Consider the following 70613-nt stretch of genomic DNA (forward strand, 5'->3'; position numbering starts at 1 on the left):
AGCCTGGTGAGGCCCATGGTGATGGGGGTGGGGGCGGGGAACTGGCCAGCAGTGCCAATGAACCCCTCCCCAAACCTAGCAGCTTATTCCTCCCCATTCCACACATCCGCCTGTGTTTGCTAGGAGCTGCTGTGACAATGTCCCACAGACTGGGCAGTTTAAACAACAGACGTTTGTGCCTGACAGTTCTGGAGGCCTGGAGTCTAAGGTGTCGGCAGGGTTCTTTCCTTCTGAGGCTTCTCTCCCTGGCATGTAGACGGCTGCTTTCCCTCTTTTATTTTATTATTATTATTATTTTGTCTTTTTTTGTTATTTCTTGGGCTGTTCCTATGGCGTATGGAGGTTCCCAGGCTAGGGGTCGAATTGGAGCTGTAGCCACCGGCCTACGCCAGAGCCACAGCAACTTGGGATCCGAGCTGTCTGCAATCTACACCACAGCTCACAGCAACGCCGGATCATTAACCCACTGAGCAAGGCCAGGGATCAAACCCGAAACCTCATGGTTCCTAGTCGGATTTGTTAACCACTGTGCCACAACGGGAACTCTGGCTGCCTTCCCTCTGTGTCCTTGCCCTGTCATCCCTCCACACGTGTCTGTGTCCTAATTTCCCTTTTTCATAAGGACCCCAGTCGTATTGGGTCAGGGCCCACCCTAAGAAGCTCATTTTAAATTCGTAACATCTTTAAAGACCCATCTCCAAACCCAGTTACATCCTGAGGTCCTAGGGTCTATGGCTCTAACGCAGGGATTAGGAGAAGACACAGTTCAGTCCATGACAGGTCAGCTGGAGGCCGGATCTCGCAGGGTGGGTGCCTCCTCCAGCAGGACGCCTCAGGCTCCCCGCCCCCCCGCCAGGCTCCTAGAGACTCAGGTACAGTGCGAATACATGAGCACTTTGTTTAAAGTTGCTTTTATTGGGAGTTCCCATTGTGGCTTAGTGGAAACGAATCTGACTAGTAAACATGAGGATTCAGGTTCAACCCCTGGTCTCGTTCAGTGGGTTGGGGATCCGGCGTTGCCATGTGATGTGTCAGTCGCAGACACGGCTCGGATCTGGTATGGCTGTGGCTATGCCATAGGTCAGTGGCTACAGCTCTGATTCAACCCCTACCCTGGAAACACATGCTGCAGGTGTGGGCCTCCCCCTGCCCCCCCAAAAAAGGCAAAAATAAAGTTGCTTTTATTGAGATGTCATTTACTACAGTAAACATCACCATTTTTAAAGTGTACAGTTTGAAGAGTTTTACAAATATAAACAGGCATGTGACTACCGCTGCATTCAAGTTGTGTCACATTGCCATTATCCCCAGAAATTCCCTCCTGCCTCTTTGCAGTCAAATCTTTCCCCCTGAGGTTTTTAATTTTTCTGTCCTTTAAAGAGCTAGGTTTTTCCCTTCTCTTTCCTTAGTTTCTGCTAGGTACTATCTCTTTCTTGAAAAAAAATTTTTTTGACTGCCCCTATGGCATGCGGAAGTTCCCAGGCCAGGATTGACCCTGGCAGTGACATAGTGAAAAGAGCAGTGACATCAGGTCCTCAACCTGCTAGGCTGCCAGGGAACTCCTTGAAATTTCTTAATTGTGGTAAAATGTACATAACAAAATTCACTATTTTAACCATGTCTAAGCGCACAGCTCCGTGACATTAAGCACATTCACCTTGTTGTGCAACCATCCCACCGTCATCTCTAGGACTTTTTCATCATCCCAAACTGAAACTCTGTCCCCATGAAACACTCACTCCCCCACCCCCAGCCCCCACCATCTACTTTCTGTCTCTGTGGATCTGACTCCTGTAAGTACCTCCTGGGAGTGGAATCAGACAGTATTTGTCCTTCTGTGTCTGCTTCTCTCAAGGTCCATCCACGTGGTAGCGTGTGTCAGAATTTCCTTCCTTTTTAAGGCTGAGTCATATTCCATTGCAACTGCCTTTTAAGCCTGTGCTTACACTTTACCTGCTCGTGTCCCATTGGCCGTAGCTGGTCATGTGGCCGGGCCCACTTGCAGGGGGCGGAGAAATAGGCCACGTGGGGGGAGCTGCAGAGACTTCATGACCACCACTCCATGAACACGCAAAGCATGTTGGTGACCCTAAAGCCCACAGCCAGTGGGGACCCTTTATGAGAACAGCAGTGTCCCTCCCCATCTTGGATGAAAGGAGGTCCCCCAGGCTCTGCCTGGAATCCCACCTCTCCCAGGATCCCCGTGGGTTCCCAGGGGCCCTGCTGGCTTTGGCCAAGCACCAAGGCAGCCACTCTTTCTCACTGCTCTCTCTTTGCTCCAGATGGAAACTGTCAAGCAAGGAGTTGATCAGAAGCTGGTGGAGGGTCAGGAGAAACTACACCAGATGTGGCTCAGTTGGAACCAGAAGCAGCTTCAGGGCGGGGAGGAAGACCCAGCCAAGCCAGAGGTACCCACGGCCGGTGGGGGGCACAGGGTGCTGAGGGCCCTGACTTCCCTCTCCCCACCTCCGATCAATAGACCTACCTGCCTGGCATGCTTTCCCCAGCCTCACGAGCTCCCATTAACTGCCTTCAGGACCCAGTGACTCCTCCTCCAGGAAGCCCACCTGGATTGCTGCTCTTGGTTGCAGGTGTTGCTTCTCAACTATGAGACACTTGATCAGGATGCATCGTAACCTGCTGAATTCCAAGCCATGCTCCATTTACTCCTCTTCTCCCCCATCCCAGCATCCCATTGCATTCTTCATAGTCGCCCGCCTAGCTCTGGGTGACAGCTTCTCACAAATGAACGTTCTCTGGCCCCTCCAGTCTATCCCAAGCATCAGCCTCTTGTATGTAACTTTTCCCTCCTCATTCTGAGCCATCGTCTCTCACTCTTGGGACCGTCCTGGCACTACAGCTTCTCAGCTTAACCTCTCTAGGCCTCGTTTCCCTGTCTGTGAATGGGATATAGGACCTTCTGCAGGGGTGTGAAGGTGAAACGAACATGTGTGTTCGCAGCAGCACAAGTCACAACAGCCAAAAAAGTGGAAATGGCCCAACTGTCCATCAACAGATGACGGATAAACAAATGTGGTCCCTCCACTCACGGGAGCATCTCTCAGCCTGAAAAAGGAGAGAAGCACCAATGCTCCCTACCACGTGGACGGACCCTGAGACCATGATGCTCAGTGAGAGAAGCAGACACAGAAGGACACACAGTGTGCAATTCCACAGCTGGGAAACATCCAGAACAGACACATCCAGAGAGACAGAGAGTGGGTTAGTGGTTGTTAGGAGCTGGGAGCGGGGAAATGGGGAGGGAGTTTCTTTTGAGGGGATGGAATGTTCGGGAAGTAGAGGCAGCACTTGCACAACCTCATGAATATACTAAAAAAATCACTGAACTGTACACTTAAGGTGAATTTTCTGGTATGTGAGTTATTTAGATATATATGCATATACACACAGGAGTTGATGTATAAGGCACATACTAAGTGCTACAAAAATAATATTTATAAAGATATCATGAATATCTCTATAAATGCAAGACTGTTCAGCATTCAGACTTAAACCGCCTAAAACTGCCTCCCTTCCCCCCTTTCCTAAAGGCAGCAGCCAGAAAATAGATATTGGTTCTATAGGCACCTGCCTGCCAAGTTCAAGGTCAGAGCCCTCAGCTGACAGGACTCAGGGCACAGTCTTGCCACCCAGCCTGCTCTGATCTCCTCCCGCACTGAGGGCGTCAAGGACCTGATCTAAACTGCAGTTTCCCTCACAGCTTCCATCTTCTGCCTAGAAAGTTGTTCCAGGCCTCTTGTTTTTAAAAAACTTTTTTTTTTCTTTTCTTTTCTTCCCTCCCCCTTTTTTTTTTTTTTTTTGCTTTTTAGGGCCTCACCTGAAGCCTATGGAAGTTCCCAGGCTAGAGGTAGAATCGGAGCTACCGCTGCCAGCCTACACCACAGCCACAGCAATTCAGGATCTGATCCATATCTGTGACCTACACTACAGCTCATGGCAACGTCGGATCCTTAACCAACTGAGCGAGGCCAGGAATCAAACCCATATCCTCATGGATATTAGTTGGGTTCATAACCCACCGAGCCACAACTGGAACGCCAAAAAAATTTTTTTTAAACAGTTTTGTTTATTTATTTTATTTTTTGATTTTTAGGGCCGCACTCACAGCACATGTAAGTGCCAGGGGCAGAATCAGAGCTACAGCTGCTGGCCTACACCACAGCCACAGCAATGCAGAATCCGAGCTGCATCTATGACCTACACCACAGCTCATGGCAATGCCAGATCCTTAACCCACTGAGCAAGGCCGGGAATCAAACCCACAACCTCATGGTTCCTAGTCAGATTTGTTTCTGCTGCACCACAATGGGAACTCCAAAAACAGTTTTATTGATGGAATTCTTTTGTGGCACAGTGGGTTAAGGATCCAGAACTATCACTGTAGTGGCTTGGGTCCCTACTATGGCTCAAATTCAGTCCCTGGCCCCAGGAACTTCTGCACGCATGCCTCGGCTTGGCCAAAATAAAGTGTACAAGGCAGTAGTTGTTATTTTTGGTATACTCACAGGTTGTGTGACTATCACCACAACTCATTCAGAACATTCCCTGGGACTTCCTGTTGTGGTGCAACAGGATCTGAAGCATCTCTACAATGTCAGGACGCAGGTTCGATCCCCAGCCTGGCAGTGGGTTAAAGGATCCAGTGTTGCTGCAGCTGCAGCATAGGTTGCAACTGTGGCTGGGATCTGATCCCTGGCCCAGGAGCTCCTTATGCCTCAGGGTGGCCAAAACAAAACATTCCCATCACCCCAAAAAGAGATCTCGCCCCCAATAGCAGTTACGCCCCATTTCCACCTTCCTCCACAACCACAAATGTACTTCGTCTCCATGAGTATTTCATTTCAAGGGAATTTCATTTCAAGGGAACACACACTGTGTGTTCTCTCACTGAGCATCGTGTTCTCAAGGTCTGTCCACATTGTAGTGAGCGTCAGTGCTTCACTTCTTTTTATGGCTGAAGAATATTGCTGAAGAATGTTCCAATGTGTGGATGGACTGCATTTTGTGTCTCCACTGGCCAGTTGGTGGGCGTTTGGGTTGTTTCCGCTTGGAGGCTGCTGTCCATAATGCCCCTTTGAACATTTGTGTGGAAGTCTTTGCGTGCACATGTGTTTTCACTTCTCTTGGGTGGGTCTCTAGGAGTGGGTGTGCTAACACCACAGTTTAACATTTCATGGAACTGCCAGACCATCTTCCAAAGTGACCACTCAACAGGCAGTGTGCAAGAGTTCCAGTTTCTCCCCCATTCTCACCGACACCTGCTGTTATCGGTCTTTTTGACTCTAATCATCACAGTAGGGGCGAGGGGCTCTCTCATTGTGGGTTTGAGCTGCGCTTCCCTGATGACTAATGAGATTGGACCTCTTTTCACGCACTTATTGGCCATCTGTATATCTTCTCTGGAAAAATGTCTATGCCTGTTTTGCAATTTGGTGATTTTCTTGCAGCTCAAAGAGCCGGTTTTGGGAATTCCCTCCGTAGTGCAGTGGGTTAAGAACCTCACTGCAGTATCTTGGGTAGCTACGGAGGTGCCAATTCAATCCCCGCTGGCTCAGTGGGTTAAAGGATCTGGCATTGCTGTGGCTGCGGCATAGGTCGCCATCTGCGACTCAGATTCAATCCCTGAGCCTGGGAACTTCCATATGCCATGGGTGAGGCCATAAAATTAAAAAAAAAAAAATACCAATATTTTGAAGCCCAAGGCTCGATGGCCTCTCCAAGGTGGGCAGTAGAACCCCCATTTTTTCTCCCTGCCCCAGGCTTTGGATCCAGTTACCCCCAACTCAGACGGTCCTGATTGTCGCCCCCACCCCTTGCCAGCAGGTTGAGTCCCAGACATTCACCATGTTCCGTGACGTCACCCAGCAGCTGCAGACCACCTGCGCCTCGCTGGGCGCCAGCCTCCAGGGGCTGCCCGCCCACGTGAAGGAGCAGGCGCTGCAGGCTCGCCGCCAAGTGGAGGACCTCCAGGCCACCTTCTCCGGCATGCACTCCTTCCAGGACCTGTCCAGCAATGTCCTGATGCAGAGCCGCGAGCAGGTGGCCAGGGCCCGAGAGGCCCTGGACCACGTGGTGGATTATGTGGCTCAGAACACACCTGTCATGTGGCTGGTGGGACCCTTTGCCCCCGGAGTTGTGGAGAAAGCTCCAGAAGAGAAGAAGTAGAAGAGACAGGAGAGGGGCTCGGAGTGCCCAGTCCTCCCTGAGGGGCTGGCAGGCCGCATGGGACACCCCACTGGGAACACGGGCTTCTGTGCATTCCTCCCAGCTCATCGCAGCTGTCACCTTGGAAAACAGAGGTCCTTAAAACTGACCAGTCCCTCACCCTCTTGGAGCTTGGAGGAAGCACATCCTAAGCCCCGCAGCAGTCATTAGGATGAGCGGTCCATAAAAATTTTTTCTAGAAGCTCCCCCTGTCAAATTTTTTTTTCTCCCTTAAAAGCCAGGGGTATACTTTTGATATCCCACTTGCTTTTCTACGTCAAGGGCCCTGGATATCAGCTTTTAGCTAAGGGACGTGAGCTTCTCCAAAGTGGGCCTCCTGGGGATGGGGTGGGGCCAGAACAGCTGACATTCATTCTAGAACAGAAGAGCGCTAAGGCCTGCCTGGCCAGGTGGCTGCCTGGAGCTTAATAAATTTTACTTGCAGCGAAATCCAGGTTGTGTGTGTGTGTGTGTCTTTTTCTTTCAGCAGCTAAGCAACTCCGATATCTGTGTGGTCACCTCAGCCCCTTCTTTGCTTTGCTCCCAAGGGCATGAACAGGACAGGGCTGGACCTGCTACTGGGCTTGAAGGTTGGTGCCCAGGGCCTCGGAGAAGGCTCATCTGGGTTGTCAGAGATGATCTTGCTTGGCCTGAGGGGTCTTTCATCTCCCTCTGCCCACATGCCAGAGTCTTTCCTTGTGTCTCATCCTGGGAAGCCAGCAAAAGTGAGAAGTCTGTTGCTTTTCCTGGATTGGGCCTACCCCCTGTGTGGGGGCACCATGTGGCAAGATGACCCCCCAAAAATGTCCACGACTGGATCCCTGGGCCTTGTGACTATGTTCCATCATGTGTCAAAGGGCACTTTGCAGATGGGATTCAACGAAAGATCTGGAGGGAGTTTCCTGGTGGCCTAGTGGTTAGGACTTGGCCCTTTCACCACTGGGGTCCAGTTTTGATCCCTCCACATGCTGCGGGTGCCCCCCCCCAAAAAAAATAGTGCCATTTGCAACAACATGGATGGACCTAGAGATGATCATACTAAGTAAGTCAGAGAAAGACAAATACATGATATCACTTATATGTAGAATCTAAAAAATGAAACCTATATCTACAAAACAAAAGCATACTTGCAGACAAGGAGAATAGATGGTCTGGGAACTGAGATCCCACATCAAGCTGCCTGCAGGGTGTGCCCCCCCCAAAAGAATTTAAGGATGTAGAGATGGGGAGATGGTCCTGGATTATCCGGGTGGGCCCTAAGTATCCTCACAAGCTCTTCCTGGCCCCACCAGGGCCTCCAGAAGGAACCAGCCCTGCCCACACCTTGAGCAGCCCCACAAGACTCACGTCAGACTTCCGATGTCCAGAACTGTCCAATGAGTATGCGAGTGGTGTTTGCAGCCTTCGTGTTTGTGGCCAGTGTTACAGCAGCAGCAGGGAACTCGTATGAGGTTCAAGGAATTCAAGGCTGCCCTGAATAGACCCCAGCTTGAAGATTTTCCTGAATTTTGGTCCATTTCTGGCCGTGTTCCACTGCTGTGCTAATATTCACAGAGAAAACACTAGAACTGAATTCTCTACCCACTGTGGCCCAGGGCCTTTCCACCCGCCGCACACACATACCCTTTGGGTCTTGCGAGTTAGGTATCCCCACTTTACAGGCAGCTGGCCTGGCGACACTGAACTCCAACTTGGTGATGGAACCTGGGTCCACTGGCCAGCTCCTCAGTCCCTTCCGTGTGATCCCTTTGCCTCTCTAGCTTTAATTTCTGCTGTACAATAAAGTGACTCATATATATATATATATATATATATAAATACACACACAGAGTCATTCATACATACATATATGCATGCAATCTTTTTTATATTCTTTTCCATTATGGTTTATCACAGGGTATTGAATGTAGTTCCCTGTGCATTACAGTAGGACCTTGTTTACCCTCCCTATATGTAATAGTTTGCATCTGCTAATCCCAAACTTCCAATCCTTCTCTCCCCAACCCTCTCTCCCCCTGGGCAACCACAAGTCTATTCTCTATGTGTGCAAGTCTGCTTTTGTTTTGTGGATATTTTATAGGTGTTGTTTTTTAGATTCCACATATAAGTCTTTCTCTGACTTACTTAGTATGATCATCTCTAGGTCCATCCATGCTGTTGCAAATGGCACCGTTTCTTTCTTTTTTGGGAGGGGGCACACCCGCGACATATGGAGGTTCCCAGGCCAGGGGTCCAATCGGAGCCATAGCCACCATCATAGACCACAGCCACAGCAACACCAGATCCGAGCCACGTCTGTGATCTACAGCATAGTTCATGGCAACGCCAGATCCTTAACCCACGAGCAAGGCCAGGGGTTGAAACTGCGTCCTCATGGATACTAGTCAGATTCGTTTTCGCTGAGCCATGATGGGAACTCCTGTTTTTAGTGTTCTTAATGCCTAGTGTGTGGTGAACATATACACAGTAGATGGTTAAAATAATTGGATGTATCCACTTTTGTTGGATCTGAAGATGAAACATTTAGGGTGGGGATGGGGAAAATGAGTGGCGGGGGTCAAAAACTACAAACTTCGTTATATAAAGTGAATGAGTCTGGGGTTGTAATGTACAAGCATGGTAACTACAGTTAACAACACTGCACTGCATATTTGAAAGTTGCTAAGGGAGTTGGTCTTAAAAGTTCTTTTTTTAAAAATAATTTTATTGGTGAGTTCCCGTCGTGGCTCAGCAGAAATGAATCTAACATCCATGAGGTTGCAGGTTTGATCCCTGGCCTCACTCAGTGAGTTAAGGATCTGGTGTCGCCGTGAGCTGTGGTGTAGGTCGCAGACGTGGCTAGGATCTGGCGTTGCAGTGGCTGTGTCATAGGCCGGCAACTACATCTCCGCTTTGACCATAGCCTGGGAACTTCCATATGCCACAGGTACGGCCCTAAAAAGACATAAAAAGATTTTTTTCCCCCAGGACCCCACTTGTGGCATATGGAGGTTCCCAGGCTAGGGGTCTAATCAGAGCTGTAGCTGCCAGCCTACGCCAGAGCCACAGCAACGCCGGATCTGAGCCTCATCTGCAACTTACACCACAGCTCATGGCAACACCGGATCCTTAACCCACTGAGCGAGGCCAGGGATCGAACCCGCAACCTTATGTTTCCTAGTTGGATTCGTTAACCACTGGGCCACGAGGGGAACTCCAAAAAAATTTTCTTTTTTATTAGAGTATAGTTGATTTACAATGTTGTACCAACTTCAGTCTTAAAAGTTCCCATCACAAGAAACAAAAAATCTGTGGCTATGAGAGGTGATGGATGCTAACTAGACTTACTGTGATCATTTCACAATATATACATACATCAAGTTATTATGTTGTACACTTAAAATGAACACTATGTTGTATGTCAATTACATCTCAAAAAAGATTAAACATTTGAAGGAAATGGTAAGAAAAAGAAGGTGCAGTTACAAATTCAAAATGAGATGCCACAGGAGTTCCCTGGTGGCATAACATTTAAGGATCCAGCGTTGTCACTGCTGTGGCTTGGGTCACTGCTGTGGTGCAGGTTCGGTCCACGGCTTAGGAACTTCTGCAGGCTGCTGGTGTGGGAAAAAAAGCTAGATGCTACAGAAAACCTGCCTCTTGACACTTAGTAATGAGTATTTGCTGTGTATCAGGCACTGTGATTTAGACTAAAAGTCTGCAAACCATGGCCTGAGGGCCAAATACCATCCAAGGACTTTTTGTTTGTTGGCATGGCTCATGAGCTAAGAACACATTTTGTGTATTTCTTATTCTTTTTGAGCCCCAGCATGCAGCAGCTTGATGTGGGATTTCAGTTCCCAGACTAGGGATGGAACCCAGGCCACAGCAGTGAAAACTCTAGACCATCAAGGAACTCTCCACCAGCTTACTTTTTTTTTTCGGTTGTGTCAGGGATCAAACAGAGCCGTGGCAGTGACAACACAGCATCCTTAACCACTAGGCCACCAGGGAACTCCACACACTGATTCTCTTTTGATGACGTTTCCAAATCAAAATGAAACTATGAGGACAGAAACCAAAAGAGAGGTTGCCTGGTGGGTAGGGACAGAGAAGGGACCCTCGGGGAATCTGGGGGCTGGAAATGACCTCTATACATCAAGATGGCTACAGGGAGTGTGTCCATATGCAAAAACCCACTGAGCTGTCCAGTGAAGCTTTAATAGACTTTGGTGCCCATGAATGACACTTCAGCGTAAATCAAGAAAGAGAAAGTAACACGCGGTCAATGAGGGAGGAAATGGGCCTTTTTGTTCACTTCCAGCCGGGGGATGGGAGTGAAAATAGCCACACTATTTTGGACAGCAATCCGTCAGTGTTTAGTAAGAGTGAGAATGTGTCTTCTCCACGTCTGAGAAGTCCCAGAAGTTCCCTTTCTCCGAAGCCACCCTTGAGAAACACTGTCAACCAAGTCACTGAATCCTTTTATCAAGCCCAAGAAGAAGATTACGAGGGAGGGAAATTGAGGCCCGCCTCAGCCGGCTCACTTGTCATCCCACCTCATGGCTGATAAGTGTCAGAGTAAGGAAAGGATCTGAACCCAGCACTCAGGCTCCCCCTTCCCCCAAACTGTGTTCATAACCACCTCCCTAGAATGTGTCGATGCCTGCTTGGGGGGAAGAGTGGCAGCAACCAGTGTGCCCAGTGATAGTGGACTCAGCAACTGTAATACAGCCACGCTTAGTGAGACCATAACACACTTAAAAAGGAACAAGGTTGGGGGTTCCCTGGTGGCCCAGTGGTTAAAGATCTAGGTTGTCACTGTTGTGGCTCTGTGACCGCTACAGCTCGGATTTGATTCCTGGCCCAGGAACTTCTGCATGCCTCAGGCACGGCCACCAAACAAGCCAAAGAGCAAGGTTAGGCTATATTTATTGGCTTGGAAAAATATTGGAGACGTCGTCAACAGAATAAAGCTAAATATAGAAACTATCTGTCTGGGGTCAGCAAACTGTGGCCACTGTCTAGCCTGCCACTTGGTTTTGTAAATTGAGGAGTTCCCATCATGGCTCAGTGGTTAACGAATCCGACTAGGAACCATGAGGTTGTGGGTTCAATCCCTGGCCTTGCTCAGTGGGTTAAGGATCTGGCATTGCTGTGGCTGTGGTGTAGGCTGGCAGCTACAGCTCCGATTAGACCCGTAGCCTGGGAACCTCCATATGCCAAGGGTGCAGCCCTAGAAAAGACAAAAAGACAAAAAAAAAGACACTGATAAAAAGTTTTATGGACAGTGCCACGCCCATTTATTGACATCGCCTGTGGCTGCTTTGGGACTATAAAGGCAGTGTCAGGTGATTGTAATAAAGATACTACGGCCCATAAGATCAGCAATATTTACTCTCCGGTCCTTTGCAGAAAAAAAATTTGCTGACTTCTGGCCAGTCTGCATAAAAAGCAAAGCCAGACCAAAGAATACAAAAGACGACTTTCAGGGAAATGTATCCATGTGTGAAAAGCAGAAAAGAGACTGAATGGGCTCCCAAGTGAGAGCAGGAAGGAGAGAAACTGGACAGGAATGTGGACCTCAACTGGAACTTTTATTTCTTTAATTGAAGAAGGGAGATGCACAACTACACCTGTTTGCAGGTGGTCAAATGTATCCATCTGTAGCCCCTGGTTTCCCCTGGAAGCGAGGATGCTCCAGCCCTCATACCTTCTCCGAGCCTCAGTGTTCTCACCTATAAAACAGGCATGTTCAAACTTACCTGGAAGGATTGTTTTAAGATATGGATCAGGGAGTTCCCTGGTGGCTCAGTGGGTTAAGGATCCAGCATAGTCACTGCTGTGACTCAGGGCTGATCCCTGGCCTGGGAACTTGCACATGCCATGGGAGCAGCTATAAAAAAGACAAGGATCAGAGGGCCACCAAGATGTGTTTGGCATGGGGACACGTATGTAATGGACATTCCAAAATTGGTGATGAGGGGGGAGGCATGGGAAGGTGGGTTTAATGCCCTCTCCCTCTCCAGCTCCAAAGGCATCACCACTTCTTTCTCTCCCCTACCCCAACCCCGATACATCCCCAGAACCTAGCCATGCCTGCCTGGCATACAGTAAGCATTCAATAAAGTCTCTCCCTTGCAGGAGACAGGCACTAAGTGAGGCCCCGTGGTAGGCTGGGGAGGGCGGGAGCATTTTGCATCCAGATAACTTCTATTTGCATTTTCCTCCCAAGAAACTTTGAACTTTGAACTGGAATCCAGGCACCCACTGATAAAATTCAGGGTGTCCAATGAACGGATGGGAAAAAAACCCTCCTATCTTTGTTTTCTCTGGCTCTGACCGATAGTTCCCATTTTCTCAATTCTGAACTGAGGGGATGAGAAATCGCTGTGACTAATAGCCCTTGTTAGCTTATTTGGTGAGACACACAGAGAAACAACCCTAAGCTATGTTTGTTTTGGGATAGTGCTATTTCAAGTCTTTTTTTTTTTTTTTTGGTCTTTTTGCCTTTTCTAGGGTCGCACCCAAGGCACATGGAGGTTCCCAGGCTAGAGGTCTAATTGGAGCTGTAGCCACTGTCCTACGACAGAGCCACAGCAACGCCAGATCCGAGCCGCATCTGTGACCTACACCACAGCTCAGGGCAATGCTGGATCCTTAACCCACTGAGCAAGGCCAGGGATTGAACCTGCAACCTCATGGTTCCTAGTCGGATTGTTTTTTTGTTTTCATTTTTGTTTCGTTTTGTTTTTGTCTTTTGTCTTTTTGCCATTTCTTGGGCCGCTCCCACGGCTTATGGAGGTTCTCAGACTAGAGGTCTAATCAGAGCTATAGCTGCCGGCCTACACCAGAGCCACAGCAATGCCAGATCCTTAACCCACTGAGCAAGGCCAGGGATTGAACCTGCAACTTCATGGTTCCTAGTCGGATTCGTTAACCACTGCACCACGACGGGAATTCTCCTAGTCGGATTGTTAACCACTGCGACACAACGAGAACTCCTCAAGAGTCTTTTTGAAATGATTGTCTCGCCAAGGGTTTGAAAACAATGTTTTGTTGTGGTAAAATATTCTTGACATAAAACTTACTTTTTAATCATTTTTAAGAGTATAGCTTATCCAGTCTCTTAGGATAGAACATAATGGAAGAACAACTGAGAAAAAGAATATATGCATATGTGTGATTGGGTCACTTTGCGGTACGACAGAAATTGGCATTGTAAATCAACTATAATAATTTTTTTTTAAAAAAAAGGAGTACAGCTCAGCGGCATTTAGTACATTCATATTGTCGTGCAACCATCCCCACTATCCATCTCCATCTCCTTCCTAAACTGAAACTCTGTCCCCTTCCCCTCCCCCAGCCTCTGGCTCCACCATCTACTTCCTGTCTCTCTGGATCTGACTCCTCTAAGGACTTTTTATTCGAGGAATCAGTGTTTGATCTTCCATGTCTGGCTCATCTCACTGGGCACAAGTTTCATGCATGTGTCAGAATTTCCTTCCTCTTTAAGGTTGAATAATATTCCATTGTGTGGGTGGACCCTGTTTTGTTTACCCATCCATCCAAGGATGGATTGCTAAGCAGTTTTTTAAAAACACTTTAATAACTGTATTTCAACACAGTGGCCTTTCTTGTAACATCTTGTACTGGGTTTTATGCATCTACCAAATGGTATTTTTTTTAAAAAATTGAAGTACAGTTGATTCACAACGTTGTGTTAGTTTCAGGGGTACAGCAAAGTGATTCAGTTATACACCCATACATATTTTTTCAGGTTCTTTTCCATTACAGTTTATTACAAGATATTGAATATAGTTCCCTGTGCTCTACAGTAGTAGGCTCTTGTTGTTTATTCCATTTTTTAAAATTTTATGTATAATAGTGTGTATCTATTAATCCCAAACTCCTAATTTATCCCCCCACCCCCTTTCCCCTTTGTAACCATAAATTTGTTTTCCATTACAAATAGTATTTTGACTAGAAGTTCCAGATGACAAAGGGGCCCAAAGACATTACTTATGTCTTTTGTGGGCCCCCTTCCTGCATTTAAAAATATTAAGTTACATTTTACAACTGCGTTGGTATAAAGACATATATAATCCAGGTTGGCTTATATTCATTTTTTTTTTTTTCTGATTTTAAAAGAAATGAAAAAAAATTCTTTTTTCAGGCCCCTAAAAGTATGCTGGACTCGGTGCACTGTGGCTTAATTATGCTGAATGTATTTGCAAGCCCTGGGTCCAGGACCCCCAAAAGGTTAAGACTCCTATGAATTTTTTTTCTCCATTGTTTTCCATATGCTGCCTTGAGCCATATGGAGTTCCCAGGCCACAGTTGTAACCTAAGCTGCAGGTGCGGCAACATGAGATCCTTACCCCACTATGGTGGGCCAGGATCAAACCCAGGTGCCAGTGCTCCCAAGACAGGGCAGATCCCGTTGAGCCAGATCCCATTCTGCCACAGCAGGAACTCCTCCTGTGAATTTTAGGAGTGGTTGTTTGCAGCTTCAGGATATGCCATCTTGGGAGTTCCTGTTGTGGCGCAGCGGAAACAAATCTGACTAGGAAACGTGAGGTTGTGGGTTCGATCCCTGGCCTTGCTCAGTGGGTTAGGGATCTGGCATTGCTGTGAGCTGTGGTGTAGGTCACAGATGCAGCTCGGATCCTGTGTTGCTGTGGTGTAGGCCGGCAGCTGTAGCTCCGAAGGGACCCCTAGCCTGGGAACCTCCATGTGGGTGTGGCCCTAAAAAAGACAAAAAGTCCAAAAAAAAAAAAGATATGCCATCATGCATCTTGGAGTTCCCTGGTGGCTCATTGGGTTGAGGGTCTTGCATTGCCACTGCTGTGGCTCCAGCTGTGGCTCAGGTTCCAGGTTCGATCCCTGGAACTTCCACTTGCAAAGGTTAGGCCCAAACAACAACAAACCAGATATGCCATCTTGCTGCCCCTCTTCCAACGACATGGGCGTCCCCAAACCCTTCCGGGAAGGCCATGATTCCTGCACCCCTCCACACCCCAATTATCCCATCCCCTCTGTTCGATTTCCTGGTAAACATTAACTACTAATTGAGATGAACTAATTTTTAAATTGTGGTTCTTTCTTGCTAGACTGTGCGACCCCGAGGGCAGGGCTTTTGTCCCTCTGGGCCCCTGTTGTGGTCCCCAGCGCCCAACGTGGCAGCGGGCAGAGGGAGAGAGGGTGTCGTTTGGGGTGTCTCGGGGACTTTCCCGGTCCCGCTGGGAAAGCGTGATCTCACCTCCTTCCTCTCTCCTCCCCGGACGCGGAAGGGGCAGGCGGAGGCTGCAGGCGGGGACCGCGCGCCTCCAACCTCCGGCGCGCCCTCGGCTGCTGCCCGCACCGCGGTCTGGGCGTCGGGCCGTCGGGCCGTCAGGCCACCAGCCCCAGCCCCGAGGACTCCAGCGGCGCGGCGGCCGTCTCCATGGTTCCCTGGTAGGTGAGAAAGGGGTGAGGGCCTGCCGGGGAGGGGCGGGGGACCCCCGCAGGCCAACAGGGGGCCCGGTGCCCCTCGCCGGCGTTCGAGGCCAGCTGCCCCCACTTGGAACTTCTGCTGGCCTCCTTCCGCGTGTTCAGTGCTCCCCTCAATACTCCAGTTCCCTTCCCTGACCTAAGTCCTCCCCAGACCCCCAGCTCTTCCTCGTCACCCCGAATCCTCCCCCAACACCCAGGTCTTCCCCTCCAACACCCTATTCCTCCTCCACATTTCTGATTTCTTCCCCGAGCTGGGCGCTCTGTCTGTTCCAGCCCCTGTTCCTCTCGCCTGCGATCGCCGCCCCCCCTGCCCCTCCCCCAGCCCCTCCGGGGCCTTGGTTGGGGGGGGTGCTCCCCCTGCGGTGTTGGGTTGGTCGGTACCTGCCCAGGAGACAGACTATCCAGGACTGGTTTCTGGCACCACTCGGAGCCCGGTGGCCCCAGGCCTTCTTCTTGGCACCTGCGTTCCTTCCCTCTCCTTGTGGCTGAGACAGGGGTCTGGGGGAGGGGGCACCCCAGTGTGACCCAGGAAAGCTGGAAGCCTGGTGTCTAGGTTCCAGAGTTGGGGGGAGGGGTTGGTGGGTGCTACAGGCTCTCGAACCTTCCTGGGCCTCTGTGTCTTCCAAATAAGGGACGTTCATTCTTTCTTCAAAGAACGTTTATGGAGCACCTGCTGTGTCGGGGGAGACACTGTTCAGTATGCTGGGCACACAGTAGGGGCCAAATAGTGTCCTCATGGAGCCACATGGGGCAAAAAGCGTGGCCTGTCACAGGGGTGTGTGCCCAAACGCAGAGGGCAGATATCTGGTGCCATCTCCACTGGCCAGGCTTGAGGATTCCTCAGATCCAGGATTGGGAAGGAGACTGCACATAGTAGGTGCTTAGTGAGTAAAGGCAGGGGCCCCACAGCCAGGCTGCCTGGTTGAAATTCCTGATGCTTTATTTCTACCTGTGTGATCCCAGGCGAAATCACTTTACCTCTCTGTGCCTCCCTTTCCCACTGGTAAACAGGCAGTCAAAATAGTCTTAGCTCACAGCCTTGCCCCTCCTTTGCACAGTGCCCAGCACATGGTAGGTGCTCAGCAAACATTTATTGAATAAATGCCCTTCAGTCTCCTGCATGTTTTTCAGAGATAGTCTGGCTATGTTTTGGCTTCTGGGTCTCATTGGAACATTTCTTTTTTAGCCAAAAGGAGTGAATTGTGTCCCTGCTATATGCCAGTCCTGGTGGGAGCAGATTAGACTATCTTCTTGGGGAGGGAGGAGTCAAACAGGAAACATTTATTAGGTGCCTACTGTGTGCCGGATACTATTCCATCCACTTATTCATTTATTCAGCCAATAAGTATTTATAAGGTATACGTATTTATTTATGTAAGTATACCTACTGTGTGCCTGTCCCTGGAGATACAGCTGGGAACAAGACTGATGAACGTCCCTGTTTTAGTGGTGCTCACTCTGGTAGGAGGCAGTGCACAGTCAACAGAGTTGATAGGATAAATCCATAGTGTCAGGTGGCTGGAATTTGAAAGGAGAGAAATAAAGCAAGGAGTGTGGGGATGGGCTTCAGTTTTAAGCAGGGTGTCCACGGTTGACCTTGGTGAGGAGGTGACATCCTTCAGGCAGACCTGAAGGAGGCGAGGGAGCCTGCAGTGTGGATATCTGGGGAGAGGTACTCTAGGCTTTGGGAACAACCAGTGCAAAGGTCCTGAGGCAGGCTTATGCCTGGTGTGTTGAAGGAACAGTGTGGCTGGATCAGAGGAAGTGAGGGGGGCAGTGGGAGGGATGGGGGCCTACAGGGAGGACTTGATCAAGTGACTCCTGTCAAAAACGATTCTTGGAGTTCCCATTGTGGTGCGGTGGAAACGAATCCAACTAGGAACCATGAGGTTGCGGGTTCAATCCCTGGCCTCACTCAGTGGGTTAAGGATCCAGCATTGCCGTGAGCTGTGGTGTAGATCACAGACGTGGCTTGGATCCTGTGTTGCTGTGGCTATAGTGTAGGCAGGCAGCTGTAGCTTCTACTGGACCCCTAGCTTGGGAACCTCCATATGTTGCAGGTGCCACCCTAAAAAAAAAAAAAAAGCAAAAAACCAAAAACAATTCTTGATTTCTTCCCCCAATCCCAAACCAGCCGCTCCCATGTCCTCCTCATCTCACACATTCAAATGTCCAGGAATCCTTTCCCCCTCCTGCTCCCCTCCTGTGTCTCCAAATTATCCACACATCTATCCACTGGATCTCCTTCCTGGAGACCACCATCCAGTCTGGCTCCCATCATTGCTTAGCAGAGCCAGTGGTCCCCTCCACCCTGGTCCTCCCACAAAATCCAGCTCTCCTGCCCTCGCCCTCTGGCCCCCACCATAGCCTGTCCTCCCTGCAGTAGCCAGAGGGTACCTGTAAGCAGCTGAGTCCCTTCCATCACTGCTCTGCTCACTGCCCTCCAGGGCTCCCATCTCCTTCAGGGTAAAAGTCAAAGTCCTCACCATAGCCCGTAAGACCCTGCATGACCTGCCCTGTCCCCTCCTACCCCTCCCTTCCTCCCTCTCTCCCCCTCCCTCACTCTGCTCCAGACACACTGGCCTCCTCCCTGTTCCTCCAGCATACCAGGCATGGTCCTGCCCCAGGGCCTTTGCACATGCCCAGCTCTCTGCCTGAAACTTTCTTTCCCTGGATCTGCCTGCATGTGAGTTACAACCTCACTTCCTTCAGGTCTCAGCTCACTTGTCACTTCCAGAGGCCTCCATTGATCTCCAGTCCTTGGCAGCCTTTCCCCCAGTCCTTTTTGCCTTCCCTGACCCTGGCTCATGTCCTCAACAGCTCTTTCTATTCTCTGCAAATTACTTTCTCCTTCATTCCTGGTCTCTGGAGTTCTGAGAGGGCCGGGCGGGGGGCTCAGCAGCATCTAGAACAGCTCTTGGCACAGAGTAGGCATTCAGTTAATATCCACTCCACACAAGAGTATCGATAAGAGAGGAAGGTGTGGGCATATTCCCAATGTGGTGAACTAATATAAAAGAAGAAAAAAAAGAGATTCTGCCAGTATTTATTTCTGATTCGTAGGCTTTTTTTATATTGTTACACTGAGCTGTCACTCATGAGGAGGGCTGCTTTTCTGCTCGTTTTATGCACAAGGAAACAGAGGCTGAGAAGCAGGTCCTGCCAGCTGGCAGGGGGTGGACCCAGATCCCCACCCCTGTAGGTGCTCCCCTCCCCTAGCCCTGGCACCCACTGTCAGATGCCAAGTGGACTTTGTCCCGGAGGCCATGGAAGGTGGAGCCAGGTTTCTGGAAGCTTGAGGTGGCCTCTAGCCAGGGCAGATTGAATGCACAGGGGACACACCAGGGAACAGCATCTGGGGAGGGGGCCACAGCTGGCACAGTCACTGCATCGGGGCTCAGGCTGGCAGGCGGGGAGATGGAGAAGAAACACTGTGTGACTTTAGGTAATTTGCCAGGAGTGCAGGCAGGGGCGGTCCTGCCTCACTGATTCTTTATTTTTAATTTTATTGACGTATAGTTGATTTACGATGTTGTGATAATTTCTGCGGTACAGCAGAGTGATTCATTTATACATATGTATGTTCTCTCTCTCTCTCTCTCTTTTTTTTTTTTTTTGCTGCACCTGCAGCATGCAGAAATACCTGGACCTGGGATCAAACCCTCACCACAGCAGTGACAATGCTGGATCCTTAACTCCTTGTCCGTTGTGCCACAATGGAACTCCTATATATTCCCTTTTTTTTTTTTGGCCACCCCATGACATATGGGGTTCCCAGGCCAGGGATCGAATCTGAGCCAGAGTTGCAACCTACCCCACAGCTATGGCAATGTTGGGATCCTTAACCCACTGTGGCAGGCTGGGAATGAAACCCATGTCTCCACCACTGTAGAGACACCCTGGATCCCATTGCACTCCAGCGGGCACTCCTATATTCTTTTTATATGCTTTTCCTTTATGGTTTATTACAGTATATTGAATATAGTTCCCTGTGTTATATAGTAGGATTTCATTGTTTATCCATCCTGTATATAATAGTTTGCATCTGCTGACCCCCAAGTTCCACTCCATCCCTCCCCCCTTCCCTCTCCTCCTTGACAACCACAAATCTATTCTGTATGTCTGTGATTCTACTTCTGTTTCATAGATAAGTTTATTTTTGTCATATTTTAGATATTATATATGATATTTGTCTTTTTCTGACTTATTTCACTTAGTATGATAATCTCTAGGTTCATCCATGTTGCTGCAGATGGCATTATTTCATTCTTTTTTATGGCTGAGTAATATTCCATTGTGTATCTGTACCACATCTCCTTTATCCATTCATCTGTCAGTAAATATTTAGGTTGCTTCCATGTCTTGGCTATTGTGAATAGTGCTGCTGTGAACACTGGGTTATAGGTTTGTCTGGATATATACCCAGTGAGGAGAGGGTTGCCTCACTGATTCTGAGTCTTGCTGGCTCTGTTTACTTTTCCACAAGCCCAGCCCTGAGCCTCTGTTGTGGGGATGTCCAGCGAGGGGGACTCCAGCTTGGGTGCCTGCTGGGGGTGGGCAGCTATCAGTCACCAAAGGCTCTGATGGTATGCCAGGCACTGCTCTGTGACATTTCTATGTGGATTAACTCAACTAATAGCAGCCCTCGAAGGGAGGGCTAATCCTTGTACCCATTCTACAGATGAGGAGACTGAGGCCCCAGTGTACAGGTAGCCTGGAAGCAGTACAACTGAGATTTGTACCCCACGGGCATGCTCCCACCAACTCCTCTCTTGCCCTGGAGGGGAGTCATTTCAGGTGGGTGTCCCATAGAGGGGGCAGCTTTTGGCTCCTCGACAAGGGCAGCTGACACTCCATTCTCACTGAATACCTGGATTCCAGGAGAACTCAGAACATGAAAATTTCATACAGACTCCTCTGTTCAATGTTGGCAGCTAAGTTAAGTTTGCTTCTCACAGTCTGAACTTTTGTCCTTTTAACTTTTTATTTGTTTTTTCGTTTGTTTGTTTTTGGCTGCGCCCATGGCATGCAGAAGTTCCCAGGCCAGGGATCAGACCTGCACCACAGCAGTGACAATGCTGGATCCTTAACCACTAAGGCACCAGGGAACTCCACTTTTAAGATTTTATTGATGTAGAACCTGACAATAGGACTTGGATCCTAAGTACTGAGCTTGAATTTTCAGAGTGAACACTGGGAAACAGAACTTGATGTCCAGCTCCACTCATGCTTGTCCTTTACCCTTTATCAGCTGTGCTTTTTTAAATTTCTTTTTTTAATTTTTAGGGTTTTTAATTTCTATGGCATATGGAGGTTTCCACGCTAGGAGCTGAATTGGAACTGCAGCTGCTGGCCTACGCCACAGCCACAGCAGTGTGGGATCTGAGCCGCATCTGTGACCTGCACCACAGCTCACGGCAGTGCCGGATCCTTAACCCACTGAGTGAGGCCAGGGGTCAAAACTGCATCCTCTTGGATACTAGTCGGATTCGTTACTGCTGAGCCACAATGGGAACTCTGAGCTGTGCTCTTTATTAGTTAAAAATTGGAGGGTGTGGAGTTCCTGTTGTGGCTCAGTGGGTTACGAACCCAACTACTATCCTTGAGGATGTGGGTTCTATCCCTGGCCTCACTCTGTGGGTTAAGGATCCAGCAGTGCTGTGAGCTGTGGTATAGGTCTCAGACATGGCTCAGATCCCACATTGCTGTGGCTGTGGCATAGGCTGGCAGCTGCAGCTCTGATCTGACCCCTAGTCTGGAAAGTTCCATATGCCATAGGTGCAGCCACACCAAAAAAAAAAAAAAAAAAAAAAAAAAAATTGGAGGGTGCATGTCAACACGCCTGATTTTTTTCTTTTTAAGTTCTATAGGGAGTTCCCATTGTGGCTTAGTGGGTTAAGAACCCGACTAGTACCCATGAAGTTGCAGGTTCAATCCCTGGCCTTGCTCAATTGGTTAAGGATCTGGCATTGCCACAAACTGTGGTATAGGTCGTAGATGTGGCTCGGATCTAGTGTTGCTGTGGCTGTGGCCTAGGCTGACAGCTGCGCTCCGATTCAACCCCTAGTCTGGGAACTTCCATGTGCTGCAGGCGTGGCCATAAAAAGAAAAAAAAAAAGTTACTATACACAGAGCTGTTCCTAGGAGCCATTGAGAGGTGGAAAGAATAGTTGATCCGATGGAATTCCTGTCATGGTGCAGTGGTTAACAAATCTAACAAGGAACCATGAGGTTGCAGGTTCGATCCCTGGCCTTGCTCAGTGGATTAAGGATCCAGTGTTGCCCTGAGCTGTGGTGTAGGTCACAGATGCGGCTCGGATCCAGCACTGCTGTGGCTCTGGTGTAGGCTGGCAGCTACAGATCCGATTGGATCCCTAGCCTGGGGACCTCCATATGCCTCGGTGCGACCCTGGAAAGACAAAAAAAAAAAAAAAAAAAGTTGATCTGAGGTTCACTGCTATAGAGGGAGATTTCTGATATTTCAAATAGGTTTATGCTTTGCTTTTTTTCTTTTTTTGAGTGCCCTATGGCGTAGGGAGTTCCCAGACCAGGGATTAGATCTGAGCCACTGTTACCACCTACGCCGCAGCTGCAGCAACACAGGATCCTTAACTCACTGTGCTGAGCCAGGGATGGAACCTGTGTCTCCGAGCTCCAGAGATGCTACCGATCCCGTTGCGCCACAGCATGGGACTCCTCAAGTAGTTCTGATACTTCAAAAAGTTTTGGCTGACTTGTGGTCCCACCTGAACATAAGATCACTGTTGTTTTTATCCCATTTTGTTGCTAACAGCCAGCTCACATCAGAGATAGGAAAAACTATACACTTTGCCTTTCTCTTGCTGCTGCATTATGGCAGCGTCTTCTGTCTTCCGTTTTCCTCCAGGAGTACTCTGGCTGTGAGCTCGTTTCACCAGAGCTGGCTCAGCTGAAGCTAGATAAGGAGTTCCCCAGTAGTTCAGCAGGTTAAAGATCAGTATTGTCACTGCAGTGGCTCGAGTTGCTGCTGTGACACAGGCTCAATCTCTGACCTGGTAACTTTCACATGCCTTGGGCATGGCCAAAAACAAACAAAAATTAGATAAGGTTGTTTCTCAGTCCATATAAGCTGGACTCTCTGATGATACACTTTGGAGACCTTCTAGAGCCAAGCGGCTTTGGTTCCAAAATAGCAGTGCCCCTTACATACCTTTTCTGGTACCAATTCTTCAAGATCTGGTATGTTATTTTTTTCAGATCTCAATTCAGACATTACATTTTTTTTTTTTTTAATGGCTGCATCCGAAGTTTTCATTGTGGCGCAGCGGAAACGAATCCAAATAGGAACCATGAGGTTGAGGATTTGATTGCCGACCTCGCTCAGTGGGTTAGGGACCCGGCATTGCCATGAACTGTCATGTAGGTCACACACGCGGCTCGGATCCTGCATTGCTGTGGCTGCAGTGTAGGCAGGCAGCTACACCTCCGATTCGACCCCTAGCCTGGGGACCTCCATATGCCTCGGGCATGGCCCTAAAAAGCAAAAAAAAAAAAAAAAAAAAGCTGCATCTGAGGCGTATGGAAGTTCCCAGGCCAGGGATTGACTCCAAGCCCAAACTGTGACCTACGCTGCAGCTGCAGCAATGTCAGATCCTTTAACCCACTGCACTGGGCAAGGGATTGAACCCAAGCCTCAGCAATAACCTGAGCTGCTGCAGTCAGATTCTTAACCCACTGCACCACTCCCAAATGCTACAGTTTTAACACGTTAAGTGACATCCAATCCTACCAAAATAAAGCTGGTTTTAACAGGGGGGAAATATTTTAGGCTGCTCCAGCTTTTCCATTTTAATGAATTAAAAACGAAAAAATGTTGGAGTTCCCTCGTGGCACAGTGGTCTCTGTTGCAGTTACTCAGCTCTGCCACTGTAGCCTGAAAGCAGCAAGGACCGTGTGTAAATGAGTGAACACGCTTGTGTTCCAAGAAAACATTATTTAGTGGAACAGCTGTGCACAGTGTCATCAAGGCAGGCTTGACCAAAAATCTGAAGGATGGTAAGAAGTGAGCTGTGAGGACTTGTGAGAGAAACTGTTCCAGGCAGAGGGAGCAGCCAGTGCAAAGGCCCTGAGGTAGGACCGTGCCTGGCAAGTTTGAAGAACAGCAAGAAGGCCAGTGGGCCAATTAAAAGGCATAATGTGGAGTTCCCATTATGGCGCAGTGGAAACTAATCTGACTAGGAATCATGAGGTTTCAAGTTCGATCCCTGGCCTCACTCAGTGGATTAGGGATCGGCATTGCCATGAGCTGTGGTGTAGGCTGGCAGCTGTAGCTCCGATTGGACACCTAGCCTGGGAACCTCCATATGCCGAGGACGTGGCCCTAAAATCATATACCCACTTTGTTGACATACATATGTATTATGTAGGTAGATTAAATTAATATACTGGACTGCCAGTTCCTAAAGGGAAGAGTATGCTTGTTTTATTCTCTCTCTCCTAATAAGTTCAGTGGCGCTGTCACTGCTGTGGCTCCGGTCTCTGCTGTGGCATGGGTTCTATCCCTGGCTTGGGAATTTTTGTGTGCTGCGGGCGCAGCCACAGAAAATTTTTTTCGAATCGATTGCTAATGTGACACAACTGAGCAGATTCTTGGAAAAAATGTGTTTCTGGCTTCTCTTAAATAATTAGCAGATGTGGTCTCACCATTTTCTTTCTTGGCAACAGGTATCTTTCTTGATACAGGTAGAGGTGATTCTGGGTTTTTAGGTAAAAGCCCAGGTGTCCTCCTTGCGCCCCCCACTCTCCCCAGGCTCACAGGATCCTGCGCAACCTGTCCCATCCCCTCCCTGCCTTCTGCTCCTTCCTCTGCCCCCACTCACTCCCTCTGCTTCAGACACATGGGCTTCTCTCCTGTTCCTCCAACAGGCCAGGCACCATCCCTCCCCAGGGCCTTTGCATATGCTGATCCCTTGGCCTGTATCTCTCTTCCCTCAGGATGTGCCCACTCTCTCCCCATGTTTATGTCCTATTGAAATCTCTTTTCTCATCAAAGCCTTCCTAAACTGCATCGTTTAACCCTGCCTGCACCCACCCATGATTCTTAGAGTCCACGACGCTCCTTTTCTTTTTGTTTCTCCAGAGTGCTTACACTGTGATAGACCATGAATTTCACTCATGTCTTTGGTGACCGTCTGCTCCCCATGCTAGGAAGTCAGCTCCATTTGGGCGGGGGGGGTCTCCGTCATTCTCCCCCAGCCCCCACAATCAACAGCTCAGCATGTTGGGCAGCTTCCATTTTCGAAACAGCCAGCCGCTCACTTCCTTATGTGCCCCCTGCCCCCAAGCTGCCTCTCTCCCTGCCCCTTCTTGGCTGCTTCTCTCCTGCTCATTCTGCTCAGTCACCTTCCCCTCATGCCTCCGCCCCCTGGCACCTGCTCTCCCAGGCTCTCTCTGCTCGGCTTCTGGCCTTCCTAGAGTCATCTATCTAGGTCTAAGCCACATGACAAATGCTCAGCGAATTTTTAAAAAACGCTGAGTCATTTATCCTGTGCGGTCTGTGATGTGATAGCATGGGAGGTTGATGCACGTGAATCAGCTCGTGGTCTAGACCAAGATCCCTTGACGTCAGCACTTAGCAATGTTTGGGGCCAGGTCATTCTCTTGGTGGCCATCCTGGGCACTGTGGGTGTCCCTGGCCCCCACCCACTCAATGTCAAAAGCACTTTCTTTTTTTCTTTTTTCTTTTTTGGCTGCCTCGAGGCATATGGAGTTCCCAGGCCAGGGATCAGATCCAAGCAGTTAGTTGTGACCTCAGCCACAGCTGCAGCAACGCTGGATCCTTACCCCATTATGCCAGGCCAGGGATCGAACCTGCATCCCAGTGCCTCCAAGATGCTGTTGATCCCATTACCCCAACAGCAGGAACTTCTGTGAGGAGCACCTTTCCCCACAGAATTTTTTTTTTTTTTTTGGCTTTTTTTGAGGCTGCACCCACAGCATATGGAGGTTCCTAGGCTAGGGGTCGAATCAGAGCTACAGCTGCTGGCCTACGCCACAGCCACAGAAACACCAGATCTGAGCTGCATGTGCGACCTACACCACAGCTCACGGCCACGCCAGATCCTTAACCCACTGAGTGAGGCCCGAGATCGAACCCGCAACCTCATGGTTACTAGTCGGATTCGTTTCCGCTGCGCCACAATGGAAACTCCCCCACAGTCTTGACAACTAGAAACATCCTCCGATGTCACCAAGCATCCCCTGGGGGGATAGAACTATCCCCAGTGAAGGAGCACTGTTCTTGGCTCCAGTGGTCTCCTGTGGGCACCCGGACAGAGAAGGCAATGGACCTCAGCCCAGCCCAGCTGAGAGACAGAAAGTGTTCTCAGCCTCCAGGATCTGGCGTGAGGCTGTGCTTTTCCCAAGTCTGAACATGATGGTCCTTGAGCACCTGGGCAGGGGGGACATGCTCCCTGGTGTCTTTGTTCTGTGCGCTTGGGAAAGACCTTCTCTCCATGCCTGTTTTCTTTCTCTTTCTTCTTTTTTGGCTGCACCCAAGGCATGTGGAAGTTCCCAGGCCAGGGATCAAAACCACAGTAATGATCTGAGCCAAAGCAGTGATGCTGGCTCCTTAACCCACTGAGCCACCAGGGAACTCCTGTGGCTGTTTTCTTATTGGCACTATTGGAAGGATATGCATGTCTGCCTCACACATGCATTGAGTCTTTCATTCAACAAGTAATTGTTGGGGAGTTCTCACTGTGGCTCAGGGATCTTTGGCGTCTCTGCAGCACCAGAATGCAGGTTTGATTCCTGGCCTGGCAGAGTGGGTTAAAGGATCCAGTGTTGGCTGCAGCTGCATTCACTCAGGCTCTGGAATTTCATATGCTGCAGGGCAGCCAGAAAAAGGAAAAAAAAAAAGTAATTGTTAGGCTTCTGTTCCATGGTTCCACAACCCTGCAGTGTAGGGAAAGATTCAGCCTACACCCTCTGATGCCCACGGCAGTCGGGAGACAGAAAGAAAATGTGAAAAGTTTAACACACAGAAAAATTCACCCCGTTGCCAGTTCTGTTGTTGGGGGAACAGGATGACATGGGCAAGAAAGACTGGGATGGAGAACTGGAGTGGTCTTGAAGGGCTCCCTGAGGTGGTACCATTGTACTGGAGGGCTGAGGATGACCTTAACGTCAGCCAGACAAAGGTCTGGGGATAAGGTGTTCCAAGCAGACAGAACAGCACAGGCAAAGAGCCTGAAGTGGGAGCCAGAGAAATGAAGAGAGGAAGCGCTTGGCAGCAGTATTAGGTGTAGAGCTGGGTTCATCACATTAATAAATGCTACCTGTATCAGCTACTGCTGCATCACAAATTACCCCAGAACTTCATGGCTTCAAAACTACTTATTTATGCATGTTTGTATTTATTTATTTTCTTTTTAGGACTGCACCCACGGCAAATGGAAGTTCCCAGGCTAGGGAGTCAATTAGAGCTGCAGCTGCCAGCCTATGCCATACCCACAGCAATGCAGGATCTGAGTCATGTCTGTGACCTACGCTGCAGCTTACGGCAATGCCAGATCCTTGACCCACTGAGCGAGGCCAGGGATCAAACCCGTGTGCCTCATGGATACTAGTTGAGTTTGTTACTGCTGAGCCACAACAGGAAGTCCATAAATATTTATTATCTCACACTTTCTGAATATCAGGAATCTGGGGGCAGAAGCACTGGATAGTTCTGGCTGGAGGTCTCTAATGAGGTTGCAGTCAGACAATCAGCCAGGGTTGTCTCAGCTAAAAGCTCAACTGGGGCTGGAGTTCAAGATGGCGCCCCCATGTGGCTGGTGACCAGAAGCCTCAGTTCCTCTCCCATGTGGGCCTCTTCAGAGGGCAGCTTACAACAGTGGTTTACCACCCCCGCCCCCAACAGAGTGACAGAGAGTGACCAAGAAGGAAGCCATTGTGTTTTTTAAAAATTACTCAATTTTATTACATTTATAGTTGTACAATGATCATCACAACCCAATTTTATAGCCCATCCCATACCCCCAGCCCTCCCCCACCCCCAACTTGTCTCCTTTGGAAACCATAAGGTTTTTAAAGTTTGTGAGTCAGTATCTGTTCTGCAAACAAGTTCATTGTGTCCTTTTTTTAGATTCCACATGTAAGTGATAGCATATGATGTTGGTATCTAACTTCACTGAGCATGATAATTTCTAGGTCCATCCATGTTGCTGCAAATTCCTGTTAATGGCTGAGTAATATTCCATTGTGTTATATGTACCACATCTTCTTTATCCAGTCTTCTGTCGATGGACATTTAGGTTGCTTCCAGGTCTTGGCTATTGTATAGAGTGCTGCAATGAACACTGGAGTACATGTATCTTTTTGAGTCATGGTTTTTTCTGGATAAATGCCTGGGAGTGGGATTGCTGGATCAAATGGTAATTCTATTTTTAGTTTTCTGAGGAATCTCCATACTGTTTTCCACAGTGGTTGCACCAATCTACATTCCCACCAACAGTGTAATAGGGTTCCCTTTTCTCCACACTCTCTCCAGCATTTATTGTTTGTAGACTTTTTGATGGTGGCCATTCTGACCAGTGCAAGGCGGTACCTCACAGTGGTTTTGATTTGCATTTCTCTAATAATGAGTGATGTTGAACATCTTTTCATGTGTTTTTTGGCCATCTATAAGGAAGTCATTGTCTTTTAAAACCCACCGTCACAAGTGATAACCCTGTCACTTCTGCCATAAGAACTCTGGAACAACATTGGATGGATTACCCAAGGCTGTGAATTCCAGGATGTGGGGTCACTGGGGACATCTAGAAGGCTGCCTCTTCCTGAGCAAACATGTATCGAGTGCCTGTTGGCTTCCAGCCTTTGGGTTCAGAACATTCCCTATGCTAACACAGTTCATTCCCTAAAACAATCCCATAAGTGGGCTTATTATCATCCTAATAGGCAGTGTAGTCTTGTGGTTAAGCACAAGCCTCAGACTCTAGAGCCAGATAGCTCGGATTGTAAATCCCAGCTCTGTCACTGGCTGTATGACTTTGTGGAGGGAGGTTTGGGCTGCCTCCTGGAGACCCCCTTTCTGGTGATAACTGTGTCTTTCTGCTTCACAGGTCTGCTCTGCAGCCCCCAGGAGACCTGGTACCGTGATCCGGTAGGGCTGCCGGGCTTGTAGCACAGGGAGGCGCCAGGTGGAACATGCCTCCATCACTCAGTGCATCTCCTGCCGCTGGAGGCTGCACCCACCTGTGCCCATGGCCAACACGAGCCCGTCACTCTCTGGCGCCTTCAACATTCTAAGTGCAGCAGGCCAGGGGAAGCTCTTGTATCTTAAACACAAGCTGAAGACCCTGCGGCTGGGCTGCCAGGGGGCGGACCTCCTGCACGCCATGGTGCTCCTAAAACTGGGCCAGGAGACAGAGGCCAGGATCTCCCTGGAGGCACTGAAGGCGGACGCGGTGGCCCAGCTGGTGGCCCGCCAGTGGGCTGGTGTGGACAGCACCGAGACCCCAGAGGAGCCAGCAGACGTGTCCTGGGCCGTTGCCCGGTTGTACCACCTCCTTGTGGAGGAGAAACTGTGCCCTGCCTCTATGCGGGAGGAGGCCTACAGGGCAGCCCTCCGGGCTTTCCGCTCCAGGGACGACCACCAGCTGGGGGAGCTCCAGGAAGAGGCCCGGGACCGATGCGGGTGGGACATCCTTAGGGACTTGGAGGACGTCCAGGCTCTCCGATCCGATCTGGGCTGCTCCCGGCTGTCCTCAGCATTGCCCTCTCCGCCGCGCAGCCATCCGCGGCCCATCGAGGACCTTTCTGGCTGGAGCAGAGGGCATTCCCTGAGGTCCACTGGCAGCCCGGCTTCCCTGGCCAGCAACTTGGAAATTAGCCAGTCGCCCACCATGGCGCTCCTCAGCCTGCACCACAGTCCCCATGGGCCCAGCAAGCTGTGTGACGAGCCCCGGGCCAGTCCGGTTCCCGAGCCTGCCCCTATGGGCTGCCAGGAACCCGAGGAGATAAGCTGGCCCCCATCGGTGGAGGGTGCCAACTCTCCGGTGGAGTCAAACAGCCCAGTCCCCAGGGATCTCGAGGTGGCGGCAGATGCAAGCCCCGCTAGCCTGCCTGAAGCCCCCGAAGCTCCAGAAACCAGCACACACTACCCGGTGGAGTGCACAGAAGAGCCCGCAGCCCCCAAATCTCTCCCTTCGCACTCCAGAAACGCCTCTCCTGACGTCACAGACCAGAAGCCGCCCCTCCACCTTTCAGAAGAAGATACCACTTACCCCACAGCCCAGCCACACCCACCGACTCCATCGGTACCACAGACGTCCCCTTCCTTTCCTTCTCCGTCGACCCTTTCTTCAGCTCCCCCGACCGTCTCCAACCCAAGTCCCCCTGCTCCCGAGTTGGAGTTATCGGAACAGAAATTCTATAACTTTGTGGTTCTGCACGCGGGTGCGGACGAACACATCGCTCTGCGCGTGCGCGAGAAGCTGGAGTCCCTGGGCGTGCGCGATGGAGCCACCTTCTGCGAGGATTTCCAGGTACCTGGGCGCGGCCAGCTGCGCTGCCTGCAGGACGCCTTGGACCACTCGGCCTTCACCATCCTGCTGCTTACCCCCAACTTCGACTGCCGTCTGAGCCAGCACCAGGCAAACCAGTCTCTGATGAGCAGCCTCACGCGGCCCGGGTGGCAGGACTGCGTGATCCCCTTCCTGCCCCTGGAGAGTTCCCTGGCCCAGCTCAGCCCCGGCACATCCAGTCTGCTCAGTAGCCTGGTGTGGCTGGACGAGCACTCCCAGATCTTCTCTAGGAAGGTGGCCAACACCTTCAAGCCCCAGAAGCTGCGGGCCCGCAAGGCCAAGTGGAGGAAGGAACAGGACGCCCGGGCCCTGCGGGAGCAGAGCCAGCACCTGGAGGGTGAGCGGCAGCAGGCAGCGGCGTGGGGTGCGGCGTGCTCAGCCTACATCCATAGCTACCTGTCCTACCAGACGCAGATGGAGAAGCTTCATATGGCTTTCGCGAGCTACATGCCATTTGGGGCTCAGCTGCCCTCTGCACCCCCAGCGCCTTTTGGAGAACAGGGGCCCCTGGGAGCCCCACCACCCTTTCCCACCTGGCCTGGCCTTCAGCCACCGCCTGTGTCTCCGTGGCTGGCAGGCATGCCCCCACCAGCCTTCCCGCAACCTCCTGCCTTCCCGCAGCCTCCTGCCTTCCCACAGCCTCCTGCCTTCCCACAGCCTCCGGCTGCATCACAGTCCTCCCCTGTGAACCCTCAGAGCCCTGGGGTGCAGCCTCTCATCATCCACCATGCTCAAATGGTACAACTGGGGCTCAATAACCACATGTGGAACCAGAGAGGGACCCAGGCGCCCGAGGACAAGTCACCAGAAACGCAATGACCAAATGTCTGGACCCGATGACTTCAGCCTTGCCTCTCCCCCACCCCCATCTCCAGGAGGCAGTGGAACAGGGGTCATCCGCTACTTTCAGGACACTGCTGGGGAGACCTTTGGGTCTCAGGAAATGGTGCAAAATGGGCCTCTTGCCTTTCTGGTTCTCCAGGTTGCCAGAACTGGATGTGAGTTTACACATTTCTTTCTCTCCTTTTGGAGAGTGGTGGTGGGGAATGGGCTGGGGGGTATTAGAATGGAGTTTTAATTGTAATAAATATTTATTGAATGCTTCAGTAGTGCCGTTGTCCTCTGGGGGACCTCTGCCTTGCCCTTTGTCAAGATAAAAACTGGGCTACTATTGCCATAAAAGCAAACCTAAAGCGAGAACTTCGAATGACATGAGCCATAGTTGTGCACATTTGCTCTCATTTCATTGGTCAGGATGGAGTAAGAGTAGAATTTTAACATTTGTCAAACACTCATCATTTATCCATTCTGGAGGCTTTAAATATCTAAATGTATTTTCAGGGATTCCCCGTCGTGGCTCAGTGGTAATGAACCCTACTAGTATCCATAAGGATGTGGGTTCGACCCCTGGCCTCGCTTAGTGGGTTAAAGATCTCGTGTTGCTGTGAGCTGTAGTGTAGGTCACAGATGTGGCTGGGATCATGCGTGGCTATGGCTGTGGCTGTGGGGTAGGCCAGCAGCTACAGCTCCCATTCAACCCCTAGCCTGGGAACTTCCATTTGCCTTGGGTGCGGCCCTAAAAAAAGACTAAATAAATAAATGTATTGTTGTCCTCCCCAGGGAAAAGCTTCTATTGCTGGTTCCATTTTACATATGGGGAAAACCAAGGCCCAAAACGGTGAATTCTGGTCCCCAAAGTCACACAGATCGAAAGTGGGGAGATTGTCGTGAAGTAGTTGGATTTCCAAGGGAGGGAATGAAGGTCCAGCCCAGAAGAGCCAGGTGAGCCAGGAAGCTGCAAGCCTCTTCTTGCTCCACAGTGTGATCTGAACATTGACTTCGTGTATCCTTTCCTCTGCTGCCAGCTTCCCCAAAGGGCGGGCCTGGTGTGAGTCACCCAGCCTGTCGTGCACCACTTGCTCTTTGAGCTGCTGGCTCAGATTTTTGTTGTGTTCTGGCCTCCCCACCTTGAAGTGAAACCTGGAGAGATCAGATTCTCTGGTGGGGTGGGGTGGGGTGATGTCATGGAAACAGCCAGTTTCTGATTATGGAGGCTAGAGTCGGCTGCAATTCACTGGACGGTTGCCATGGCATAGGCCATTTGTTCAGTCGACCAACATTTATGGAGCTCCTACTGTGTGCCAGGATTGTCCCAGACCCAGAGGTGCAGTAGGGGCAAAGACAGTTGTGATCTGTGCCCTGCTCTCTTTTCAGTCGGAGGCTCAGGCCAAGGGGAGGGAGCATCAAACTCATGGTTGATGAATATGTCATCAAACAAGGAAGCAAGATCATTTCAGAAAGTGAAGAGACTTGGGAAGAAGTAAACAGGGCAAGTGAAGGGAGTGCCTCTGGCCCAGGTGGCCAGAGAGGGCCTCTCTGAGGAGGAGGTGGCATTAGAGTCAAGATGGGGAGGAAGAGAAGGGGGTGGTCATGATTGGAAGAGCTTGGGAAGGAAGGTGATCTTATGGGCAGAGGAAATAGGCAGTGCAAAGGTACTGGGGCAGGACTGGACCTAGTGTGTCAGAGGAGAAGTAAGGAGGCCCCTGTGGCTGGAGCAGAAAGAGGGAGGGGAAGCAAGGGAAAAGGTGACGCCAGGGAGGGGAGGGTGCAGTAGGTCTTGGGCTTTTGCCTCCAGGGAGGTGGGAGCCCTGGAGGGTTGTGGGCAGAAGAGGGGCGGGGCTTGACTCAGGTGCTCACCAGCGCCCTCTGGCTGGGGCAAGGAAGGCTGACTAGGGAGTGAGGGCAGAAGCTGGGGGCCAGGGGAGGTCTGCTGAACTGGTCCAGGCCAGTGATGATGGGGGCTGGACCTGGCAGAGGCAGAGGAGAGAGGAGGAGTGGGCACATTCAGAATGTGAGTCCCTCTTTCATCCCCCAATCATAGTCACAAGTCATAGCCCTTTTCTGGGCCACATCTTTCCCACCTGTACAATGGCCCTAGTGTCCTTGGGTCTGTCCCTGTGTCACCCCAGCATATTTAAAGCCCTGAGCTGAGGGCTTTATGTGCTGGATAAGCTCATTTCATCTACAACCCCAGGAGCCAGAAGCAATGTCCCCAGTTTATAGATGAGGAAACTGAGGCCCAGAGAGGTGACATCATTTATCCAAGGTCACACAGCTCATAAGTAGCCTTCTGGGACAGGAGAAGGAGCCAGGGGGCTCTCTCCATGGATTCTAGCCCATATGGAGACTGTGCATATTGTCTTGATTTTTAAAATTCTTTGCAATATTCCAGTTCATTTTTTTTTCAGGGCCACACCCATGGCATATGGAGGTTCCCAGGCCAGGGGTCTAATTGGAGCTGTAGCTTCCAGCCTCCACCACAGTCATAGCAACACAGGATCCGAGCCTCATCTGCGACCTACGCCACAGCTCATGGCAATGCCGGATCCTTAACCCACTGAGCGAGGTCAGGGATTGAACCTGCATCGTTGTGAATGCTAGTCAGATTCATTAACCACTGAGCCACGACAGGAGCTCCTATTCCAGTTCATTTTGTTACTTGTTAATTCATGGCTTCTTGTCCACACTCTACCCACCCAGAGAGAGTTGGGGACCAATCTGTCTTGGTCACTGCAGTATTTTCGGGAGCCAGCACAAGATGTGCCACAGAATAATTGCTCAGTAAACCCTTTTGACAGTTAGTGGGTGCCTACTGTGTACAGGCCGTGATGGGCACTGGGGACACAGACCTGGTCCCTGCCCCCATGGAGCTCACTGGGCACTGAATGGAGAGGATGTAGATTCCTCCATCCTTTCGGCTAACCAACATTTATTGAGCTCCTACTGTGCGCAGGTCCTTGGGCACAGTGAAGACTGAGTTGTCACCCCCTCAGGTGACCCAAGACACCCCTGTTCTGTCCTCTTAGGGCTCATGGTCCAGTGCCAGAGACAGAGATAGTTAAGGGGCAATCAGGCCAGTGATGAAATGTAGGAGGCCTCAGAGGCCTGAAGGGGACCCTTGACCAGCCTGGGAGGATGAAGAGAATCTTTCTGAAGGAGGAAGTAAGCTGACACCAGAGGCAGAAGTTGGAATGAGCCATTGTCAGGGAAGTGTCCCTGGAGCTGGGCACAGCATGGGCAAAGGCCTGGAGGGGAGACCACTTAGGGAAGGGCAACTTCCCGGGGGCCACAAGAACCCAGAGGCAGGGGCTCCCCCACAATTTTGGCTGCCCCAGCGCCCCCTGGTGGCCACCACTTTCCCTGATACCCTCTCACATCAATGTCCTGTGGGCCTGGAGTGTTTCCTGGGGAAGAAGTCACATGTGTCCTCCAGGCAACTTTAAAGAAGTCAACAGCTTTAAAGAAAAATGGAGGGGAGTCCCCACTGTGGCCCAACAGGATCTGGGGCATCTCTGCAGTGCCATGACACTGGTTCGATAGTAGCTTGCACAGGGGGTTAAAAAATCCAGCTTGCAGGAGCTGTGGTGTTGGTCGCAACTGTGGCTCGGGCAGGGAACTCCATGTGTCTTAGACCAGCAAAAAAAGAAAAGAAAAAAAAAACCCTGAAACTTGAATAATAACAGAGGTTTTATTTACAGGGGTCAGTAGCTATACCTCTGTAAGCATCATTCCTGCTTAGAATGATGTCTGAGATGATTCGATCTTTTAGAAATTTTCTCTGCTTAGCGGGCAGTGCTGTGCCCAGAGTCGCACAGCGCATGCTCGGCTGCAGCTTGGCCTGGGTAGAACTAGGGGGGCGTTGTGTTTGAATCTCCAAAATCTGATTCTCCAGTGCAGTCTGGTTGTTCCACTGCTGGGGGAGACACAGAAGAGGTGACAGACCCCCACATATCACCTGCCTGGCCTCCCCAACAATCATTGTAGCACTGCACACAAACGCACTATCAACAGAGACATATTTAGAGTTATTTTCCGGGAGTTCTGGTTGTGGTGCAGATAGTATCCATGAAGATGCGGGTTCGATCCCTGCCTCATTCAGTGGGTTGGGAATCCGGCCTTGCCACGAGCTGTGGTGTAGATCACAGAAGCGGCTTGGATCCAGCATTGCTGTGGCTGTGGCTAGGCCAGCAGCTACAGCTCCGATTAGACCCCTCGCCTGGGAACTTCCATGTGCCGGGGTGTGGCTCTAAAAAGCAAAATAAATACATAAAATTAAGATAAAGTTACTGAACAGAAAATAGATTGCCATGGTTCAAAATTCAAAAGGCACCATAGAAGGATCCGGATAAAGTTGTCCCTCTCCCTCCCCAATCACCTAGAGACACCAGTGTGACTGATCTGTAGCCTGTCCAGCCGCTCCTCCAACCCCACAGTCTGCCCTACCAGCCACTAGAGGGCACTTGTGAGCACCTGAGTCCGGCCAACCCCTCCTCTGCCCACAGCCCTCCAGGTAAAATCCCAAGTCCTTCCCAGGAACCCACAGGGCCCTACAGAACCTGCCACTGTCCCCTCCCTCACTCGCTGTTTCCTCCTCTGCTCCAGCCACACAGGCATTCCTCTCTGTTCCTCCAACACACCAGGAACAGTCCTGCCCCAGGACCTTTGCATGGCCGCTGCCCACTGCCTGGTGCGTCTTTCCTCCTGATACTGACATAGCTCACTCCTCTCACTCCTTTCAGGATTCTGCTCAAATGTCACTTTCTGGGTGGAATCTTCTCTGAAGAGCCTATTTAAAATCCGTTTTAAATTGCTCTTCTCGGCATTCCTGTTGTGGCTCAGTGTTAACAAATCTGACTAGGAACAATGAGGTTGTGGATTCGATCCCTGGCCTCGCTCAGGGGGTTAAGGATATGGTGTTGCTGTGAGCTGTGGTGTAGGTCGCAGATGCCACTAGGACCTGGCGTATGAGAAATGCCCCTAGTCCTGTCTCCAGCCCAGAGCAGTGGGCTGCCTAGGAATTAGGCAATCAACTACACAGCAGAAGGAAAATATGAGATACCTTACTTTTATTCTTATTTTCCAGTTGCATCATTCCTGGGGGTGGAGGTGTGCTCAGGGTCTCAGGTGGGTGAGATCAATGAACAAATATACGCATGGGTGGAGTTGCTCACCTGGGTGCTGGTGTGAAAGTTTGCAGATGGCTGCTGCTGAGTCAGTGAGTGTCTGTTTCTTTTGCTTCTTCTAAAAGTATCTGCTTCCTGTCAGGGACTGGCACTGTGCTGGGTCTTTGCCAGGAATTGCTCTGACACTGAAGATCAGAGTTACCATGACCCAGACCCTGGCCAGGCGGGGCTTCTCGGGAAACAGAAAGTCCAATGGGGCTAGAAGGAGGAAGTTTCTGCTGGCTGCACAGCCAGCAACCCACCCCCTGCCTCCTCTGCCCCTGCAAATAAAGGGCCTTCTGGAAGGTAGGGTCAGCCCTGAGGGGGCCAGGGTGAGGTTTTTCCTGAAGGGTTTGTTCCCTAATGAAAAAAAAAAAAAAAAATTCTAAGGGCTGTACCTATGGCATATGGAAGTTCCCAGGCCAGGGGTTGAATCAGAGCTACAGCCCCCGACCTGTACCACAGCCACAGCAACTCAGAATCTGAACCACGTCTGTGATCTACACCACAGCTCAGGGCAATGCCAGATCCTTAATCCACTGAGCAAGGCCAGGCATCAAAACCGCATCCTCGGAGTTCCCGTTGTGGTACAGCCAAAAGGAAACCAACTAGGAACCATGAGGTTGCAGGTTCCATCCCTGGCCTCCCTCAGTGGGTTAAGGATCCAGCATGGCGGTGAGCTGTGGTGTAGGCCGCAGACGTGACTCAGATCTGGCATTGCTGTGGCTGTGGTGCAGGCTGGCAGCTGTAGCTGATTCGACCCCCAGCCTGGGAACCTCCATATGCCCGGGCGTGGCCATAAAAAACAAACAAACGAAAAAACCCCACATCCTCATGGATACTAGTTGGGTTCTTAACCTGATGAGCCACAATGGGAACTCCCAGGATGGAATTTACAAAGTCCTCAGGGATACTCATCCTCTCATCCCTCTCCCATTAGCGACTCCTCAGCCCCCTCCTCGTCAATGTCATCCCTAACTTTGAGCCCAGCGGTCCCTTCTCTATCCTCCTCCCTCTCTCAGAGCCTTCTGACCAGGCCAGACCCCCTCCTCCTAAAAACTCCATCCTCATGCGGCCCCCAGGCTCCATACGCCCCCTCCCTCCCTCTCACTTCTCCCAGGCCTTCTCTGGTTTCCCCCCCGCCCACCAGGGCCTTGTCCCCTCTCAGGGACTGAACTCCATCTATGCCCCTATGACGTCCACAGTCCTGTCTCCAGCCCGGGCCTTCCCCGAGCACTGGACTCGGAGTTCAGCTACCCCTTGACGTCTCCATGTGGGGAATCCATGGGGGTCTCACACTCAAGGACACCACGGTGTGTCTGACCCTCCCCGCCTAACCTGCACCTCTTGCGTCTCATTTTTGCTGATGGAAGCTCCATCTTGGCAATCGCTCAACTCGCACCTGAGAGTCACCCTCGACTGATCTATCAGCCAACACTCCTGCTTCTGCTTTCGAAAATCTGCCCTGGAGTTCCCGTCGTGGCACAGTGGTTAACGAATCCGACTAGGAACCATGAGGTTGCGGGTTCAGTCCCTGCCCTTGCTCAGTGGGTTAACGATCCAACGTTGCCGTGAGCTGTGGTGTAGGTTGCAGCCGCGGCTCGGATCCAGCGTTGCTGCGGCTCTGCCGTAGGCCAGTGGCTACAGCTCCGATTAGACCCCCTAGCCTGGGAACCTCCATATGCTGCAGAAACGGTCCAAAGAAATAGCAAAAAAGACAAAAAAAGAAAAAAAGAAAATCTGCCCAGAAGCCACCCACTGCTCTCTCCTCCTGCACCTGTACCAGCGAGGTCACCCACACCCTGATCCCCAGATTCCCGACCTCGCCCCACGGTCTGTCCTCCTCGCAGCCACCAGAGGGCGCGTGTGAGCACATGAGTCAGGTCCCGCCCCTCCTCTGCCCACAGCCCTCCAGGGTCCAGCCTCCTAGGGGGAAAAGCCCAAGTCCTCTCCTTGGCCCACAATGTCTTCCTGCACGACCTGCTCCTGTCGCCTCCTAGCTCTCACCTCCTCTATCTCACTCATTCCGCTGCAGCCGCACTGGCTTCCCTGCTGTTCCTCCAACACACCAGGCATGGTGCTGCCCCAGGGCCTATGCATGGGCTGTGCTAGCTGCATGATGTCCTTCCTCCAGATTCCTCCATAGCTCCCTCTCTCACCTCCTCCACGTCTTTGCTCAGGTGTCACACTCTCAATAGAGGCTTCTTTAAGGCACCCACAGATCTCCCTGCTCTATTTTTCCATAACACTTAGTACTTGTAGGCAAATGTAAGTCACTTATTCATTGCACAGATTATTATCAGCCTTCTTGGGAAGGACATGCATTTTGTCTGACTTCATTGCTGGATCCCTGTGCCTGGCACACAGTAGGCGCTCAATAAATGAATCAGCACACCACACCATGTTGTTCTGTGCTTCATTTTATTGCCTTTTGCAGTTATCTGTGTTTTTTACATATTGAAGGTTTGGGACAACTCTGCGTTGAGCAAGTCCGTTGGTGCCATTTTTCCAACAGCATTTGCTCACTTCGTGTCTCTGTGTCACATTTGGGTAAATTGCCCACAATTTCAAAATTTTTCATTATGACTATATTTGTTATGATGACCTGTGATTAGTGGCCTTTGCTGTCAGTATTGTAATTGTTTGGGGGGGGGGAACCACAAATCGCTCCCATATATAATGGTGCACTTAGTGGAAAAAAAAAAAGCACACTGGGAGTTCCCTTCGTGGCTCAGTGGTTAACGAACCCGAGTAGCATCCATGAGGATGAGAGTTCTATTCCTGGCCTTGCTCAGTGGGTTAAGGATCCAGAGCAGCCATAAGCTATGGTGTGGGTTGCAGATGCAGCTCGGATCCCGCGTGGCTGTGGCTGTGGCTGTGGCTGAGGCATAGGCCAGCAGCTACAGCTCTGATTGGACCCCTAGCCTGGGAATCTCCATATGCTGCAGGTGCAGCCCTAAAAAAGAAAAAAAAAAAATGGTGCACTTAGGGAGCGGTTTCTCAGGGCTACCTGAGATGCTGTCTCCCAGGCTTGGGTTCAGTCCTAATTTTGCCCCAAATAAAACCTAACTCTCAAAAAACAAATAAATAAAAAATAAAGTGGTGCACTTAATGCATAGATGTTGTGTGTGCTTTTTTTTTTTTTTTTTTTCTGACTGCCCCACCTACAGGTCATTCCCCCATCTCTCTCCCTCTCCTTGGGCTTCCCTAGTCCCTGAGACACTGCAGGATTAAGTCAGGCCAATTCATAACCCTACAGTGGCCTCTAGGTGTTCAAGTGAAAGGAAGAGTTGCACATGTTTTACGTTATTTTTATTTATTTTGTTGAAGTATAGCCGATTTACAACGTTGTGCCCGTTTCTGCTGTACAGCAAAGTGACTGTCATACATATACATACATCTATTTTTCTTTTTTCTTTTTTTTTTAGGGCCACCCCTGAGGCACATGGAGGTTCCCAGGCTGGGGGTCGAATCGGAGCTACAGCTGCCAGCCACAGCCACAGCCACAGCCACGCCAGATCTGAGCCATGTCTGCGACCCACACCACAGCTCACAGCAACACCAGGCCCCCAACCCACTGAGCGAGGCCAGGGATGGAACCCACAACCCCGTGGTTCCCAGTTGGATTTGCCTCCGCTGCACCATGAGGGGAATTCCCATCCATTTTTCTAATATTCTTTTCCATCCTGGTCTGTCCCAGGAGATTGGATATATAGCTCCCTGTGCTCTACAGTAGGATCTTATTGCACACATCTTTTACTTTGAATCAAAAGCTTGAAATAGGTGTTCCCATCTTGGCGCAGTGCAAACAAATCTGACTAGGAACTATGAGGTTGTGGGTTCGATCCCTGGCCTCGCTCAGTGGGTTAAAGATACGGTGTTGCCGTGAGCTGTGGTATAGGTCACAGACACAGCTCGGATCTGGTGTCATTGCTGTGGCTGTGATGTAGGCTGGCAGCTACAGCTCTGATTGGACCCCTAGCCTGGGAAAAGCCGTGGTGCAGCCCTGAAAAAAAAAAAAAGAAAAGTGAGAAGCTGGCAGAGGCTGGATCATGAGGCTGAAGGAAGGAAGCTGTCTCCCTAGGAGAAAAGAGCAGGGGAAAGCAGTGAGGGCTGGTGTGGGAGCTGCAGCAGTTTATCCAGAAGATCCAGCTCAGAGCATCCATGAAGGTGGCTCCACTAAATAGAGTTTCAGTAAAGGTGAAAGAGCCTTCTATTGTTGGAAGAGGGTGCCATGCAGGACTTTCACAGCCTGAGAGAAGTCAACGCCTGGCTTCCAAGCCTCAAAGGACAAGCTGACTCTCTTGTTAGGGCTGATGCAGCTGATGACTTTCAGTTGAAGCCAGCGCTCATTTGCATCCCTAAAATCCTCGAGCCCTTCAGAGTTATGCTAAATCTACTCTGCCCGTCCTCTATAAATGCAACAACAGAGCCTGGATGACAGCACATCTGTTGACAACATGGTTTACTGAATATTTCTTACTTTTTTCCTTAGTCTTTTCAGGGCTGCACCTGCAACATATGGAAGTTCTTGGGTCGGGGGTCCAATCAGAGCTACAGCTGCTGGGCTATGCCATAGCCACAGCAATGCTGGATCCCTAACCCACTGAGTGGGGCCAGGGATCAAACCTGCATCCTCATGGATAATAGTCGGGTTCATTACCACTGAGCCACAGGAGGGACTCCAGTTTACTGAATATTTCTTTCTTTCTTTCTTTCTATTTTTTTCTTTTTAGAACTGTACCTGAGGCATACAGAGGTTCCCAGGCTAGGGGTCCAATCAGAGCTGTAGCTGCTAGCCTACGCCAGAGCCACAGCAAATGAGATCCTAGCAGTGTCTGTGACTTACACCACATGGCAATGCTGGATCCTTAACCCACTGAGCGAGGCCAGGGATCAAACCCGCATCCTCATGGATCCTAGTCACATTTATTAACCGCTGAGCCAGGAAGGGAACTCCCAGTTTACTGAATATTTCAAGTCCTCTGTTGTGACCGACGACTCAGAAAATAAGGTTCTTCTCAAGATATTCCTGCTCACTGACAATGCACCTGGTCACCCAAGAGCTCTGGTGGAGATAGACAATGAGATTCATGTCGTTTTCTTGCCTGTTAACACACTAATATGGAAGATGCTTTGTATTTTAGTCCAAGTTAATCACTAAAGTTATGTTGCTTATAAGCTTAAATTGCACATAATGACCCATCTCTGGGAACCCTGCTTCCCATGTAATGAGTGTTAAGCTAAAACACCTTTGTTAACTGGCAGGAACCCTCCTGACCAGGCCCACCTGTGAGTGGCTGCAGGGAGGAAGAAATTAACAAGAACCCGGAACCGGAACTTACCCCCTCCCCTCCTAGGATAAAAGCAGCCTGTGTTCTAACTGGAGAAGGTGGTTCTTTGGGACGCTAATCCACCATCTTCTCCGTCCACTGGCTTTCCAAATAATGTCGCTATTTCTTGTCCCAACACCTCCTCTCTGGATTTATTGGCCTGTCCGGTCGTGAGCAGTATGAACTCGGTAACAAAAGAGCCAAGCTGCCGCCCACAGATCGAGGAGTCAATTACAACTTTCATGTCTTATCTTTAAGAAATACATTGTGTAAGGCAATAGCTGCCATAGGCAGTGGTTCCTCCGATGGAGCTGGGCCAAGTCCATTGAACACCTTTCAGAAAGGAGTCACTGTTCTAGACGCCATTAAGACCATTCGTCGTTCATGAGAAGAGGTCAAAATATCAACCTTCATAGAAATTTGGAAGAAGTCGGCTCCAAAGCGTCCTGGATGAACTCTGAGGGGCTCAAGACTTTGGTGAAGGAAGAACTGCAGATGTGGTGGCAAGTGTAAGAGAACTAGAATTAGAAGAGAAGCCCGAAGAGAGGACTGAGCTGATGCCCTGTCAGGATAAAACTTTAATAGATGAAGGGTTGCTTGTTATGGATGAGCAGAGAGAGTGGTTTCAGGAGATGGAATCGACTCCTGGGGAAGAAGCTTTGGAGAGTACTGAAATGACAACAAAGGATTTAGGATGTTACATAAACTTAGTTGATAAAGCAGGAGAGGGTTTGAGAGGATTGACTCCAATTGTGAAAGAAGTTCTGCTGTGGAGAAAATGTTATTGAACAGCAGCACCAGCTACAGAGAAATTGTGGAAGGAAGGGTCAACTGATGCGGTGAATTTCACCATTGTCTGATTTTAAGAAATTGTCACAACCACCACCCTGATGGACCAACAGCCATCAACAGTCCACCAGCAAAAAGATGACAACTCGCTGAAGGTGCATTATGATGAGCATTTTAAAAATGAAGGTATGTACATTTTAAAATTTTATTTTATGTTTAGTCTTTTAAGGGCTATAACCCAGGCATATGGAGGTTCCCAGGCTAGGGGTCAAATCCGAACTGTAGTTGCCGGCCTTTGCCACAGCCACAGCAACTCAGGATCCAAGCCGCATCTTCAACCTACACCACGGCTTTCTACAACACAGGATCCATAACCCACTGAGCGAGGCCAGGATCAAACCCGCATCCTCATGGACACCAGTTGGGTTCGTTAACCCCTGCGCCAGGACAGGAACTCCAAGGTATGTACATTTCTTTTTTTTTTTTTTTAAGCTTTTATTTATTTATTTATTTATTTATTTATTTATTTATTTATTTATTGTCTTTTTTGCCATTTATTGGGCCGCTCTCACAGCATATGGAGTTCCCAGGCTAGGGGTCCAATCGGAGCTGTAGCCACCAGCCTACGCCAGAGCCACAGCAACACGGGATCCGAGCTGTATCTGCAACCTACACCACAGCTCACGGCAACGCTGAATCGTTAACCCACTGAGCAAGGGCAGGGACCGAACCCGCAACCTCATGTTTCCTAGTCGGATTCGTTAACCACTGCACCACGATGGGAACTCCGGTATGTACATTTCTAAAAGACATAATGCTATTGCACACTTTTATTTTATCATGCTTTAGAGCCACATCTGCAGCATATGGAGGTTCCCAGGCTAGGGGTCTAATTGGAACTACAGCTGCCGGCCTACGCCAGAGCCACAGCAACGCCAGATCCAAGCTGCATCTGCAACCTACACTGTAGCTCATGGCAATGCCAGATCCTTAACCCACTGAGCGGGGCCAGGGATCGAACCCTCAATCTCATGGTTCCTAGTCGGATTCATTTCTGCCTCGCCACGGCGGAAACTCCTACTGCACACTTTTAGAGTACAGTATGGTGCAAACATAATTTATATGCACTGGGAAACCAAAAAATTAATGTGCACACTTTATTATATTCACTTTTTTTTGCCATGGTCTGGACCTGACCACATTACTGCGGAGGTCTGCCTGAATATGAATTACTTCTTAAGTCTGTTTTTACCTTTAAAACAACATCTTTCGGAGTTACGTCATGGCTCAGCGAGTTAAGGACAGCTGGCGTTGTCACTGCTGTGGCTTTGGTCACATGCTGGAGTGTGACCAAAAAAACCCCCAAAACACCTCTTTTAAAATTATTTATTTTTATTGAAATATAGTTGGTTTGCAATATTATGTTAGTTTCTGGTGTACGGCAAAATGATTATACATATGTAATCTTTTTCATATTCTTCTCCATTAATTTATTATAGAATACTGAATATAGTTTCCTGTGCTATACAGCGGGATCTTGTTTATTTTGTTTTTTATTGAAGTATAGTTAATTTTCAGTGTTGGGTTAGTTTCAGGTATACAGCAAAGTAATTCAGTTATGTGTATGTATTCTTTTTCTGATTCTTTTCCATTATGATTTATTAGAAGATATTGAGGATAGGTCCCTGTGCTATATAGTGGGTCCTTGTTGTTTACATATTTTATATACAATAGTTTGTAGCTGCTAATCCCAAACTTCTAATTTATCCCTCCCCCATCCCTTCCCTCTTTGGTAACCATAAGTTTGCTTTCTATGTTTGTGAGTCTGTTTCTGTTTCGTAAATTAAGTTCATTCGTATCATGTTTTATATTCCACATGTAAATGATATCATGATATTTGTCTTTCTCTGTCTAGCTTCCTTCCCTTAGTATGAAAATCTTTAGATCCACTCATGTTGCTGCAAATGACATTGTTTCATTCTTTTTATGGCTGAGTAATATTCCATTGTATATATGCACCAAATCTTCTTATCCATTTATCTGTTGATGGACACTTAGGTTATTTCCATGTCTTGGTCATTGTAAATAGTGCTGCTATGAATACAGGCTGCATGTATCTTTTCAAATTAGAGTTTTTGTCTTTTCTGGATATATATACACAGAAGTGGGATTGCTGGATCATATGGTAACACTATTTTTAGTTTCTTGAGGAACCTTCATTCTGTTCTCCATAGTGGCTGCACCAATTTACATCCCCACCCACAGTGTAGGAGGGTTCTGTTTTCTCCACACCCTCTCCAGCATTTGTTATTTGTAGACTTTTTGATGCTGGCCATTCTGACTGGCGTGAGGTAATGCCTCATTGTGGTTTTGATGTGTATTTCTCTAATAATTAGTGATGTTGTGCATCTCTTCATGGGCTGTTGGTCATCTGGATGTCTTCTTTGGAGAAATGTCTATTTAGGTCTTCTGCCCATTTTTCTCTTTTGTTGTTGTTGTTGTTATTGCGTTATATGAGTTGTTTGTATATTTTGGAAATAAAACCCTTGTTGCTTGCATTGCTTTTGCAAATATTTTCTCCCAGTCTGTAGGCTGTCTTTTTGTTTTCTGTATGGTTTCCTTTGCTGTATAAAACAACCTCTTGGTTCCATGTTCTTTTCTTGCCTGCAGGTGAATGTTTCATTCATTTATTCTGCCACCCATTCATTCATTCACTGAACAGTATATACTGGCACCTACTGTGTGCCAGGGATGGTTTCAGATCAGGGGACACACTGTTGCTTAAAACAGACCCTGTTTCTACCCTCTTGGGGGCTCACAGACATTAGACTAGGTGACAACCAAGGTGGTCCCTGTGTGATGGGGGCCAGTGGGGGAGGAGGGGGAGTGGCTGTGGGAGGCTTCCTGGAAGGGATCACTCCCGAGAGAAGGTACTCCAGGCAGGGGCCACAGCCCAGCAAAGGACCCCGTGGTAGGAGGGAGCTTGGCCCCTCGGAAGGGTGGGGAGGAGCCAGTGTGAGTAAGACCTGTGTCCCAGGGGGACCCGGAAAATGCTGCGATGAGCACTCGAGCACTCGGTGCCACCAGGGGGCGCCATCGGACAACGGGTCCCACCTCTTCACCAGCAGCCTGGGGCTGTGGAGTGGTTTCCTCCTAAGAGAGCCCAGAGCAATGGAACCCCCAGAGAGTGCCAAGTTCCTGGCCATGCCAAAGGCCACTCTCTCCCTGCTTATAACCTTGGTAAATAAAAATATCAGCAGCCATATCAGTAGCTCCCTTAATTGGGTGTTTGGAAATCGTTGAGTCTATAGCTGTTGGGGACCAGAGCTCAGAGAGGATGGACACCTGCCTTAGGTCACACAGCAAGTCCTACCCCTGCCTGGCCTACAGCGTCTCCTCCCAACCTGAAATGCCCCTGGGTGGGGATCTTTTATTTTTAACCTGGTCAGTGAACACCGCCTTTTTATAGCCCTGGGATGTGTCCAGGGTTTCCAATTTCCAAGGGAAGTTTGCTTTTTGTTTTTTTGTTTTTAAAGTTCTCTTCCCAAGAAAAGGAACTGCCTGACCTCTCATTGATAGGAGGGCTGAACCTGTCTCTTGTCTTCCCTGAGGCTCCCTGGGGTCCCTCAAACCCCTTACCAGGTGCTATACCTGTTCCCACCCCTCGCTGGGTCTAAGTCCCCTTCTGTCATGCTTCCTAGCAGCCTCTTGCTGATTCCCACACTCTGCTTACCTGTTTACTGTCCTCAGCATCTTTGCTGACCATCTGCCCTCTCATTTACTTAATTTCTTTTCTTTTCTTTTTTTGGCTGCACTTGTGGTATGTGGAAATTCCCGGGCCAGGGACTGAACCCATGCCATAGCAGTGACAATGTGGGATCCTTCTTAACTTGCTATGCCACCAGAGAACTCCAATTTTTTTTTTCTGTTCCTTGAGTTGTTTAATATTTATTTTTTTAAACATGTTTTAAAAGCAATTCTTGGAGTTTCTGTTGTGGCTCAGTGGAAACGAATCCGACTTAGAACCATGAGGTTGCAGGTTCAACCCCTGGCCTTGCTCAGTGGGTTAAGGATCCAGCATTGCCGTGAGCTGTGGTGTAGGTTGCAGATGCAGCTCAGATCTGGCGTTGCTGTGGCTTTGGTGTAGGCCGGCTGCTGTAGTGCCGATTGAACTCCCCCCACCCCCCAGCCTGGGAAACTCCATATGCATTGGGTATGGCCTTTAAAGGCAAAGGAGGGGGGGGCAGCCCTTTTTCTTCTCCACCCCCTCCCACCTGGAATTAGGTAGTGGTGATGGTTGCTCAATCCTGAGATTATAAAAAACCACTGAATTTTATACTTTAAAATGGTTAACTTTGGGAGTTCTCACTGTGGCACAACAGGTTAAGGATCCAGCATTGCCAGAGCTGTGATGTAGGTCACAGCTGTGACTAGGATTTGATCCCTGGCCTGGAACCATCCATATGCTGCTGGTGCAGCCAAAAAAATATAATAATAGGGAGTTTCCTTATGGCTCAGTGGGTTAAGAATCTAATATCCATGAGGATGTGCATTCAATCCCTGGCCTCACTCAGTAGGTTAAGTGGGTTAAGCTTGCGTTGCCACTTAAGTCACCAGATGCGCCTTGGTTCCCACGTGGCTGTGGCTGTGGTGTAGGCCAGCAGCTGCAGCTCCTATTTGACCCCTAGCCCAGGAACTTCCATCTGCCACAGGTGTGGCCATAAAAAGACAAAATAATAATAGTAAAATGGTAAACTTTATCTCTGGAAAAGATGGTAAAAAATACAAACTCGTCTTTATTTTTAAACCTGGATTATTTTCAGTATTAACATCTGTGAACTCACACATGTTGGGAGCAGGGGGCCTAGTGATGCTTAATACACAACTACTTAAATTTTTTTAAAGTTCACCCATGTATTATATGTATAAACGAGTGTGGCCTATGGCAAGGGCAGATCCATGGAGCGGTGTGCCAGGTTTTCATGGATAAACTCATTTGATCCATGATTGCTGTTAGGCAGCTGCTACCATCAACCCCATTTTACAGATGAGGAAACTGGACTGAATGAGAGGATTAATTACAAGGCAGTGGCCCCAGGGTTGGATCCAGAGCTGCACCCGACCCCCACCAGCATGTTTCAACTTTATTAAACCTTTTAAAGAACCACCTTTGGTTTCATCGCTTTTTTCTCTATCATTTGTCCATTTCTATTTTATTGATCTACATTCTTTTTTTCTTTTTTGTCTTTTTAGGGCCACACCCGAGGCATATGGAGGTCCCCAGGGTAGGGGTCTAATCAGAGCTGTAGCTGCCAGCCTACGCCACAGCAGTGCCAGATCCCAGCTGCACCTGTGACCCACACCACAGCTCGAAGCAACACCAGATCCTTAACCCACTGAGTGAGGTCAGGAATCGAACCTGCAACCTCATGGTTCCTAGATGGATTTGTTTCCACTGCGCCATGACAGGAATCCTGATTTGCAGTGTTTATTCTTTGGATTTAATTTGCACTGATGTCTCCAGCTTCCTAAAGTGAAACTTTAGATGAGGCATTGGCATGCTTTTTCTGTAAAAGGCTAAACAGATATTTCAGGCTTTGGGAGCCAGATGGTCTCTGTTACAACTGCTCAATTTTGCCATTGCAGCTTGAACGCAGCCACAAGGAAGTTGTGAGCTCTGGAGGGTGGCTGTGCCAGTAACACTTTATTTACAAAATGAGGCTGGATTTGGCCTATAGGACACAGTTTGCAGATTCTTTTTTTCCTGTCTTCCAGTGCAAGCATTTAAAGCTATACGTTGGGAGTGGAAACAAATCTGAGTGGTATCCATGAGGACACAGGTTTGATTCCTGGCCTCACTCAGTGGGTCAGGGATTTGGTATGGCCGTAAGCTGTGGTGTAGGTTGCAGACACAGTTCCAATCCTGTGTTGCTGTGGCTGTGGCGTAGGCTGGCAGCTGTTATCTCCAATTTGACCCCTAGCCTGGGAACTTCCATATGCGGCAGGTGTAGCCCTAAAAAGACAGAAAAAAAAAAAAAGTTTAAAGCTATACACTGACCTCTAGGCACTGGTTTAGCTGCACTGCACAAGTTTTCATGTGTTTTATGCTCAAAGCGCTTTCAAATTTTCTTGTGACCAGCTGAAGCTGTTACAGCTGCCCACCAGCCAGCTCACTTACCTGTTACCTGCCAGCCCCGAATGATCTCCGAGTTTAAGGCTCTTTAGAAGTCAACCCTGAGCCACTTCAGCAACTCAGACCTACCTTCCCTGGCACTGAAAGCCTTCAATTCAGTCAACACACACTGATTGAGCTCCTACTACACACCAGGCATTTTCCTGGGTACTGGCTCTGCAGTGGTGAATGAGGCACCTACACAGGGCTCCCATTATGCCCTAGAGTCCCCTGAAGTCAGGAATTCTGCTCCATTTCTCTCCAGCCCATTAAACAGCCCCCTCAGCCATCCACTTACTGGCTCTGGTCAAAAACCTAGGAATCCATCTTAGACTCCCCTCCTTCCTCCCAGACCAATTCATCAAGTCTTGCCAGCCCTACTCCAAAGCAGATCTGGAATCTGTCCACTTCTCTCCATTCCATGGCCTCCCTCCAATCTGTTCCTCTCGCTGTAGCCAGAGTGAACTCAAGGCTTAAATAAATAAGGTCACATCTCTCTTTGGTGTGAAACTCTGCCATGGCTGCCCATCGCCCTAAAGATAAAACCCACACTGCTTTTCAGGGACTGAAGGCCCTGCACCATCTACCTGTGTCTCCCCTCACAGCCTCTGATCCAGCTACACAGGCCGCCTCACTCTTCTTTGAATGAGCAAGAGAGATCATTTATTCATTCAACAAATGCTTAATGAGCTGCTGTGAGTCAGACCCTCTTCTGGGTGTGGGGAAATGAGTTTCAGTAGTTGACATTCTAAGGGAGGGACACACTGAAAAAACAAGCACACAAAGAAAAAGATGACAGGAGTTACGGTGATAAAGATTAAGAAGGAAGTAGACAGGAGGATGTGGTGGAGGCCATCTGGGGCTGTGTTTTTTATGACGATCTGGGCGGGCTTCCAGGAGGAGGTGACATCTGATCAAGGCCATTGCTTCATGGGCTTTTAAGAGAAACATCAGGACTCAGGGCAGGGGGCGAGGGTTGCACTGGGGGATCGCAAATGTCCTGTTCAGTGCCGAGAGCCACTGTCGCTTCTGCACACCTTCGAGAAACAAGACTGCTAGGGTCAGGGGAGGGAACACTTCACCCCAGCTTGTAGGAGGGGTGGTGCTGCCCTGCACTTGGGCTGGGTCTTGCCTAACACATGTTGTGGCAACTGCTGGGCGGAAACACCTTTTGTCCAGTCCTGACTCAATCGCCTGAAGGAATCCAAACCCCCACCCAACCTTTCTCTAGGGACAGTTAGTGCCCCATGGTGCCAGCCAAGTGCCACGGTCCTGGGGGCTGGTCATCTCGCCTTTCGGGGCTGAGTCCCTGAGTGGTGCTATCTTTAACCTTGGGCTGGGACGCTCTGCTCCCTGTAAACACTGCTCGGATGACAGTCCTGGAATCCCACAGGGGCAGCAGTCTCCAAGCGAGGCAAAGCCATCAGGGGCTACTCCCCAAGTTGTCAGAGGGGGACCAGAAATCCCCAGAGGCAAGAGGCATTGGTTTGCTCACTCACCACACAAGTCACTCAGTGGGGACCAACACAGACCTTCCTAGGGCTCCCCAAGGTCTGAGAAAGGCATTAACTAAGCAGGCAAGGGAATGCGCAGGACTTCAGGCCCTGATTTCAGTTCTTCGGAGGCAGGAAGAGACAGTGAGTGGGGCAGTGGCTCCCAGAGGTGGGGTGAGCTGCACACTTTCTGACACCCTCAACCTCGGGTCTTAGTCTTGACCTTGGTGCTTCCTAGCTGGGAGCTCAGGCACACTTCTCCTGAGCCTCAGTCTGCTCATCTGTCAGCAAGGTGGGTCGTCATCCTGGCCATGGCCTTGGGCAGCCTACTTGACCCCTCTGAGCTTTTCTCTTCATCGTTAACTCGGTAGGTAGCAACCAACTCAGGGTGAACCAGGCAGTACCACCCATTCCTGAGCTACAATGATTGCTCCAGGCTAAGTGACCCTCAGGACTTTGGCTGGCATATGGCATTTTGATGGCTGTCACCTCAGGACCCCATAGGAACAAGGTCATTCCTAAGAGTTTTGAGCTGCTGGGTCAACCTTCACCAGAAACCTGCCTCAGCTTTGTTTTAACATGGCTTTTCCTGGAGTCTCAGGCCAAAGTGCCTTGTGACTCTGGCAATTTTCCTAGAATGGAATCTCTTAATCGTCTCCATTTTCCGCATTTGCAAGAGAGAGCGAATGCTACTTATTTCACAGGCCTGTTGTGATTAATGAGCAAGGGCACCTGGCTCAGCACAGAGCAGCGCCCACCCTACAGTCAGGGCTCAATAAATGCTGATGGTGTCTCCTGGGAGGCTGTGGAGCGCGTCTGCTGGCTCAAAGCCCATTCCTTTGGGGCGACAACCGTATTTACACCGCAGCTAAGGGGGTGTTAACTGTTAAGGATTGTTAGCCCCCCAATGAAACCAGGAGAGGGAGAACCCTCCAGGTCAATTTGCTACTGGAAGTGAATGAAATGTCCTCACAGCATGGCCTCCCCACTGTCATAGGAGGTGAGGACCTGGGGAGGTGACAGACCTCAGGTATAGTTGGCTTGCTCCTGCCTGCTAAGGGTGCCTGGACCCTGCCTGGCCCTCAGGAAATAAATGACCATCTACCGGGCAGTGCTGTAGGGGAGGGGCTGGACTGTGCTAATATGGCCAAAACCAGAATTTAACCAGCAAGATGGCAGGAGGAAGAGAAGGGGCAGGGTGGAATTTCCTCCCACGCCTGAGCGAGCCCCAGGAAATGCATCCAGTTCATGCAGACTTCTTGGGCCACAGGGTCCATGGGCTCCATCCTGGGGTCGTGGCAAAGCAGGGCTGATTTAGGGGTCCTCCTGTTTCCTGAACCTTTCCTGAGGCTCAAGCCATCCTCTTTCCTGCGGCAGCCCTCCCACAAAGCAAAGGTTTTGACTAAGCCAGTGGTTTGCGGGTTTTGTTTTGCTTTTTTTTTTTCCTGCAGTAATCTATTTTCTTGAAGAAATCTGGCACTCAGCCAAAGGACAGAAACAAACTCCAGTGGGAGCCAGCGTCCTTCCTGGGCCACCCCCCCTCCCCACCTTCTCCCCCATACCCCCAGGACAGAACTGCCAGGCAGCTCTCGCCCAGTGTCGTCCTTTCAACGACGATGTTGTTTAACACCAGCGCCAGACTCGCCACTTAAAACGCCTCTTTATTCTGGGCTTCGGGAGCGACAGTGATGGAGTTTCACGCCTTGATGGAAGGCAAAAACCTGGTCGTGTAAATAAAGAAGGTCCTAACTAACACTGCAAATCCAAATGAGACCGCGTTCCCTCAGTGGGCTGGAACATCCAGGGACCCACTGTGGCTTCTGGAGGCTTCTGTGTAGCTGCCCCAGACGAGGCTGGGCGGACAGATGTGGGGTGAGGAGACTCTTCTCCTGAGCAGAGAGGGGGCAGTAGCTCCCGGTTCCTTCACTGCTCTCCACATGGGCCAAGAACAGGGCAGATGGAGGACCACTGCCCAGAGAATGTCACCGGGGCGGAGCCTCTGGCAGGAGCACTCTGTCCCCTGAGTGAGGGGAGACCACGATTTTGTGCCACCTCAGCTGGCAACTTGTTCTGGACATTCACCGTCTTCTCAGCTGGCTGACTTACTGAGTTAACCGGGAACTTGGAGTTTTCTTGGGGACACCTGGATCCAGGTCTTCAAGCTGCTAATAAAAAAAATGCCTATGGCCACTCAGGATGCTCGCCATGCCCTCGTGGGTGATCTGGGAGGTGGACGTGGCCTGCAGTTTTAACTCGGAAACTGTGAAAACCAAACCCCAAGCCCACCAGGTGAGCTCTGGCTGGGCGGGAAGTGGACCGAGGGCCCGGCTCCTCGTTTGAAAAAATAACTTCTCTTTCTAGTTGCGACAGGAAGTCGGGCGGCCCAAGAAAAAGGCAACCGAGTGAGGTTTGGACAAAGGGACAGTCACCCTCGTTTTGGGGACTGATACCATGGACTGGCACCTCCCTCACCAAATTCTTCACATAAGAAAGCTTACTCCTACTGGCCTTGGCCAGCTCAGGCCCCACAAAACCCTCGCTGCATGAAATGAGCTCATTCAGTCTGACAAACCGAAATCTTAAAAAAAAAAAAAAAAAAGTGTATGGCAGCAAAGCCTCAGGACTCCTGCACCACACGTGTAACCTGCCCCACTTAGCAAATAAACAGAACACCACACCACAAAAGCCACGCGAGGGGCAGGCCGTCCTGGGCAGAGAGCCCCACCCACAGCAGGGCTGGAGGAAGCAGGTGCGAGTGTGCACGAAAAAGCAGGTCTCCCACTTTTCTTCCTTGAGGCCCCCAGTCTTAACACTGCATTCGGCGGCTGGGTCTATCTGGCCACTTAAGAGGCCGAGGACCGACCCAAATCTCAGCTGCTTCTTGTGTTTCCAGCTGGGGGGAGGAAGGCGATGGCTTCAATCCCTCTGCCTCCAGGTCAGAAGGCAAAAAAATCTCCGAAACCCAGGCAGATGGGACGCGTGGGAAGTGGAGCGTCTTCTCGGGTTAAGGATGGAAGCGCCGGCTCTTGAGAAAGGCCGATCCCAGAGCACGTGATCCAGAAGGCTTCTAGCACCAACAGCTCGCTAACTCCTCTCCTCCTCCCTACAGAGGTGAGAGGGCAGTGCGGGCGGGAGGCCCTCCTCCTGTTTTGTGCCACCGGAAGTGCTCACCAGGAGGGGGCGGGGACAGACTGGGCCCCGCCCCTCCCAGGGTCTCCTCGTGGAAGCCCGTCAGTGCAGCTCGATGAAGGCCTCCAGCTCCTCAGGGATGAAGCCCTTGTAGGGAATCTTGTTTTTGTCCAGGGCGCGGGCTGCAAGGCACTGTAGGGTGACGTAGTTGAAGGGCTGAATGGTGCTCTTAGCCAGCAGTTTCTCATCCAGCAGCTCGTAGGCCGTCTTCTTGAAGGCGTTGGTGGCATCCATGTGGGCTCCTGCTTCGATCAGGGCGTTCATGATCCCGGGGCAGTTGTTCTGTGCCGCGATGTGCAGCGGGGTGTTGTTGTCAAAGTCCCGGCTGTCTGGGTCAGCCCCGCAGTCGAGCAGCACCTTGACCACCTGGAGGGAGGGGAATCTGCCCACCGGGTAGCGGCCCACGTTCGTGGTCTCCGCGTCCACGGCCATGTGCAGAGGGGTGAAGCCGTTCTTGCCGCGGGGGGCGCACTTGAGCAGCCGGTAGACCGTCTGGTGCTTCAGGTGCTCCTGGTCGGGAGTGCACTCCACTTTCTCCAGCAGATAGAGCAGGTGGAGGATGATGGCCAGGGCCTTGGTGAACTGCGCCGAGTCCCCGGGCTCCTTGGGCAGCTGCAGGGCCCGCTCCACTTCCCGCACCCCTTTGCACAGCACCCCCATGAGGTCTGCAAAGCCGATCTGCGTGCCCAGGCTGCCCTTGGCCGAGCGGTCCTGAAGCACGTAGGAGAAGAGTTCGGCAAAGGAGAGGAAGCTGCTGGCGGTCATGGGACTCAGAGGCTCCAGGTTGTTCTGCTGCATGTCCAGGGCGTACTTCCACAGGCGGATGCAGCGCTCGAAGTTGCCCGAGTCGGCATACACCGCGCCCCGGTAACGGATATAGTAAGAAGTGTCCGGGTGGGAGGGCCCCAGGATGCGCTCGCGGATCAACAGGGCTTGCATGCGCATCTCATCCGGGTCGGTGATGAGTGCCTCCAACTCCTCAGCGGTGTTCACCTCCCTGGAATAGTCATAGGCCAGGACCAGCTGGGGGGGCTCGGGTTTGGGCAGATACGCACCCCCTTGGTGACGCAGCTCCATGGCCCGTCTCCAGTGTTTCAGGGCCCCAAGCAGATCCCGCTTCTTATCCACGTAGGTGGCTCCCAGCAATTCCAAGGCTTCAACGGCAGCTTCCCGGCTGGTGGGGCAGCAGCTCTCGGAAGATTCACCGCTCAGCGGCTCCTCTGGGGAGGCGCTGCAGCAGCGGGGGCTCTGGGGCTGCACGCACGCCGGGCTGGCGGTGGGGCCTTCTCGGGACAGCCCTGGCCGGGTCTCCTCCCCAGCAGGCTGCTCCTGGATGAGGTACTCCACGATGTTGGTGTGGCCCGTCACGCTGGCCGCCAGCAGCGGGGTCATACCGTAGCCGTCACGTTCCATGCGGGCGTTGCACCCGAGCAGCAGCTGCAAGATCTCCAGGCTGCCAGACTCAGCACAGTCGTGCAGGGCCGTGTTGCCTTTGGCGCTGCGCCGATTCACCTGGGCGCCCTGCTCCAGCAGGTAGCGGGCGATCTCGCGGTGGCCCTTGTAACAGGAAATCATAAGGCACGTGTGCCCGTGCCGGTTGGCCACCTCCAGGTCCGCCTGGTGCTCGCCCACCAAGTAGCGCACCACCTCCAGGTGCCCGTCGAAGCAGGCGGCGCGCAAGGGCGTCGAGTTGGTGCGTGTGGTGCGGTTCACCGAGGCCCCGCGGCGCAGCAGGCTCCGCACCACGTCCAGGTGGCCCGCAGCAGAGGCTGCCCACAGCGGCGGCGCGCCCTCGATGGTCTCGCCATCGAAGTGCACCGAGCCGCCTGCTTCCACGCTCGCGCCGCACCGGTCCACCAGGTACTCGACCACGTCCAAGTGGCCGTAGCGGGCGGCGATTAGCAGTGGTGTTCCCCCGCTGGCCACCTCGCCCGTCAGCTCCTCCAGCTCCTCCCGGCTCCGGCCGCTGAGCAGCTTCTGAAGCAGCTGCAGCTTGCCATCGCGGGCGGCATTGTACACGGCGGTATGGAGGTCCATGGTCCGGGCCTCCGCCAGGCCATGGGCCTGCCGCCGGGGGAAGAGGGCACGGGGTGACGGCGGACTAGAGCCCACTCAGGCAGGCGGCAACCTTCACCGTCTCCCCCGGCGCCATTTTAGGGGCTTTTCGGGCGGAACAAAATGGCTGCCGTGGCCTGGTGCCGTGGGCGAATGGAGCATGCTGGGAAATGTAGTCCTCTGAGCCAGCCCGCTCCGTAGGACAGAAAAGGAACGGTGAGGTGCTAAGACTATTACTCCCAGAAGGCCGAGGGTCAGATGCGATGACGTGAGGACACGATGCGATGACGTGAGGACACGATGCATGGCGGGAATTGTAGTTCCAACCAGAGTGAGTGGCGTCAGAAATAAGCGAGGCGAGGACTACGACTCCCGTCATGCAGTGCTATGCGATGGCTTGTGGGACCTGGAGAAAGTTTCCCTACGTACTTCCTGTGGCTGTCACAGTACCGGAGCCGATAGGAAACGCAGACGCGGGGCAGAGGACTACATTCCACGAAAGGCCAGCCTCGGAGCCAACCGGCTTCGAGAACCAGGCGCGGGGTCTGATTCGAGCTTGGCGAGGCTGAGCGGCGCAACGGCAGGGGGCGCTCGGGAGAGGCAGGAAAGTGAGGAGGGGTGGGGATGTTAGGGAAGCAGGGACTAGAGGTGACCGTAAGGGTCGGTGTCTAGCGCTCCTCCCCTTCTTATTCATTCATTCATTTATTCATTCACTCACTCATTCACATACTCATATGTTTATTTACTCACTCATTAATACCCAGTTAAAATTTTAGTTTTTCTCCTTCAACCCTCAACATCCTCAATACAAAATCTAAATTAATTTGCCTCAGCCCTTCTCTACTATCATTGTGCGTATCATTTGGGGTTGGGGGCTTTGAAATTTTCAGTAACTTGCCCAAGGGCACAGGGCAAGTAAATGGCAAGGTTGGGATTTGAACCCAGGCAGAAGTGGCTATGTAATTTGCAGGGCCCAGTGCAAAAGGAAAATGTTGAACTTCTTGTCTAAAAGTAGTTCAGAATTTCTCAACAGGGATGGCAGAACATTAAACCAAGTGTGGGGCCCTTCCGGTTGACTGCACGGGTGGACACCTCCAGTGAAGCCTGAACCCCACCCCTGAAGTCAGACCCTCCCCCTAACACTCTTGCCACCATTTTGCTGCTCTGTGCCCCAGGGTTACTGAAGATTATGGTAAGGATGAAGAACGGGGTCCTTCCTCCAGGAATGTTTGAGAAATGCATACTGTTCTCTACACCTCCACACTCTTGTGTGTGTCATTCCCTCTGCTTGGAACACTGTTCCATACCCTCTTCACTTGGCTGCCTCTTGGGCCTTCTTCAGGTCTCAGCTGAGACTTCAGGTCTTTGTGGATGATTCTTTGGCCACTTAGTGGGTGCCCTCCCTGGTACCCCGTTCTTCATGAATCTTGAGAAATACTCTGTTTTAGTCAGTTCAGTGTGTTGTAACAAATACCGCAGCCTGGTGGCTATGTTAGAATTCTCCAGAGAAACAGAACCCAGTGGGATTTATCCCAGTGGGAGTTATATCTTTATATATGTATATATATACATATATATATATAGATGCATATAACAGATATATTTATATATTATGTGTACATGTGTATATGTATAAACATATGCTATTGAACTTGGATTCAGGTGCTCACCACTCAGAAGGCAATAATCGAGGGGCAAGTGTTGGTAGAAAGACAAGGTAATTTATTCAGAAAAGCCAGTAATTGGGGGAGAAGGTGGACTCATGTCTAGAGACCAATTCCAAAGATTCTGCTCAGCCGTGACATTTTTTTTTTTTTTTTGACTTTTCTAGGGCCACTCCTGCAGCATATGGAGGTTCCCAGGCTAGGGGTCTAATTGGAGCTGTAGCCACTGGCCTTCGCCAGAGCTACAGCAATGCAGGATCCGAGCCGAGTCTGCGACCTACACCACAGCTCACGGGCAATGCCAGATCCTTAACCCACTGAACAAGGCCAGGTATCGAACCTGCAACCTCATGGTTCCTAGTCAGATTCGTTAACCACTGCGCCACAATGGGAACTCCATCAGCCGTGACAATTTTTAAAGGAAAAAAAGAGAGCGAGGTCTCAGTTAAGCATTCTTTGTCATTTTTCCATTGCATGCAGACTGCCGACTTCTCCTGATCTTCCTTTGGGTGCTGTCTTGCTCACGTGGTCGGCCTCCAGATTTGCTAAGGGGAAGCTGGGGGCAGAGAATAAGTCATTCTTTAACTATTTCATTTTTCCTTCAATCCAGGAAAGGAATCAACAGGTTAGGCAAGGCATCGTGTACATTCAGTCAAACAAAAATCGGAAGTTAGGTGAGGTGTTTCCTAGTGATCTCATTTTTATTATTGAGGTTTAAGGGAAACAGAAATAGACAAACAGGAGTTTCCGCTGTGGTGCAGTGTGTTAAAGATCCAGCATTGTCTCTGCCACAGCTCAGATTCAATCCCTGGCCTGGCACAGTGGGTTAAGGATCCAGCGTGGCTGCAGCTGTGGCATCAGTTGCAGCTGTGGCTCAGATTTGATCCCTGGCCTAGGAACATCCACATGCCATGGGTGAGGCCAAAAAAAAAAAAAAAAAAGGAAAAAAAAGAAAAGAAATAGACAAACAAGAAAGGGGCAAAATAGCTGCTTACAAATTCCCCCTTATCAGAAAATCGTTCCATTTCTGTGGGAGTATGGGTGAAGGTTAGTCCTCTGTAACTTCAGGCAGACACAGGGTGCCACATTTTCAGAGTAGATGTCGACATGGGTCTGTAGCATCTGTTTGTTGACGGTTTTAGTTGCCTGCTTGCATACATGGGCAGAGAAAGCTGCAGTTAGTCTAAGGGCCACAAAGATAGATTATTATGAGCAATAGTGTTAATCCCATTCTTTCATCAGACACTGAGTCTGTGACAATATTGTCCTAATCATTAACTGCTTGAGCCTACTCTTTTGTGGCTCTGGGAGGTCTGGGAGATTTCAGCTTTTCTGCAGAGAAGAGCCAGGGAACACAGTAGGGGCTTTGTATTTTGGGAGGGCCTTGCAGAGTTCTGCTCAGTTCTATATATATATATTAGGAATTTACTCATGTGATTATGGAGTCTGAGAAGTTCTGTAATCTGCCATCCGTAAACTGGAGAACAAGCAAAACTGGTGGTATAGGGAGTTCCCATTGTGGCACAGCAGAAACAAATCCGACTAGTATCCATGAGGATGTAGGTTCGATTCCTGGCCTCGCTTAGTGGGTCAGGGATCCAGCATTGCTGTGAACTGTGGTATAGGTCACAGACTCAGCTCAGATCCTGCATTACTGTGGCTGTGGCTTAGGCTGGCAGCTGTAGCTCTGATTCAGCCCCTAGCCTGGGAACCTCCATATGCCCCAGGTGCGGCCCTAAAAAGCAAAAAGAAAAAAGAAAGAAAGAAAAACTGGGGAACTGGTGTTAAAACTTCAATGTGAGTCTGAAAGCCTAAGAACCAGAAGCTCTGATGTCCAAGGGCTGGAAATATGGATGTCCCAGCTCAAGAAGAACGAGAATTCACCCTTCCTCCTCCCTTTTTGTTTTCCTCCGGCCCTCAATGGATAGGGTGATGCCCACATTGGTGAGGGCCATCTTCTGTACTTATTATACTGAATCAAATGCCAGCTTCCTCTAGAAACACCTTCACATGCACCCCCAGAAATAATGTTTTATCTGCCCCCCCCCTCCCCGGGCTTCCCTTAGTCCAGTCAAGGTGACACATCAAATTAACCATCACAATGGTTTAAACAACAAAGGGTTATGTCCTACAGTTCTGGAGGCTAAGAAGTTCAATGGTCAGCTTTTGAGGAGGATTGTCTTCCTGGTGTATAGACAGCTGCCTTCTTGCCGTGGCCTCACTTGGAGGAGACAGAAAGGGAGAGCTCTGCTCCCTTCATCCCCTTATAAGGCCACCTTCATGACCTCATTGAAACCTGATCCTCTCCCAAAGTTCCCACCTCCAAATACCATCCCAGGGAGGTTTAGGGCTTCTGCATATGGATTTGGCGGGGGCGGGGGATGCAAGCATTGGGTCCAGGGCATGCTCCAGAGTGACTTCTTTTTTTTTTTTGTCTTTTTGTCTTTTTTGTTGTTGTTGTTGTTGTTGTTGCCATTTCTTGGGCTGCTCCCGCGGCATATGGAGGTTCCCAGGCTAGGGGTTGAATCGGAGCTGCAGCCACCGGCCTACGCCAGAGCCACAGCAATGCGGGATCCGAGCCGCGTCTGCAACCTACACCACAGCTCACAGCAACGCCGGATCGTTAACCCACTGAGCAAGGGCAGGGACCGAACCCGCAACCTCATGGTTCCTAGTCGGATTCATTAACCACTGCGCCACGACGGGAACTCCCAGAGTGACTTCTTGAGATTCAGGGCTTGTCAAAGGAATTCCTAAATTGTTGATCACAAAGGAGGGAGGATCGGGGAGTTCCTGTCACGGCGCAGTGGTTAACGAATCCAACTAGAAACCGTGAGGTTGTGGGTTCGATCCCTGCCCTTGCTCAGTGGGTTAAGGATCTGGCGTTACCGTGAGCTGTGGTGTAAGTTGCAGACGTGGCTCGGATCCTGCATTGCTGTGGCTCTGGCGTAGGCCGGTGGCTACAGCTCTGATTGGACCCCTAGCCTGGGAACCTCCATATGCCTCGGGAGCGGCCCAAGAAATAGCAAAAAGACAAAACAAACAAACAAACAAACAAAAAAAAAAAAGGAGGGAGGATCGGGAGAGCTCTAAGGAGAGAGAGATGAGGACAGACCCCTCCCACAGGCTTGGTAGGGTGGGTTTCTTCGGGAAGAGGGGAGCAGGCATGAATGTGGACACGAGAGGCAAAGGCAGCTAGGAATGCCCCTTAATTCATAAGTGGTGCTTTGAGGATTTGAACCCAGGCTGCCTGGCCCCTGAGCCTGTGTCCTTAGCCATGGCACTGTAGGTCCTGACAAACTGTGAAATTTTTTTTTTTTTTGGCTTTTTAGGGCCCCACCTGTGGCATAAGGCAGTTCTCAGGCTACATCACAGCTCACCAGATCCTTAATCCACTGAGTAAGGCTAGGGATCAAACCCTCATCCTCATGGAAACTAGTCGACATCCTCATTGCTGAGTCATGATGGGAACTCCCAAAACTGAAATCTTTAATGTCACTGACTGCACTTAGTTTTTCCTCTCTTTCTGGTTGCACAAATGTTATGTACTCTCTACAGGAAAAAAAAAATCAGACAAGCAAATGAGAAAGAAAAATTACAAAAAGCCTTCCCCCCAGCCAGAGACAAAACCATCAGTGACCTACAAGCACTGCTTTCCTTTTGCATACTTTCTGGTCACATACCTGAATTTGATCCACTCTTACCTGCCACTGATTGTTGAAAAAACAACTTCGATTAAAAACAGCTCTTCAGAAGCAAACAAGCAAAAATCCATACTGTGCTAAATACATGCACGGCTTTAAGTTGAATATAGTTCAGGCCTTTTTTGACTCTAGAAAGACAAAAATATGGAAAAGTGATCATTTGAGGGATCAAGGAAATACAGGTGTTACACTACCTTCTTTCTGATGGTATAGCTTGAATATTTTCCATTCACTCAACAGGTGCCATGTTTTGGGTAGACAGTCTCCTGTTAGTGGACATTTCCTGGGTCTCTCTAGGTGCCAGGTACCACTCTGGATACTGGAGGTACAATCTTGAACAAGAAAGAAAATTTCCTACCATGGCCAAGCTCATATTCTAATGATATATATGTCCTGACAGTATTTTTCATTGCTATATTGTATCCTATGGTGTGGAGTTGTGCCATGATTTATGTAGACGCCATCCTGCTATTAAAACCTCCACTCCATGGAGTTCCCGTCGTAGTCCAGGGGAAACGCATCTGGCTAGGGACCATGAAGTTGCGGGTTCCCTGTCCTCGCTCAGTGGGTTAGGGATCCGGCATTGCCATGAGCTGTGGTGTAGGTCGAAGATGCGGCTCAGATCCTGCATTGCTGTGGCTGTGGTGTATGTCGGCAGCTGTAGCTACAATTGGACCCCTAGCCTGGGAACCTCCATATGCCATGGGTGCGGCCCTAAAAAGCAAAAAAAAAAAAAAAAAATCTACTCCACTCAGGAGTTCCCTGTATGTTATCACTGCCTTAGCTCAGATCTCTGCTGTGGCGTGGGCTCAGCCTCTAGTCCAGAAACTTCCACATGCCATGGATGTGGCCAAAAAGAAAAAAAAAAATGGAGAGCAAAAAAACCCTTCCACTCTAGTGTGTATATGCTGATAGCTAAATTTTTGTGTTTATTTTTTTTAGAATGGGGTAAAATATACGTATCATAAAATTAGCTTTTTAAACCCTTTTTACGTACACTTCCATGGCATTAGGCACATTCATGCTGACCTGCGACCATCCCCACCATCATCTCCAAAACTTTGTCATCTTCCCAAACTGGAACTCTTGTCCCCATGAAATACTGACTCCGCCTCTCCTCCCCCAGCCCCTGCCCCACCATCTCCTTCCTGTCTCTGTGGATCTGACTCCTCTAGGGACCTCCTGGGTGTGGAGTCAGACAGTCTTTGCCCTTCTCTGTCTGGCTTCTCTCACTGAGCATCACGTCCTCAAGGTCCATCCACGTTGTAGCCTAGATCCTCTTTAAGCTGCTTTAATTCTGGATATTCTGACACACAATGGGAATGTATCTTACCCAGCCAATCTTAGGAGAGGACAGCTGGGGAGAGGGAGGGTAGAGTTAGCAAGAGGTTGGGGATAACTGATAGGGCGAGATAGCAGAGGAATTGGGGCGGGATCCAGAAAGTGGGAGGAGCTCCCCTTGGACTTATCATCTTCCAGAGGAAAGAGGGAGAACAGGATGTGGGCATGGAAATGGGGAGGTTTGAGGATCTTCTGTCATTGGGCGTCTCCAGTCATGTTCTGCTGCAGACAGGAGGACTCATGCACCCAAGCAAGTCCAAATTTCACTGCTCCCTGCTCCCAATTTCGTGAGAGGACCTCAGTCCTATTTCAGAATTCTCCCCTTCAGGCGTGCACTGGCTTACAGGAGCTTACTGTTAAATTTTCAGGATTTTTGATAAACAGATATTAAACCCAGCCAGTACTGAATATTAAATTACAGACATTTGGAGTTCCCTTGTGGTGCAGTGGTTTAAGGATCCTGCATTGTCACTTCAGGGGCTTGGATCACTGCTGTGGCGTGGGTTCCGTCCCTGGCTTGGGAGCTTCCACATGCCACTGGCACAGCCAAAAAAAAAGATTTCTAGAAATTTATTTATTTTTATTTTTTTAGGGCCGTACCTGCAGCATATGGAAGTTCATGGGCTAGGGGTCGAATCAGAGCTGCAGCTCCAATGACTGATGTTTATGAATCCACATAGTGGAAATACCATATGATGATGTGGATCTGCCCGTCTCCTCCCAATTTCCCGTTCTGTGACTCTACCTGGATGCTCAAAACCATCCTTGACGGAAGTGTCTGCATCCTTTGCATCCTTTGCAACCTTCCTCCCAAGGCCTCCGGACCTTGCTCTGTTTTTTCCCACAGCACACATCAACCTAACTTCTTATATGATTTAGGTATTTCTTTTTTTTCTTTGTAGGGCTGCAGTTGTGCCACATGGAGGCTCCCAGTCTAGGGATCGAATCGGAGCTGTGGCAACTGGCCTATACCACAACCACAGCAATGCAGGATCCTTAATCTATTGAGCCAGGCCAGAGATCCATCCTGTGTCCTCACAGATACTAGTTGGGTTCGTTATTACTATGCCACCATGAGAATGCCAAAATTCTAGAAATTTAACACAATGAATCATATAAAGACAGAGGCAATAATCAAAACCCATTACCTCCTAGTTCTCCACTCAGTATTACTATTATCTGTGCTCTTCATGGATATGAGTCGGCTTTGTAACCCGCTGATCCACAGCAGGAACTCCCAATTTAGGTATTTCTGATGTTTACTCTCAGTCTGTTTACCATGTCAGTTTGGACAAGGCAGCGAGTTTGATCTGTTGTGTTCACTGTTGTGTCCCAGTTTCTAGCAGTGCCCTGCACACAGTAGGTGCTCAATAAATATGGGTGGCATGAGTAAAGGGGTCATTCCGGGAAGTGGATTTTAACCACTGTTCCACCCTGCCCAACATTCCTTGGCTCGGCCTCAATCTACCTCCTCCTCCATTCTGATTCATTTCTGCGGTGGGGGCCGCTATCTGGCCATAATTGCCGCCCATCCAGGCAACAGCACCCTTCCCAGCCCCTCTGCCTCTGGGAGCCTGTCCTACGCCAGGTCTGGGAAGCTGCAAATGTCCGGCCCCTGTGCCCAGGCACATCCTGGGCCACCCGCCAGGTGCACACTGCAGGGTGCCAGCAGCTGTGATGTTTCCTCTCCTGTGCCTCCTAAACGCAGCAGCCAATGCGGAGTCATGGCTGGGCCACCTGCGCCCTGAGGCACACGGCACCAAGAGCCAGGGAGAGCCAAGGAGGCCTTGGGGACACCTGGGGTCGGCTGACCCCAGGTGGGGGGCTTGCATCATAGGGTGCTTTAAACATTTTTTTAAAGTATTAAAGTATAGTTGATGGACACTGTTGTAGCAATAAACACTGTTTTAAATATTCAGAAAAATAGAGGAAATAATATAATAGACCTCAGGATAGCAGTGGCAAAGATTAGGTGACCTCATTCATTCCCTAAATATTTCATGAGGTTGCCAGAGTGTGTTCGGCACTGTTTTAGGAGGTGGGATAGAACTGGGAAGAAAAGAGCCAAAACTCCCTTAACTCTGGAATTTGGTGGTGGGAGGTGGTAAGAAATTCAATAAAGAAGTGTATTCGGAGTTCCCGTCGTGGCACAGTGGTTAACGAATCCGACTAGGAACCATGAGGTTGCGGGTTCAGTCCCTGCCCTTGCTCAGTGGGTTAACGATCCGGCGTTGCCATGAGCTGTGGTGCAGGTTGCAGACGTGGCTCGGATCCCGCGTTGCTATGGCTCTGGCGTAGGCCGGTGGCTACAGCTCCGATTCAACCCCTAGCCTGGGAACCTCCATATGCCGCGGGAGCGGCCCAAGAAATAGCAGAAAGACAAAAAAAAGAAGTGTATTCATTTGCTAGGGCTGTGTTACAGGCTGAATGTTTGTGTCATGTCTGCCCCAAAATTCATATGTTTAAATCCTAGCCCCCAAGGGTGAAGGTAGTAGGAAGTGGGGCCTCTGGAGGTGATTAGGTCCTGAGGGTGGAGGCTTCCCTAATGGGATTAGTGCCATTATAAAGGGACCCCTGAGGAGTTCCCATCATAGTGCAGCGGAAACAAATCTGACTAGGAACCATGAGGTTGCGGGTTTGATCCCTGGCCTCGCTCAATGGGTTAAGGATCCAGTGTTGCCGTGACCTGTGGCGTAGGTTGCAGATGTGGCTTGGATCCTGCATTGCTGTGGCTGTGGTGTAGACCGGTGGCTACAACTCTGATTAGACCCCTAGCCTGGGAACCTCCATATGCCGCAGGTGTGGCCCTCAAAAGGCAAAATAAATAAGTAAGTAAGTAAATAAATAAAAAAATAAATAAATAAAGGGACCGCTGAGAGCTCCCTCACCCCTTCTGCGCAGTGAGGACACAGCGAGAAGACAGCTGCCTATGAATCAGGAAGGGAGCTCTCACTGGACTATGCTGGCACCCTGATTGTGAACTTTGCAGCCTCCAGGACTGTGAAAAAAATAGATTTCTGTTTGTAAGCTACAGGGTCTTCAGCAGTTTGTTAGAGCAGCCCCAACTGCCTAAGACAGACTGGGTGATTTAAGCAGCCCATGTCTATTTTCTCACCTTCTGGATCCTGGAAGTCCAAGGTCGAGGTGTCGGAGGGTTGCTTTCTCCTGAGGCCTCTCTCCCTCCTGCTTTTCCTCCTCCTCCTTCCTTGCTAGTTGAATAGGTGTGTGTGTGACACTTTTGAAACCCGGCCCCCATATTCTCTGAGCCTTCTTGCATCGAGAGGTGAGACCTATTACTGCTCCCCTTCAATGTAGGTTGACACATGACTGCTCTGACTTCTACAATAAGGAAGTGGCGCTGGGATTTTGGAGGCTAGGGTGTAAAAGGTCACCAGCTTCCCCCGGCTCTCTTGAGGTGCCCATTCTGGGAAGTCCGCCCCCATGGTAGAAGTCACCCACCCAAAGACCAGCATGCTGTAGCCACATGTAGACCCTCTGGTCCAATGTCCCAGCTGAGCCCTGCCTTTCAGCCCTTCCCTCCAGGGTGTCCTCCAGGTATGTGCAGCCACCTAGGGCTTCCCAGACCCTACTGGGAAGGGAGCCCCTACTCACAAGCCCCAGAAGCTGAGCCTGCCCAGAGTCCTGACCTAGAGAATCGGTGTGATGTACAAAAAAGATTGTTTTAAGCCTGTACGTTTTGGAATGGTTTGGTGCAGCAGTAATAACTAAAACAGCGTTAAATGTGGCTTGTGGCTTTAATTTGCATGTCTATAATTACTAACCAAATCACACACTTCCCCCAAGAGTTTGTTTACTGTCTGTGCCCTCTCTGGGGAACTGCCTATTCACTGGGGAAAATGCCATAGTTTAGTTTCTAAGAAACAGCCTCAATGTAGCTCCCTTCCCTGAAGGGAGAGATAGATGGATGTTGTTTCACACAGCCTGGGGTCTTGGTATGTGTCTTCTTGTCAGTCATTCAGCCAGGTTTATTTGTATTCTAAGCACTCCCTGCATACTGATCCACGTGCTGGAAGTTGAGGATGTAGCAGTGAGCGAGACACACACAAGCTTAGTGGGTCCTCCTCAGATTCACATGTTGAAGCCCTCACTCCCAACACGACTGCATCTGCAGAGAGAGGAATCAGGACGCCTCGGAAGTCACTCAGCATCCACCCTGTTCTGTTTGCTGGAGGAAGTCACTAAGGGGAGAGAATAACCCTCTCGAGGGAAGGGCGTTAGATGTGGGAGGGATGTCAGTAAGTTGGGAGGTAGGATTTAAAGCCACGCACGTGGGAACAAAGACCCAGAGGACAGACTGCAAGGTAGGTGCTGTGCACTTAGTGTCTCCTTGAATCACCCCACGCCTACAAAACAACAGTTCAGGGGAATTCTCTCCCAAGGATGAGGGAACACGCCCTTCTCCTTAAAATTCCCTAAATTAATTACACAGTTCTTTTAGTAATACAGTGATGGAGAGATTCAGAGCTAAACACAACTATCAAAAGGACATTTCAACAAAGTCCTCTTTTTTTTTTTTTTTTTTTTAAGGGCCACCCCTGTGGCATCTAGAAGTTCCCAAGGTAGGGGTCAAATTGGAGCTGCTGCTGCTGCTGGCCTGCACCACAGCCATAGCAAGGCCAGATCCAAGCTGCGTCTGTGACCTGCCCCACAGCTCATGGCTACACGGGCCTTAAACCACTGAGCAAGGCCAGGGATCGAACCTGCATCCTCATGCATACTAGTCGGGTTTATTACCACTGAACCACAAGAGAAACTGCTCAACAAAGTCCTCGTAATTTTGCCTCCAAGATACAACCTTGCTGAGTAACAGGCAGACATCATCCACACTGCTTTCCTTGCTGTCATTGGTGAAGTGTCTTTCTTTTCTTATTGTGGAAGACTAAACTCCAAAGACCACTCCCTGCATGTTAAAGTGTAAAATGTAGTGCATTTAGGACCTTCACAATGTTGTGCAACTATCATCTCTATCTAGTTCCAAAATCTTTTCATCACCCTAAAGGAAAACCCCATCTCCATCAGCAGTCAGTCCACACCCCCTCTCCCAACCCCTAACAACCATGAATCCACTCTCTGTCTCTGTGGATTTGCTTTGTTCTGGAGCTTTCAGATAAATAGAATCACACGCTATGGGTCCTTTTGTGTCTGCTTCTCTCACTGAGCATCCTGTTCTCAAGGTCCAGCCACATTGTAGCAAGTGTCAGTGCTTCACTCCTTTTCATAGCTAAGCAATACTCCACCATATAGATGGACCTCATTGTGTTTATGTATTCATCTGTTGATGGACATGTCGGCTGTTTCCACCTTTTGCCTGTTGTGACTACTGCTGCAGGCAACATTTGTCTGTAAGAATTTGTATTAGTCCCTGATTTCAGTTCTTTGGGGTATGGACTGGAATTGTGGGATCATATGGTAATTATATGTTTAACTTTTTTTTTCTTTTTAGGACTGCACTCACAGCATATGGAGGTTCCCAGGCCAGGGGTTGAATCAGAGCTGTAGCCACCAGCCTATGCGAGAGCCACAGCCATGCCAGATCCGAGCCGAGTCTGCGACCTACACCACAGCTCATGGCAACGCCAGATCCTTAACCCACTGAAAGAGACCAGGGATTGAACCCGCCACCTCGTGGTTCCTAGTGGGATTCATTTCTGCTGTGCCATGATGGGAACTCCATGTTAACTTTTGAAACATCACCACACTATTTTCCTGTGTCTTTGATTTTAAAAAGAAGACAGCTTTATTGAGGTAAAAATGAACATAAACTAGACACAGTTAAAGTTCACAATCATTCATCTATGAATAAAGACAGTTTTACATCTTCCTTCCAGAGGACATACTGTACACTGTAGGTTTTCATAGATACCCTTTATTGGGTTGAGAAAATTCCCCTTTATAACTAGTTTCCTGAGACTTAAAAAAAAAAAAAAATCAAGGAGTTCCCTTGTGGCTCAGGAGGCTAATGATCTGGTGTTAGCACTGCTGTGGCTCAGGTTAGTGCTGTGGTGCAGGTTCTGTCCCTGGCCTGGGAACTTCCACATGCCTTGGAGGGAGGCCAAAAAAAAAAAAAAAGACAAATCAAGAATAGATGTTGGGGAGTTCCCATTGTGGCTCAGTAGGTTAAGGACCTGATGTTGTCTCTGTGAGGATGTGGGTTTGATCCTGGGCTTTGCTCGGGGGTTAAAGATCTGGCGTTGCTGCAAGCTGCTTCATAGGTCACAGATGCAGCTCGGATCTGGTATTGCCATTGTCATGGCTGTGGTATAAGCCTCAACTGCAGACCTGATTCAACCCCTGGCCCAGGAACTTCTATGCCACAGGTGCAGCCGTAAAAAGAAAAATACTTAAAAAAGAGTAGATGTTGGATTTTGTCAAATATTTTTCTGTACTTATTGAGATGATTGTGGGGGGAAGTTAGTTCTTAATATCATGAATTAAATTGATTGATTGGTTTTCAAATGTCAAGCCAACCTTGCATTTTTTGTAACCTTTTTTTTTTTTTTTTTGCTTTTTTAGGACCGCACTCACGGCATAGGGAGGTTCCTAAGCCAGGGGTCCAATTGGAGCTACAGCTGCCAGCCACAGCCACAGCAATGCAGGATCTGAGGCACGTTTGTGACCTATACCATGGCTCAGGGCAACGCCAGATCCTTAACCCACTGAGCAAGGCCAGGAATGGAACCTGCAACCTCATCGTTCCTAGTTGGATTCATTTCCACTGCGCCACAATGGGAACTCCTGTAACGTTTTATTTTAATATAATTTCAAGCGTAGAGAAAGGTTGTAGGAAGAGGCGAGGTGTTTTTGTATATTCTTTACTTAGCTTCCTCAGTTTTGTCACAGTTGCTTTTTCATGCTCTCTCCGTATACACACACACTATTGTATAGTTTAATCATATAGACTATTATGTCTATAATATATATTTATTATGTATAATATGTTGTAAGTATATAAATATAATATGACCCATGGTAGTCATATTATATAATGCATAATGTTATATGACAAATAACAAAATATATTATAAATACTATACTACATAATATGTATAAATAAAATATTATATAGTGCATAAATATGTTGTCAATTCATACAACCTTATATAAAATAAAATAAATTTATATGTTGTATAGATATATACTATATATTCTGTGTGTGTGTGTATATATACACACACATATACACACACACACACAAGTATATATACACACACATCGACAATGTATAATGTTTTCTGAACAACTTAAGGAAAAAGTTGGAATCTTAGCAACCTTTATTCTGGGGTCGGCAAATATCCTTTGTCTACCCTGAGGAATGTATTCTGTAACCTGTCTGGTCACTGTCACTTAAATATTCTCACCCTGTTCGGCCCTGTTAACATTTCCACCTCTGAGCTTTCTCCATCCCCTTGGCTGGCTAGACGTATCTGGGAACCCTGGGGTGTCAGGCCCCTGGGATCACCTCCTCCCCGAGCCCTGTCCCTTCTGCTTTGTACATGTGGTGTTTCTATCCATCCTTTCATGATGGGGCTGGGGCCAAAGAGAGGGAGCTCTGAACGTACCCTGGGATGTGAGCACCAACCACCCACTCAGCTGTCCGGGCTGGGCACCCGCTGGGTTTCTAGGACCCAGAAAGGCAGAGATGGAAGGGGACAGATTCTAGAGCCAGATCTGGGTTGGGGGAGGAAACTCAGCCATCTCCCTGTGAGGCTGCTTGCCTGTTGTCATGGAAACTCAAGCCATTCTCTTTTGAAGGACCCATTAAGTCACGAGATATAATCAGCACTCTCTGTGGCGGACCCCCACCCTCCCTGGTAGGGGCACCCACCATTGGAACAGCACCCCTGGAGGATGAAGCATCTGAGTTCTGGGGCTGATTCCCTGTGTGACCACACTCTCTGCTCCTGTCAGCACCTCAGAGCGTCCTCCCCTCTAGAAATGACAGAGGGACACGTCACAATGACCACATTGTCTCTGAGTAGCAAACTAGGATAGAGGTGTGAGGTAGTGTTTCGATATGCACACCCTGACTGCAGAGTGCCCAGATTCAAATCCTGGCTTTGCCACCTACTAGCTGTGTAACCTTGAGCAGCTTGCTTTACTTCTCTGGGCCCCAGATTTCTCTCCTCTAAAAAGGAGTATAATCTATCAAAGCAGTGTCTGGATACAAGGAGAACAGACTTGTGGTTGCCAAGGGGGTGGGGGAGGAAGTGGGATGGACTGGGAGTTTAGGGTTAATAGATGCAAACTATTACATTTGGAATGGATAGACAATAAGATCCTTCTGTATAGCACTGGGAAATATAGCCCATCTCCTAGGATAGACCATGATGGAAAATAATGTATTCAAAATATGTATGTATATATGTACCTATGTATGTATGTATGTATGTATGTATCTATCTCTGACTCACTTTGCTGTACAACAGAAATTGGCACATCATTGTAAATTAACTATACTTTCATTAAAAAAAATAAAGTCTGGGAGTTCCCGTCATGGTACAGTGGAAATGAATCCAACTAGGAACCATGAGGTTGCGGGTTTGATCCCAGGCCTCGCTCAGTGGGTTAGGGATCTGGCATTGCT

The 70613-nt window shown here is 49.7% G+C and overlaps 3 protein-coding genes across 5 annotated transcripts in view; 2 read left to right on the forward strand and 1 right to left on the reverse strand.

The window, feature by feature from the left end:
• The window catches only part of PLIN3 (perilipin 3), a 24372-nt gene extending 17693 nt beyond the window's left edge, over positions 1–6679 (forward strand). Inside the window, exons 6-8 of one of the 2 annotated variants that reach the window (XM_047777424.1) lie at positions 1–6; positions 2283–2408; positions 5842–6679. The exon at positions 1–6 is cut by the window's left edge and continues 194 nt beyond it. In XM_047777424.1, the coding sequence (XP_047633380.1) occupies positions 1–6; positions 2283–2408; positions 5842–6186 (477 nt within the window). In that variant the 3' untranslated portion in view covers positions 6187–6679. The remainder of the gene's footprint in view (positions 7–2282; positions 2409–5841) is intronic. The other variant, XM_047777425.1, reaches the window with a different exon arrangement.
• Positions 6680–15529: 8850 nt separating this feature from the next.
• On the forward strand, positions 15530–31372 carry TICAM1 (TIR domain containing adaptor molecule 1). 2 transcript variants are annotated; one of them, XM_047777427.1, is made up of 2 exons: positions 15530–15664; positions 28803–31372. In XM_047777427.1, the coding sequence occupies exon 2, from the start codon at positions 28944–28946 to the stop codon at positions 31083–31085; it is 2142 nt and encodes a 713-aa protein (XP_047633383.1). In that variant the 5' UTR covers positions 15530–15664; positions 28803–28943; the 3' UTR covers positions 31086–31372. The 2 variants fall into 2 exon arrangements, with proteins under 2 accessions (XP_047633383.1, XP_047633382.1); XM_047777426.1 differs by having other exon boundaries at positions 15530–15660.
• Positions 31373–51696: 20324 nt separating this feature from the next.
• Positions 51697–55421, reverse strand: FEM1A (fem-1 homolog A). Its single transcript, XM_047777430.1, has one exon. The coding sequence runs from the start codon at positions 55279–55281 to the stop codon at positions 53287–53289; it is 1995 nt and encodes a 664-aa protein (XP_047633386.1). The 5' UTR covers positions 55282–55421; the 3' UTR covers positions 51697–53286.
• Positions 55422–70613: the final 15192 nt, after the last annotated feature.

This window comes from Phacochoerus africanus, chromosome 4, assembly GCF_016906955.1.
Source record: "Phacochoerus africanus isolate WHEZ1 chromosome 4, ROS_Pafr_v1, whole genome shotgun sequence".
NCBI classification, from domain to species: Eukaryota; Metazoa; Chordata; class Mammalia; order Artiodactyla; family Suidae; genus Phacochoerus; species Phacochoerus africanus.

Bases quoted from the DNA above. Each gene is read 5' to 3' on its own strand.
- FEM1A (XM_047777430.1), bottom strand. From the start codon at position 55,281: ATGGACCTCCATACCGCCGTGTACAATGCCGCCCGCGATGGCAAGCTG.
- TICAM1 (XM_047777427.1), top strand. From the start codon at position 28,944: ATGGCCAACACGAGCCCGTCACTCTCTGGCGCCTTCAACATTCTAAGT.